The following is a 72,089-nucleotide window of genomic DNA, read 5'->3' as shown; positions in this document are numbered from 1 at the left end:
TTTATGGAGTACCGTAGTTCCCTTCCATAGAGATTGTATGTGGGAGGGAGCTCCATGATTTGACCTTTGAGAGTGCTTGAGTGTGTGTGCCGCAACTATCCCTCTCAAAGAGCTATGGTTTTACGCTCCAGGGGAGTGTTTCACAAAGACCAAGATCGACTCTGAGTTGGACTCAACTACAGCAGGTCGTTCATGCTACTGTTTGCTCTCATCAATATGATCTTTAGATAATATTTTTTTCTTCAATAATGAATTATCAAAACAAATAAAATCTGTAGATTTGTGACCATGATTTGTTCGTCCCTTGAGAGACCAATGCCAGTAAACGGTGAGAGCAAACAGTGGCATCAATGGCCTGCCATAGTTAAGTCCAACTTAAAGTCCAACTTAAAGTCTATTGTAGTCTTTGTGAAACATCCTCCCCCCCCCCCCCCCCAGCACTGATAGGAAACCTTAATCAATGTACTTACAGGCACACTGGGTGGGAGAGGGTTTGGCATCTGTGGATAGCCACCGGCTGCACCCATTGGTGGTTGCTATGGTAACAAACAAAACATGCAAACACACCAAATAATACTTAAACTTTCAAAACAGAAAAGAAACTATTCACATATTGGATTTTTGAAAATTCTCGGGAGAGGGGCTCGTTATATGGGTTGCTTTGCAGCTAGCCTCTTGTAAAACAAAAAATATTGAATCTTACAGGCATCTTACATCATGCAGCTCTTATAATAATTTGCATCTATGGGCTGTGAAAAACAAACATTTTCCATAATGGCCCTCCAAGAGACAAATTGACAAGTATTAAATTCCTGCAGTTTTTGTTGTTGATCATATTTGGGGGAGTTCGTTTTATAGATACACGTAGGGATGACATTTGTTTGACATTTAAAGCAACGCTAATCAGTTTTATCACGCAAGTTAGCAATTCTATTTTACACGTTACGTGTACTTCTTTTGTGCCTTGAGCAAGTTATTCATGAGGAGTTGGCACATTATGAATTTATTATTCAAGGACAAACAAACTTAAGCGTTTTGTACATTTATATCTTCGTAACTGTCATATACTGGATGTCGTTAACATATTAAGACTGTTAGAAAGTGAGTACAAATTATACATGTACAAATTGTTTTCCCCATGTTTCTGAAATGAAAGAATATTATGTTCTAGTAAATTTCAGATGGTATAAAAGTGAAGAATTCAGTGTTGTTGATGGAATAATTTGTTGAGAACAATCCAATTGTAAAGTATTCTGATAAAAAAAGAAGGCGCTATTGAATTTTAAAAATATATAAATATATATAAATTTCTAGAGAAGAAAGAGTGTATTCCCTGTTGAATTATAATGGTGATGATAAGAAAAAGAAGAAAAAAAAGAAGAAGAAGAAACAGAAATTGAGTTACATGAATGTGAAGTGATTTGTTTTTTCTAGGAATAGGTTTAAAATAAGCTTCTCATTGATCACCATGAATACAAAGAAGTTATTAGATAAACAATTAAAAAGAACAATATATTGAAAAGTATAATAATGTAGGTATTACATGAGTACATATTATGCATTACCAGATATGAAAGATAAAAAATGATATTTCATATGAAGGTACCGATACATGAAACTTTTTGAAAATATGTTATGAGTATAATGAATGTTGATATATGTGTATGAATGACTATTTGCTTTTATGTTTCATAAATCACATTAAAAAAAGGTGGAGGGGAATGAGGCAAAAGGAATAGAACATAAAAAGCAAGAAGAAGATTTTGCTTGTAAGAAGACTAAGTAGAGGAAGGGGAATATGGAATAGCATAGATAGATGATCAAGAAGAATGAGAAGAAAAAGAAGAAGGATGATGAGAAGGAGGAGGAGACAAAGATGAAGAAGAAGTAAAGGAAGATGAAATAAGATAGATGGTCAGCATAAGAGATAAAATGTTTTGAAATTCATTCAATCACCCATTCATGGTATCAAGACCCATGGTAATAAATATAATATACATGTATAACATATAACATATACATGTACATAATAGCACCTCAGGTAACAAAAAATGTTTTAAACTTTATGACCGAAGTCACAAAGGAGATTTTGTCGACCAACCTAGGTTTATGTGCGTCAAATGTCGCGTTTCGAAGCGTTTTTACAAACGTCATATGACGCACATAATCCTAGGTTTGTCGACAAACCTCCTTTGTGAATTCGGGCCTATATGTTTGGCGAACCGTGAGTGACATACAGATGAAAAAATATATTTACACCATGTCTATATTCGCCCGTATCAATGAACCATACAATTATTGCATGTACATGATTCACTTGTATAAGCTTGAAATATGTTTAAGCATTTGAAAATTGGAATAATTATTATAGCTTAGTTTTACAACGGTTCAGTACAGTAATGTTTAAACAGTGTTTGTTGTATACAAAGGTTAGTTGGGATGGTAGATGAAAGTTTCATGAAACAAAGATGGAAATTGAAATGGGAGAGGCAACAGAGTGAGAAAACAGAGAGTGGTAGATTGGGCACGTGAAGGATGAAATACGTTTGACTTTATTTGTCTGAATGAATTCATTAAGAGAGAGAGATGGCGTGAGCAAGAGAGGAAAAGAGAAAGAGAGAGGTGAGGGAGGGAGAGAAAGAGAGAGAGGGGAGAGAGAGAGAGAGAGGGGGAGAGAGAGAGAGAGGGGGGGGGGGAAGAGGGGAGGTGAGGGAAGGAGAGGATGGAGGTAAAGACATTGAGAGAATACTTCACAGAGTGAAACAAAGATATAGAGAGAAACTGGGAGAAACATATGAAGAAAAAGACAGAGTCAGACAAACAGACAGTGAGACAGGCAGAGTGGGAGAAAGAAAATGAGAGAGTGAGAGAGAGAGAGAGAGAGAGAGGATTGGAGAAAGAGAGAGAGGGAGGGGGGATGAGATCAGGAGCAAGAAAATGGGTCAAAGGGAGATAGAGGTGGAGGAGGGATAGAGAAACAGATAAAAACAAGTGAAAGCAGAGAGTGGGAGACAGAGAGACCAACAATAAAAATGAGGACGGGAAAGAGAGTGAGACAGGGACAGACACAGCCAGAGCATGAGCCAAAGCCAGAGGGAGATGAGACAGTCCTGTTTGGACAGACACAACACGTAACTCACCGGTCCATTAGGTAAGCCCCCCACTGGGGGTTTACAAGGGAGGGGTGGGGGACCACCCTTGTTCTATGTATAGACAAATACACAAACCAACAAATTTAAGAATATCCTGTGATGCTTCTAGTTTTTCAGGTACACTGGTATTCAAATAAGAAGCTGAGTTAATTTATTTCAATCTAAAACAGCTTTTGGAGTTCATTTAGGGGAATAAATGAGGAAATTTGTGGAAGAGGAATTCAAATGTTTTGTTACATATGTATTAAAATTAGAGGATAATAGATATAGAGTAGCATTGATATTCAATTATGATTTGGACCAATATCGATATGGATACTTTGTGTGCGCTTTTGTTTTCAGAGAGGACTTTAAAAGCATGTAACATATCATAAAGGGTGACCTACATTTCCTCTGGCGACAACTGCTCCAGGCTTAGATGCTGCTTATAAATATTGGCTTATTTTGGCAGAAATAGGTAGAAGGTTAGGGTAACAGTTAGGTTTTAGGTTAGGTTTAGGCTTAGGATAGGATTATATATACATGTAGTATTTGGTCCAGGGTTGCAGTTAAGAATTTGGTTAGTGTAGGAAATCCTACAGCATAATTTCACAGGAGCATGTGTCATGCAACCTCATAAGGAGTTGAAATACAACAGGTAACTCAACTCTGTTTGTTTATCATACCCTTAATGATAATAGTAACAATACATTATACAGCGTATTTTTCATATGCACATGCAAATACGCTTTAAAATATGTTATTGAGATATTTTTGACAGATTGCTGGTTGCGAAGAAATCTGGGTAGGTTATTCCACAGTTTTGGAGCACTAGTTCATGAATGCTCTGTCCCCAATTGTGGAAAACATCTTGGCAGAGGGGGGGGGGGGGGAGTACCCTACTTGGCAGCTATTGATATGTGTCATAAATATTGCGTAAGAAAGGACCATCGTGCCTTAGTATGCTTTAAAAAAAAATTGCAAATATGAAGTTGGGAGTATAAAGCAAATGCAGCACTCAGGCAATATTAAAAGGATAGAAATAGGATGGGTTAGTAAGGAATCATGCACAGTGCCTTGCTTTATCATTGGCATTCAATAGGTTTACTTTCACCTAAATTAAGGAGATGCCATGGCTCAGTGGTAGAGCAGTGGTTTCGTAACCTGGAGGTCCTGGGTTAAAAACCAAGTCAATGCACTAGTGCCCTTTGATAAGGCATTAATCCTCATTACCAAGTCCTGGCTGCTTACTTACAAGCAAACACATACTTTCTTAACAGTTGGGTAAAACAGAGCATCAAACCAAATTTAGATTAAGCAAGGAATGGCCCCCGAAAGTATGCAATAAGGCATGTGGCTCCAATTTTTTTGTATAAAGACAGAAAAGCTGAATTCTTCTGTAGATGTAATAGCACAAATTTAGACAAGACCCAATGCACAAAGGTAAAGGCTAACAAAGGTACATATGAAACTGACATTAGAGGCAGACTCTAACGGTTTCTAGACCAATTAATACAGAGACAGGTGGTCTTTCTACACAGGTGGTCGCTAAGCAGGTTTCACTGTACTTACATGCTGAGGTGGATAGGCCATTCCAGGGTGTACTGCTGGAGGGTATGGTGTCGGTGCCTGTGCCTGTGCCTGAGGCTGAGGCTGTGGTGGAGGGGCGCTTGGCATCTGTGCTATAGGCATGCCTCCGCCCCCACCACCACCTCCACTGGGACCCCCTGGGGGACCCGATGGGGGCTTCCCCTTGTCGTCCATATCGATGAGCAATTGCTCCATATCTTCACCCTGTGGGCAGGTTAAGAAATAGATAGTGGAGATGATATGATGTTGACTACTCCTTTACTACAACATGGATTGCTATTATTACTTTAATTAAATAATTAATTAACGGTCACCATGTTTTTTTTAAGTGGAGCTGAATTGGTAAGATCGTATTAGCTAAATTTCACACATTTTGGGGTCTAAAATTACCTTCATAGCAATTTTAGGTTCTAAAAGGGCACTATAAATGTCATAAATAAGAATAAGAGCAATAACCATGCACTTTGAAGGCATTTGCGGTCTGAAAACAGAACTCAACTATCCCTTTAAACTGATGAAGGTAGATTTCAAAATGATTTCATTTTCCTCATTATAATTAATTTGTTTAGTATTTTCTTCATTTATAACAAATATTAATTTAATTACCATCATTATCTTTAATTTCATTACTATGATCATTATAATTATCATTAACGTCATGTTCAGATATAATTGGATAAAACGCCTCTGAAAGACGAAAATACGCCACAGTTTTTTGTACGTGTAAATGAATGACAACTGCGTGCAACAAAGGTCCAATGCATATTCATTAAGATTTGTGTTAAAGCTACACTTCACATTACGATCATCATCACTCTAACTGGCATTACCATCGAAATACAACTCACATTGAAAGCCATTGGGCTAGGAACATATGGAACATTGTGGCTCCGTGCAATCTCAATCAGGTAGTTCTCCACTAAAGACGCAGCAGGGGCTTTCACACTCAACTTATGCTTCAACTGTGACAAAGAGGAGAAACGTGATTAGTATTTGCATGTAAATCAACACGATTAGCATTTAATTCAACATGGTGACCACTTAAGGCTTGTTCAGATATGATGAGATAAAACGCTGCTGAAAATGCCAAGGTTTTTGTATGTGTAAATGATTGGCAACTGCGCGCAACAAATCAAAATTCATATATTACAAAACAATTTGATAAAAAAAAAAAAATTAACAAGCTGTGAGTTATTAGACACAGAACTGTGAAGCTCATTAAACTAGCGTCATCGTAAAACGTTAAATAACCTATGGTTAACCACTAAATGTCTGAACAAGGCTCAATTGTAGAGGTATTGTGGTCTACTGAGTAAGTCTCTGGACCTTCAATCATAAACAGTGTTCAAATCCCTTCTTTGATATCTAGTAGGATTTATTCCTTGAATGCACTGAGTGCTACGGTTGCTGCGGCTAAATCCGCGGTAATGACAGCCAAAGTCCTTTGGGAGCGGATAGAGATGGGATATCATAATGTGATATGTTTTCATTCTTCACTAGAAAACTACAGAAATTTTCTGCACAAGCCTTGTTCTTCAACTGTGAGAACAGAACGTTCTTAGTAGGAACGTAGGAGGCGCGATAGCTCAGTTGGTAGAGCAGTGGTCTCGTAATCCGGTGACCCGCATTCGAAACCAAGTCGATGCGCTAGCGCCCTTTGGTAAGGCATTAATCCTCATTACCAGGTCCCTTGGGAGTGGACCTAAAGCTATCGGCCATCTGGTTGCTTACTAACAAGCATTTATGCTTTGTTAGCAGTCAGGTAAAATAACCACTAAACTTAACGTAAGCATACTGCACTTGTGTGATTGAGCCTCAATAGCATAACAAAATATTACAAAATATTTTGATATGAAAAATTAAAATTAACATCTAGAAGAATAGAAGCTATCTTACCCTCAAATTGACCCAGTTTTCTCGGTCTGCCACACAGATCTCGAAGAATTCCTTGCCATATTTACCTCTAAATTGTTCAGCAATCTATTCATGAAAGAGAAAAGGAAAACAAAAATCAGAATTTTACTCTCAAGCAAGGGCAATAATTTTCAAAAGGTTGTGGAGGGGGGGGGGGGGGGGGGGGGGGGGGGGAGGGGCACTTCTGAAAAATTGGTATTTTTCTCAGTAAAATGACATATTCATTCTCACATATGCATTCAGTCTCCAAATCAATTTAATTAAATGTTTTAAATCAAGTGTAACTTCAAGAGGCTTGCGGTGCTTCACTGCCATCCTTGACATGTTTTGCCGAGTAAATATGTCATTCAAGTACATGTATATCATGATCCAAAACCACTTCCTTATTTTCATATCAGTAAAGCAAGTGAATTACATAAATACTAATACAAACATACAGAAAATGAAATTATTGAGAGTAATATCTGAGGAGATAGAATATCAAATCTGAAAATAAGCAACAGCTATCTTATTTCAAGTGCCACATTTCCTTATTATTGTCTACAAATGTCTACTTTGTACAGTTCATAAAAAAATGAATTTTCTCCAAGTCTCTATAACCTTTGACCTCTGCATGCTCTTTGATGCTCAGACCAGCCCTCCTTCATGGAAAGTGGTTGAAGTACATGTATATGAAATACAACATGTTGAATTTAGCACAAACTCACACTTTACATGCGATATACACATACAGTCAAACCTGTTTTGCAACCACCTGCGTAGACCTGTCTACAAAGAACACTTTACATCATCCCTGGGTGGTCTTTATAATTATTCAGGTTTCGCTTTATTTTGACACATCCACATAACATTGGCATTATCCCTCATCCAATTGGCAAAAAACAAGAAACTTGGTGAAACACTAAACATTTCCTAACTAGTTTTTATTTTGTTTCCTTACCTTTCCTATCCCCTCTATGATCTCATCATAAATGACATTCATTGAACATGATTCATTTCATCGCTTTCCATCAAGATAATTAATCATTTGAATACTAAGGCTATCATCACTGGGTATAATCTATGGCGGGGGGGGGGGGGGGCATTTCAAGGACATTGTCATTGTATCCAACAATTACATTATCCTCATCATTTAACAATTAACACACGCAACTTCAAATTCTTAAACATCTTGTAACACAAGAGGAACCATGCAGATCATGCTGGGCAAAACAAGACATTCATTGAACAAAATTCACTCATATATTGTAGATTGAGAGACTTATCTCAACCTGCCACACCCCATCTGATCCTCCAATGTGAGACAACTCATTGCATCTCTGTTTTCTCTCTACAAACTTCCATTTCCTCATATTTAAAGCCCTACTGTACTACTTTCAGCTACTTGAGCCCTCTATCTATAGCAAACAATGCCTGATCAGTGACCATTGGTCCCCATGATCCCCTTTTTCTGATGTTGAGAGCTGATTTGATGAGATAACCACCTGTCAGTGACATTGCGGGGTGGTCTAATCCCCCTGGCCAAACTAGTACACACTGCCTTTAATACATACCACTTTCAATTCTAATACATCTGTTGACATGCGAGGAGCCACCCAGATCACGCTGGCAATGGATTCTTGGAGTCCCTCGTCGACCGTCTTCATGGTTTTGATGAGGCCAAACCTAGCCAAGAGGAGATCGCAGTAGAGTTCAACAAGCTCCATAGCCTCTACCAGATAGTCTTCCCTGATAATATGCTCCACCTAAAAAATATTTAAAAAAGACACACAGTGAGGTGGATGGCATAAAATTAAATTAATCCATTAAACAAGACAGATTTTTACCTGGATTAAACAATTATCAACTGTGTTTTTTTTCAATAATTAACTTTCATTGCCATATATACTGTACTATGTAAAAGCTATTAGCAATTTAAGCAAGGTACCTTTAAATTGGGAAGAGAAAAGACATACAAATTGTAAAATATGCTTTGTAACCGGTTCAAAGAGAATTCTGGTGATTAGAGTTGTGTCCTTCCATATAATTGAATACATGTATAAATCTTATATTTTCTTATATTGTGCAATGTATATATGCACATATTTACAGTATAAAATTAAATAAATGGTAAGAATTCTAATAGTAAACACCATCCTCATACCCCCCCCCCCCCTCCAACACACCTTTCCGAAAAGTACAGAAAATGTTCATACTAATTTTATAAAGTACGAGTACAATCCGATAGTTATAACTTTGTAACTTTGATGGAATTTCAAATGATTTCCCCCTAATTTTTCCTCCTTTTTTTTTTTTTCAAGTGATGTACGAAAGAATTTCTCGAGAACTAATAATAATTTCTCAACTCTTAATTTGTTGCTCATAATGCTTGTATAATATCAGGTAGAAAATATTTCATAGTTGTCTTCACAATTTGTATACTAATCAAATATCAGCGTTTTATTTTGGTATTATTCAAATTTCAAAGATAAATATGAACTGAAGTTATGGCAGCTGGTAGAGGTCAAGTAAAAAACAAAAATTATTTTACCCTTATTCTTGCTCTATCATCTTTCCCATTGGAAAGGTAATCTGCTACTTCTCTCCTTGCCTTCTGAGCCTGTTCGGCTGAAAGAGAAAAAAAAAGCAATAATCAGAAAAATTATTCCAAAATGTCAAAGATTATACTATTAGGTTAACAACAATACATCCACAAAATACATGTATAAATTTAAAACTAAAAGTGATCACTGAACTGTAACAAAATTAAATGCATGTTACCATTTATTGTAAAGTTAAATTGATTAAAGGAGATACAATAAATTTAAAGGAGGTACAATAACCGTGTCTTAAAATAATATTCTGATCTATTTTCTTGCATCAATAACTCTTTTTCCTCTCCTTGCCGTTTGCGTATAACCTACATTGTTTCTGGAAATGATTCTGTTTAAATGTCCAGCTAAAAAAGCAATGATCTTGATGATTGAATGAGTACTGTTGAACTTACTTTTCTTTTTCTCCAAAAGCTTCAATCTGTTGATAGTAAGCTTTAGATTGGTCTTTAACTTTTGAGCTGTATAGCCACCACTAAACATGATTGAGCCGGCGTCGATGTGTCAAATTAACCTAGAGCAAAATGAAAAATGATAACGTTACAAATTAGGTTTGAACATCCATTCAAGTATACAGAAATCATTCTTAAACTAGATCTTTTGTAAAAGAAAACATACTACAAATACAATTCACAAAATGACTTTAACAGTCAATGAATAGATCTAGATACAAATTTGAAAAAAAATGTATTTCAATTGTGTACGAAAAAGAATGAAAGAAACTTGCCGTGCAATACATGTGTATTTTATGGAATAACAATACTGGGTGAGTAAAATCCATAATAATAAACTCCTTTGATTGGAGAAAACAAGATAAAATATCAATGTCAGAATCTAAACAGCTATCACATCATTATCATTGCATTGAGATTCTGATTGGGAAAAAAGAAGGGGAAAAATGTGTCCCATGAAGGACTAAAATGTCATCTCGAGCTCTCCTCTGACAAATTCCAAAGAAAAAAAAATCACAAAAATGTAAAATTAAATGAGTTTGCAAACACGTCTTGAGCGTGACTTATCTGAAGCATGTCATTCATATTGTTCTTGCTTAAACTATGAGATTTGGGGCACATTTCATTTTTCAATTTCAATATCACTTTAGTAATAGGAGTAATATACAAGTATTTCCTGTAGGATATCAGGTATCAATGTCTACCTCCTAGTACCGGTACACAAATGTGAGTAGGTGGAGCTGGTTTCTCGTCCGACGTCCGATTCATGGAAAGTGCATCTTCCGTAAAGAAAGGTAAAAGTTGGGATTAAAACACAGAAAAGCAACTTAAATGTCAGAAAACTTACCAAAAATGAGGTGTCCGATTACTATATGTTCTCGTCAGCTGAAATTGAGGATTTGTTACCTTTTACAAATACAATGCAGATCAAGTCGTTTGCTCACAAACATTCATTAAAAATATCAATAGTGCATCGCGCAGGCGCAGTTTCGCGATCGCAAGAGACTGAGTCATAAACAAATACAATGTAATTTTGTAAGTAATATCAGTTGATTTTGTATATTTATTGGCCAAAATAACATGCCCTAAACCCTAGTAATACCTTATTTATTTTAGAATAATATGGTAACAAATTATGATAATTAAAACTTCATCATCAGTGTTTTGAACACTGTATTTTGGTATTTGAGCGGTTCGTAGCAGCCTACAAATCTAACAGTCGTAATATTACAGCTGTAGCTATTTTTATCCTGTCGACATCATTTTGCATGACTACATCATCACGCGGCGTTAACTTTGATCAAACAATCGCTCTTTGAATTAAATGGAGAGAAGACAGTGGCAGATCCTGATTCTCTATGATTATAGGGGCAGGGTACAAAAAATCTTGACAATTAGCCAATAAAAAACTAATAAAATAAAATGAATTAATGTTTCGCTCACACAATGGTCTTGCTCGTTTTGCATCTGGTTTTTTTTAGAAAGGGGCGCCCCACGAGTTTCATTTTGTCTGTATATTTCTGTGCCAATAATAGGCGCCCCGCTCGTCTCTCTGAGTCTCCCTATTCTCTCTCTAATTTCCCCATCCCCTTATTCCTTACTCTTCTCGTCCTCCTTAAATCTGTGAAACTCTCCGTCATCTTCCCCTGTATAGCCTCCCGCCCCCCCCCCCCTATATTCTCCCTCTCTCTCTCTCTCTCTCTGTCTCTCTCTCTCCCTCCCCCTCCCTCCCCTATCTCTCTCTCTCCCTCTCTCTCTCTCTCTCTCTCTCTCTCTCTCTCTCTCTCTCTATATATATATATATCGTCGCTGTTATCTCTCCCTCCCTCTCACTGCAACTTATTTTTGTGGAGAGGGGGGGGGGGGGGGGGGTAATGTTTTGATATTTTAGACCACAAAATCTTATAATAATAAATATTAAAGATAAAGTTGAGTTCTGGTCATGCGATTGCATTGTAAAAGAAAAGGTGTGGAATGGATCAGAAAAAGTTGATCATGTAGCATGTAAGTATTGGTGTGTACTGCAAGGTTCTGGAGTCACCAAAATCAGTTTATGTTAAATAATAACAAAAAAGCCCAAATTATGTCTCTTTTATCAATATTTGTCTTCCCCAAACACATTTTTATTTTTTTGAATTTTTTTTTTTTTTTTTGGGGGGGGGAATCTTTGCAGAAGTGATTATGATACAATTTTACCGGTAAGTGGAATTTTGCCATCAAATTTTTTCTGGGAAAGATAAAAAATTAATTTGTGAGCTTTTTTATTCTATTATCTTTGTTAGTATGGAAGAACACTAAAAGAAATGGCCCCTTAGAAGAATGAATATTCAAATGCCCTCATGTTCAAAATAGCTATGACTATGACGAAGAAAAAGCTGACATAGTTTGGACCAAACATCCATGCCATATTTGTATGTGTAGTCCGATATACATGGTTTCTGTGATATATGCATGTGATTTTCAGCAAGACTGCATGGGTCAATATATCTTTTCATGTTTTCAAGTCGTGTAAATTTGTCCTTTTACTTTGATGGTTTTTTTACTTTTTAAACTTTTACTCATGTATATGACTGTGTTTCTGTATTCTTAATGCAAATTTGGATATAAATTCAATTCAATTCAATGTTGATGAATCCAGAAAACTCACATTGTACTCCTAGTCCCATGTGCTACAAAATCGACCTATTCCAAACTCTCCCTGGCAGTTTCTATCACAATGCAATTGCATGACCTGGGGAGTGTCCACCTACAAGTATAAATTCTGTAGATTTGTGACCACAATTTGTACGTCCTTTAAGAAACCAATGCCAAGAATTCAACTTTATTTTAACTCTCTTCTTCCCTCAGTCTCATCAACTCTGACCTTAATGATCTAACACCAACTTGTAAAAGAATGCCACCGAGTCATGAACATGCGATAGAGGAGGCCGACATCTCGGATCCATTTTATTCTCATTAATTTTATCATCTACCATCATTCTTCCTCTCATCGATCAGAATCCTTGATTACTTACTCATTAAAATGTCAAATTCGTTCACATTTATACAAGTAATCAATACCGCATAAGAAGTCGGACAGAGGAGGGTTGAGTAAAAACACATATACACATATCATTTTTTTTCTTCCAATCTGCTACATTACTCCAATGACAGTATTTGCAGTAAAAAGTTATTATTTTTCTGTCCATGATCAATTCAACGAACGGAATGTTTCAGGGAACACTGCGGTGGTGATGTTCATCACATTTTCACAGTTGTTATTTTTTCTTGGAGACACTATATGAATGCTATTCAACACACAAGGACTAATTATCTTGTGCTAAGCATGGATGAGCTGATGGGTCACATACTCTTTGTAAGTACTGAATCAGTGATTTCACATCCATCATACAATCTGCTTTTCAATGTAGCGTGAGAAAATCTGTCCTAAATGAGAGATTCTACAAATTCCACTCCATATGATACCACAGCATAGCTAAGAGAGTGATTTTGATGTCTATACCTTGTATACACTCCCTGCAAGCACATTCATTGCCGACAAGAATTCAAAAACACAGGACTGTAGTCTAGCCCATAATACGAGTTTGAATACATATTTTTGTCTTTAATATTCCTGCTTATTTCAGTAATGTCAATTAACTTTTGCATATTCAAACAAGTTTTATACTTTGCTAGAGACCAAACACAAATTTACCCCAAACATGCATTATATTCAGTGCATAGGGCATAGGATTCCAAGCTTTATGAAAGTATACTTGGAATCAACACCAACGGTTTGAAACCCCAAAAAATAACTATTTTTGGAATATAATCCACCATAGAAATTGAGAAAGATCCATATCGTATATTCCAACGCATATTCCCTTATCTATAGAATTTTTGATACCATTAGCACTGATGACCACTTTTTGGGGCGGTATAAATTCCTTATCCCCCCCCCCCCCCCCCCCCCCCCCCCCCCCCCCCCCCCCCCTCCCAGCAACTGAGACGGGCGGTAAGCCTATATGATCATTTAGCACATATACTACTGGACAGCTCCATACATACATTGCTAGAAACATATAGGTTGATTTTCACAGACTTCATACACCAAATTACTCCAGTATACCTACAAGTATAATTTATGATATTCCCCTTTGAAGGAAAAAATAAAAAGTCACAATATTATACATTATTATAAGCACATTCCTTGGTAGTCATGACGATATAAGTAAATTTAAAAGAAAAAAGTTTTTTCGCTGTATGAAGCTGTTTTCAAATCACTACATCACACAGTCTATCATGTCAGATTATCTAGTACTCAAATCTCTGATCACCTATAATGATAACATCCAAAAGAGTAAAACATCCACACGGCTTCATATAGGTGACCTTCGTACCTGTCTGAAGTTTATTCATAATATATCAAAATCAGCTTAAATGTTGTCCATACGCAGGCCTACTACTCTACACGTCACACGGTCGTTCGCTTTGCGCCCGCCGAGAGAGCGCAACGATACTTGACTTCACGGGTTCAACAGAAGCTTGATATTCAATCTCGACAATCGACATCTATTGCATATTAAACACAGCAAAATAGAAAAGAAATATGAGGGAGAGAACAGCGCCCTCTATCTCCACACAGACTCCCTGTCGTTTCTTTCTACATGTTAGGATCGACAAGGGAAGTCACACTTCATCGTAGTCAGCCTGTACATTATAACATCAAGAGGAGAACCTAAATATCTACATTTCAACAAACACACAATAATCCTCCCCCCGATTCCCATGAATTTCAAAAGATAACTGGTGAGGACCGCAGCTCTCGGCATCTCTCCATCACATCCTAACAGAATGTTCTTCAAATATTTGCAGATATTTACAGTCGTAACAATATAAATAAACCATCATCGATTTTGTTTTTCGTCTCCGCCAAGCTTATTCTCTTATTGGCAACTCTTCGTTTGACGACGGTGATCGTAATGAATAAGTTGAGCACATGTATTACAAGACCTGAAGTATACACATCATTTGGAAAGTTACCAAGTATCACTTTCACAATAACTATGATTTCCATATCATATAAATGCACTCACATGCACACAATATTTAATTTCGTCTTATACTGCCATAGAAAACAAGCAAGTATGGAAATAGAAAAGGATAGAGTGATGATAAAGGAAGAGAGAGAGGGGGAAGGAGAGAGAAAGAAGGAAAGAAAGAGAGAGAGGGGGAAAGAAAGGAGAGAGTCGAAGAGAGAAAGAGAGAGAGAGAGAGGGAGAGGAGAGAGAGAGAGGGAGGCTTAAAATAACTGTTAGTAATACCGGTAGTTGGAGGGCACACTGAACAACTTTAACATCAAATATAAGCACACACGGGTTTGAGGTTCTAGATGACAAAATGATACAATTAAAAACTAAGTTAACCAGGGCAAAAAGGCATTTCTTCCTCCTGGTCTGATTAATGTATGGATGCGACGCTCTCCCGTATCTTCCTATACAAAGGAGTTTCATAAATACTATCGATAGAGTTAACACAAATATTTGAAGAACAACAAAAATGGGCAACACGCCAACACCCCTATTATCAACAAACTTTAATCCCTACATTTTGTTCAGCTCTATTTTTTAACAACAGGAAAAACTTCAAAGAAAATCGGTACAGTTATGTTGAAATATCCTCCCAGTATAGTATTAAAGCTGCTTTGCAGACTTGATTGAGGAAATAAATGCGTGGTATCTAAATCCAACAACATATTTTTACCCATGTACAGGTGGATTGATGTCTTGACAACAGACCTTAGTCCTAGGTTGGGATTTGAACCCTGGGCCCTTGGATTGAGAGTCCAGTGAATGAACCACTAAACCAAAAGCAGAGTAATCATCGAAGCTTATATTTTCCCCTAGAAGGCTTGATAAACACGTACTCTCAATAATGACAGGGTCCAGAGCACATATAAGAGAGTGGGTACAGCTTGGAATCGACAATTCTTCTTCTTTTGTAAATGTATTTATGGTTGATTTCACATGATGCACTTTCTGCCACCTGAGTTCATGATAATGCAGCAATTTAGTGATAATATTAAAACTTTCAAGTAGACGAAGATCATATCTGAGGCAGTGAGACGGACCAGGGTCCAGTTTTATGAAACTTGGTATCAATAACAAGTCACTATAATCATCGACTTATATAAGCTAATGAAATCACTGAATTTGATTGACTGGGGGCTCATTTGTTCAAGAACGGCAAGTTTTGACGACAAGTTTTTTTAAACGAGGCCCAATCCTTTGTAAACTTTTTCCGGGACAACAAGGGAATGAGAGGTAAGAACGATCTTCTCAAAAAATGGAAAATGTAACCTTACATGTAGATATATTTGCAAAATATTCTAAAGTTTAGAGTTCAAGATACACAATAAAGCAGTTGATGCAACCGCACTGTATAGGGAGGTTTTGCGATAGCTTTAAAATGCCACAAATTTAGCGGTTACAATCGCATGGTGAGACTGCGTATAATGCCCATTTGTTTATGGAACTATTCTAAATACTACTTATAGCAACGCAACTGACTGAGAACCTCCACATACCAAAACCTATTACAAAAAACGCTTTGAGCTTGTTCTACATTTTATCCAGCACAATTTTAGGTCCTATTTACCAAAAGTATCAAAGAATAAATGTGACCTTTTTTGTAGACAAAGCTGCCTTAAAACTCTTGAAGTCTACTCAAGATGATATCACACTGTGTTGACATTATGTTAAGATATTAAGGTTATTATTATTTGTTATATATCTCTCTCTCTCTCTCCCTCCCTCTGTCCACCCTCTAATAATTATTTGTGCAAAGTATACAGGTCAACAAGAGAATGGGGGTTGAGCACTGGCAGAAAGCCGCGACACGCACACACATGTAACATACGTCATTTAAACAATGCAAGTAATAACAACATACTTGACAAGGTCATGACGAGGTCGTTGTCAAGGTCATTGACAACAAAGTCATTGTCAAGACTACCACACAGAAATATGTACAATCAGAGAGAATCCATGACTTTATTTAATACCCTGCAAGTTCAGTTTCCATGTGTGTCTTAGATTCATCTTCCTGTTTTTGTTTTCTTATCGTCATCTTGTTCCAATACACATCTCACCTAGGTATGAATTCAATTGATGGCATAAACCAACTTTACTCAAAAGTTTCTGGATATATATAAAAAAGGAGCTCTTTTTAATGAAGCTTCTGATGTTAACATCCGCTTACCAAACGTACAATATGTAGCAGTCTTTGCTTCAACCTCCTTTCATATGATATACAGTCAAACCTGTCTATAGTGACCGCCCAAGGGAAAAACACAAAAAGTGGTCTTTATAGACAGGGGGTCACTAAAGCAGGTTTGCCTGTATCACCAATTTAATTCAAGCCCCCTTTTCTTCATTTGCAACAATCAGACCAGTAAGATCTGTAACTGTTATAAAATAATGTAATGATGTTGATGAAAAGAATAATGATGACCAAGATATATGCCTTTGAAGGCTTACAAACTGTCCTTATAAATGAAGACTGACCATCTAAACAAGTTAATTTCTTGGATGGAATAAGACATAATCTATGTTTAACTATATCTTCACAATGATTTTATTTTTCACAAATGATCGTAACATATCGCTATGATAACAACCATGAGGACATTAATGTAATACACATTTCCATGTATGTCTCAGTAATTGCCGGACACAGTTACCAGGCTTCTTAAACCCATGATTATCAATTACAACCTGTCATGATCGGCTTTATATGATAAATATATCAAAATTCAGATTTATTTCTTTGCAAAAGAGATAAAACTTAATTGTTTGCTTTTATAATCCTTAGTATTTAACCATCCATGATTATTGTCCTATGATTAAGATCTTATACATTTGGCAGTTTCGTTGCAAAATTCTTACATAAACATAAACATTATTTGAATGTCCACTTTACATGTTCACACAGCTGTGGCTTCTTTTTCTTCACGTCTCTCTCTTTCTTGTTAAAGGTTCACATATCTACTGTTCTAGTTATGCCTCACCTAAAGAGTGCCAAAACCCCTGATTCACTCACTTCATTCTCTACACAACATTCCTTTCACCTAAAAATGCATTAAATGCTGGGTGGCAACAGTAGTCCGTCAATGACAAAAGCTGATGTTTTTGAGATTATTGACGTCGCAAAATATCATTCCAATAATGAAACTCCAATTTGAAATTCAAATAATGAAAGTCCAATAATGAAATTCAAATAATGAAAGTCCAATAATGAAATTCAATGATGAAATTCAAATAATGAATTTCAAATTCTGAAATTCAATGATGAAATTCAAATAATGAATTTCAATGATGAATTTTAAATAATGAAATTCAAATAATGAAATTTGTATCCCCAAAATCAATAAATTTCAAATTATGATATTTCAATCATGAAATTCCAATAACGAAATTTTGATAATGAAATTGCAGTGAAGAAATTTCAAAAAAGGAATACCATTCCCATAGTGAAATTGGAGACAAGATGTTTTCATCAATGTTCTAACTGTCCCGTCTTCTTCCAGCTTCAAGTTCCTAACGCTGCATACTTCGATCAATATCTACGACCTATAGGTTTCTAGTCTCATTAACTCTGCGGGACATTGACATCAAATTCCTCCCCCTTGCGGGCGGGGTCGCCAAAGGCTCCTGCATCCTTGGGTATCGGAGCCGAGCCTTTTGAGCGTATCCACAGAGACACGATCTCCCTCTCTCCCTGCAGGCCAATCACGGCGCACGTACCATCTGCAGATATCTGGCAGCAGCTGATTGGCTTGTCCGGTGTGAAGGCAGCCAGACACATGCCTGCAGAAAGTAAATAGAGAAGACACATTTTGAAATGCTGCTCTAAGATAAAGATTTTAAGGATATATACAGTCAAACCTGTCTACAGCGACCGCCCAAAGGAAACACTAAAGGTGGTCTTTGAAGACAGGTTTCTTTAGTACATGTTTCAATGAGAAACCATTTTCAAGGGAAACAAAAAATGTGCTTGTTGTAGACAGGTGGTCACTAAAGCAGGTTTGACTGTAGAACTTTAATGTACAGGTGTCGTAGTCTAGTGAATACGTGACCAGACTGTGGATCACATGGTTCGTGATTCAAGTCCTACTCAAAAAGTCCTACTCGAAGCACTTGGTAAATGAGGATCAATGTCTTCCAAGAGGATATCATAACATTAACTTGGTGTTGAATCAAGGACTTCCTGGTTATAAGATCTATGCTCCAACCACCGAGCCATCATGTCTCTTAACATTTCTTTGCTTTCAATTTTACCCATGCTTCTAACTTATGTATCTAGTGATTTTGACTGGAATTATAATTGTGACTCCACACAGCTACAGACAAATAAGAACAGCCATCAAGGGGCTTTGTTATGCACCATTAATGCTTCTAAACAAATGCGGTAAATCCTTTAAATGCCAAAGAATACTACAAAGGAAACACTGTTTATAGGAATACAATAGATGTTACACGTGATTGCGAAGGGGAATACATTTGAATGTATCTTCTTTTGAATGAATCTGTAGAAAGAAATTGTTTGATTTCAGTGTGTTCATGACTCTCCACAAAAAGGCTCTTGCCAACTATTGTTATAGCATTTCTGTCTGGGACAGCACCATTACCTTTTTGGAGATCCCAGGCTCTGATGGTACGGTCCTGATGTGTGGAATCATATGTGAGGCAGACTGTTCCATTGTCTGAGAGGTAAAGCCTATCTACCGGATGGGTGTGTCCCTCCAAAGAGTACCTTGAGAGTAAAAGAAAGAACAAACATCTTAGTCATTGGAAGAAACTTCTCAAAATGGATGACGAGTACTGTAGATGTAAGGCTTCTACAAAACTGATTTTCTGTCCTCTATAGACATCTTTCGACTAAACAAGTAATGTTGTTTTAATTGTTACCCCTCCGCTATTCAATTTCTCTATTAAAGAACATTTGTACTAGTTTATAGGAGGGATTAGATCATCATGCAAGGTCACTGGACAGGTGGTAATCTCATCAACTTAGCTCTCAATTAACATAAGAAAAAGAGGATCATGGGGGACCAATGGTCACCGATTGGGGAAGTTTTCTATATAGAGGGAGCAAGTAGCTACAAGTAGTACAGTGTGGCTTTAATAATTTATGTGTAACTCAGCTCCAGGGTGGATTCATGATTTGAAGGGGAAAGATGCAATTAATAAAAATCTACAAAGAAAAGAAAATAACTGTAAAAAAAGTTAAATCAGAAGAGCAGTTTCTGACTTTATCTACTCTTAGTTTCTTTCTGTATCCATATCATCCCAGTTTGTAATTTTCATGTAAAGCTTGTTGATAACCAACACAACAACCACCCCCCCCCCCCCCCAACCCCCCTCAAGAAAATGGACTTACTTCATTGACCCTGAAGCCAGGTCCCAGACCAGAATGGTAGAGTCCTCACATCCGTTGACCACACACATTCCCTCAGAAGAGATGGCCACACAGGTCGTGTTGACCGGTGGTTTCCATTTCTTAAAGAGCTGACCGCTCTGGAGGTCATACACGATGACAAAGTTACGTGTTGGGTCTTCCAACTCCTGCATGTGTGAAGGAAAATTTGAGGTGTAAATGAAGACCAAGGTAGTGATTATTTGCTGTAATTGTCATTCCCTTGCTATTTGGTCTGATTAAATTTTAAGTAGGGCTGTCAACCGATAAGATTCATTAGGCCTACTAAACTTAGAATATTATTATTTTTTTTTTTTTAAAGTTATTCGTATATAATGATCGACCAGCAGCACAAGGCTGAAAGGGTCAATTTACAAAAGTACAGAAATGAATATATATGTACATGTAAAATAGTATTACAAAACATAGTAAATAAATCAGTAACATAATGACAATACAGCAGAATTATATTGCGTGCGTTTAAAATACAGGTAAAATACCTTGGACTGCCAGTGATATTAATGTATTCAAGTATTAGTGGCATCATGGTTTTCTAGGGGTTCTATGGACACAAGCTTCTATGACAATTGCTCTTTTATCAATTTTGTGCAATAATTCATAACTTTGACCCCAAACCAAACACTATCCCTAGAGCTAACTTAAAATCTAACCCAAATCCAGTTGCTACCCTAACCTTCACTTATATCTTTGACGAAATAAAGCCCTGAGCAAATGTCAGGTCAACTGTTCTGGGGATGATAATTTTCTGGAGAAGGAGGTACTTGTAGGTAAATACCATACATTAATAATAATAGGTATTTCTATAGCGCCGTCCATCTAGAAATTCTATTCTGAGGCGCATTTACTATTACCCCGGCTTTAGCCTAGCTGCCATTGCAGCGCTCCAGCATTTCAAGGAATAAATTCCTGCCATTCAGCAGTTTTTCACCGGTTTGCTTACCTTGATGACGGAGACGACATAGTGACCATCATTAGAGATGGCTGCCATTCGGGTCACAAACTCATGCTGCTGGATCCTGAAGTCATGGATGAGTTTCCTGGCATTGAGATCCCAAACCAACAGAGGACTAGGCTTCTGGGTCTCATCTCCACAGACGCACCTCTGACCGTTGGCACTGACCAACAGGCTGTTCAGGAACCTATCCTCACCAGCCTTGAAGGTGATACTGATAGATCCGGTCGCGACGTTGATGATATTGACATACATGCGGTTTCGGGAGAGCGCCACCACGTGGTCCTTGTCATGCAGAGCGAAGAAAGGCATCTTCTGATTCATGATGCCCAAGAGCTTGGTCTCAAAGTTTCCTGTGTCAAGGTTATATATCTTGAGCTCTCGATTGCACAAGACAACGATGCGGTGAGCTTCGATGAAGCAGATATCGCGGGGCCTGTCAAGACCCTTCAACGTTCTGACAGGTTTCTGGGTGACCACATCCCATACGATCACCTCCCCTTCTTCTGGGGACACGGACACCATATACCATGGTTGGGACTTGACCTTGAAGAGCTGGGTCAGCGAGGGTTCCTTGGACTTCTCGCTGTCTTCTTCATCCAGGGCGTCATCCTTGGCATCACTGACCTTGAGGAGACACGACGTGGAGGGAAAGAAACTAATGTGAGAGGGGTTGTTGGCAACTTGGAGCAGCTTACTCATGTGGGGATGCTTACTCTTATTCTTTTCAATGGATTTGTCCAGTCTCTGCATGAGCTGAGTGAAAAGCTGCGAACCTGAGCATGACAACGCATATGCAGACAGCTGCAGGAACTCTTCCATCAGTTGTAGGTCCTGACTTGATGGATCTCTCGTCTGTGCCAACCGCACATCCTCTAGTACATCGTACACATCACAACAGGTTAGTTTTTTCACCAGCCAGTCAATGTCCCATACATACTTGTCCACAAATTTCTTGTCTCCAGTGTGGAATACATGGTAGCTGACTTCTCTGAACTTCCGTAGATTGTCCAGTTTGCCAAACTCGTTGGGCTGGGTCAACACAAGCCTGTCCATGACCATTTCAATTCCACCCTCACCCACGTAAGGCTTCTTCTTGCCCTTTGCCCATTTATCCTGGAAGTAGTCTTGGATGGTCATATGAAGCTGCACTCGATCTTTATCATTGGATAAATATTGCTTGGTTACCACTTCCCTAAAACAAGAGTGACCCCAACTTCTTAAGTACCGTCCGTTAACGTCACACTCCTGTAAAGACGGACCCAGCTCTTGACAGAGCGCTACCCATAATAAACTTGGCACCCGTCTCAACACTTGTGTCCTCTGTGCATATAGTTCATTCAACACAGCCTCATCACACGACAGTATATCGTTCATCTCCGCATCGGAGAGGCCGTCCCTGGCTATCGTCATGTAGCCGAGGGACCGGGCGACGGCCATCTTGCCATAACGCTTCTCCATTGTTTCAAGATGCATTCCAAATTGCGACAACACATCCTCACCCAGCTTTGTAGCCGACGGTGGGTCGTAGCTGTGCCATGTACAAGCTGCTTGGCATGCTAGCCTGATGTAGAGGGGGTGCGGGCAGGCAGCTATGGCATCCTGTAACATGCTGTACTGATCATCTGACAGTGTTCTTCGATGACTCTTGAGAAGTGATTCGCTTAGTTTGGCAGCTTCATCGTTGGCTAGTGGAGGTATCTCAATGAATTGGGCACTATCCTTCAGATGATTCTGCAAAATCCAAACATAAGAATAAACTATAATGCAAAACATATTGTAACAGTCAGTAAAAAAGCAGTTATGAAAGATGTCACAACAAGACTAACAGCCTTTAATTCACAGAAATTTTCCATCCAAAACTTCCTGCTCCCGAAGTCTACTTCAATATAAACAATATCTGGAACAAATGTATTTCAACGATAAGCATCATCTTCAGACAGAGCAGTAGCACAAGGAAATCATTTTAAAAATACAAACATTGTTTGTTTATCTGTGTTTTTTTTTAAAACCTGACTGCTAAGAAAGCATGGGTTTCACTCCTTTAAGAGGGACTTGGTAATGAGGACTAATGCATTACCAAAGGGCACAAGCGCATTGACTTGGTTGCGAAACTGGGACCTCCCATTTACGAGACCACTGCTCTACCACTGAGCCATCGTGCCTCTTCAACATTGTACAAGTACAAAGAGAGAATGATGATGATATTACACATTTGAACCCTGTGCTGAGAAGCAGAAGGGTGTTAAGACTGTGTAAAATATCTGTATAATTCGCTGACACCAGACTTGGTGGAAATAATTATAATTATAGTGCTTATATAGCGCCTAACACTTACTTTATCAGAAGTCTCTAAGCGCTCTACAATAATGCAGCATAATTACCCTGGCTTTAGCAGTGCAGTTGTTACGCACGCTGCGTTTCAAGGAATAAATACCATTGACGGGTGTACAAGTCTGCACACAGCATACCCATAGTTCTATCAAGAAATTCCCCTAGTCTCTTGGAGAGTCTTCAGGTGAGGGGAACGTAAGATAATGACTTTACCAAATGGGGGAATGAGAGGAAAATGCAAAGCATTAAATAAGGCCTGTTGGTCATAAAACTGAAGGCTGGTCCTCGTGATTGATAACACCTGTTATTTGGTAAACACCGGAACTGTGTTTAATTCCCCATGAGAGCCTCCTACTATTTGTCTTTAATGTCCTTCTGTCTCTCAGCATCAATACAAAGAGGGTGAAATCATCATTACAAACCTGAAGTTTGGTGAAGCCTTCAGAGTCCTTGCCCCTGGTGGTCAGCACCATCTTGACCGACGGTGCCAGGGTCTTGGGGATAGCACTGAGAGCTTCTGCTTCGTTGTCACTGAACTGATCCAAGCCGTCAATCACCACCACTAGAGGGCGCTGTGCGGTCACCTTCTTCAGCAGCTGGGCAAGGTCTTTATGAAGCCTCTTGAGACCCTGAGGAAGCAAGCATGCAAGATTTAACAAGATTATTCATGACCAATGCCCTTATAATATGAATCATCACGAAATAATAATAATAATAATAGGCATTTCTATAGTGCCGTCTATGTAGAAATTCTATTCCCAGGCATATTTATTATTACCCCTAGCTGCCATTAGAGCGCTCCAGCATTTCAAGGAATTAATTCCTGCTAGGTACCCATTTACCTCACCTGGGTCGTGAGTGGCAAATATAGATTAATGCCTTGCCAAAGGACATTACTGCTGTGTGGGGGATCGAACCACGGCCTTTGAATTTCAAGTCAAGTGCTTAAACCACTCGACTACGACACTTCCATCTATTTGGTAGACACGTCCTAGGACAAGCTCATGCACCATTAAGTTTATTATGGAATTTGGTATCTCTGTGTCTGCATGTCATATTGAAAAAATAATATTGTCAGTGGTCACATCAAGTGATTTTTCACTTATGAGTAATAAAAATAGTAGAAAATAAAAGTAAATATGTTGTACAGCATGCACCTCATAGAATTGTGAATAACATGTTAACATCTAGTTTAAAAGTATGCTCTACCGATCTATTTATAAATCAGACTGCACAATTAGATCTGCAGGATTTACTTTCAAGACAAATGAGAGAGAGGGAGAAAGGTGAGTGATACTAAAGTGTAACAGCATATGTACATGTATATTCTCCATGGACAAATACACTTGACCACTTAGGTACATCGTTGTATCCATGTATTGGGCGCTATATAAAAGCGGAATATTATTATCATTATTTACATTACACCCAAACAGTCTTACTTGAATGTCCTGTTGCTTACCCTTGCTCCGATGGATATATGCTCTCCGTACAGGTATGCGATCTGTTCACACACGCTCCTGAAGACCTGGTTGGGGGTGGACGACTCCGGAGACGACCCTACGAACCTGAGCACGCAGGCGCTGTTGGGCAGGACCTGCTCGGCCATCTTGGCCGTCATGGCCGCGAGGGCAGACTTGCCGCAGCCCGTGCAGCCGTGCAGGACCAGAGGGACGTTGTCCTCGCTGCTCAGGTAGCTGCTGATCTGGCTCGTGAGGGCGCTACATCCCTGGAATGTTTCCACGTGCTTCTGGCAGAGGACGGTGTGCTGCTGGAGCTCTGCGTGCAGACGACGATGAATTCCTGAGAAGCAAAGAGCGATGTAACGTATTAGTTGGGCAGTACAATTACTTTATCAAGGGAGTATAAAGCAATGCATGCTTACAGGTATCGGCCAATCTAACAGTTTTATCGTAGGTTTAGGGTAAAGAGTTGACTAACATATTTGAATTCTGCTTCTTCGCATGTTGTGTACATCTTGAAGTATGTATAAATTACCACCAGAATTACCACCAGAATTACCAGCTTTTAAAAGCTAACAATATGGAGGACTGTACTGTAATATGATTTTTGAAAAACATAATTGATACAGTATATGCTGTTTCTTGGCAAGCAATTTTATATCAAAAGAGACTTGATCATTTCTTATTTTTTTCCCATTTTTTTCCCCCATTTGACATTCATTTTCACTAGGCTTCTTGTGCTTTATTTACACTTTCGAACAGTAATTCAACAAACATGTATCATTCTGTATTTTGACTTGATTTAGCTACATTTACCTCCCTCTGAGTTATTTAACACCAGGCACTCATGAAGCACCAGGAGACATACTCTTATAAAAGCACCTGTCAAAATTTGAGGATTTGCAGCAATCGAAATGTTATACTCCAGTAAAGAAAAAAGGCTAATTGCAAGGAAGGAAATTGGGTATTATCTACAGCAGATATATTTGATGCCACTGCAGATAGAAGCATTAGTTGCAAAAGAAAGTCAAGTATGAAGTAAATATTTTGGGTTTTCTATTGACAGCAGAGTACACAATTGCACAATTTTGTATTAACAGAAATTTAACAGAAAATTGCTCAAGGATTCACGCATGGATCTCACCAGTGCGTGAAATTCCTTGGTGCTGTTACCACAGCAAAAAAGAAATTCAGACAACAAATATACCTAATGCAAATTTCCCATACAGGGATACAGACAAGCATAATTAATGTTGAAACATACTCTTGATATGCAAAGTGGCATTGGTCCTTGTAATGATTTATCTCAAGCTTCAGTTGAATACAAGTCTATAAGTTAATAGCTCCACCTTGTGGTGACATGTCAGGCATGCACTACAACAGAGATACATCTGTTGTATGGATGCTATAGAAGGAGTGCCATGTACTGCTTAGTAAATCTCAACTACAAAAGTTCTTTGAGCTTATACCTCGATGTCAAGCTTAATTATTACATTCGATCTAAACATGCCCTTTAGATGAAGGCCATATTTCATTCAATTTTGACCGATACATACTTTGAACTTGCAAGGCCGCTTTGGACCCATCAACCCATCACTTAGGATGATGCAAGGCTATACAGTCAAACCTGTCTACAGCGACCACCCAAGGGAAACTAAAAAAGTGGTCTTTGTAGACAGGTGGTCTTTGTAGACAGGCTCCTTTAGTACATGTTTCAATGAGAAACCATTTTCAAGGGAAACAAAAAATGTGGTCCTTGTAGACAGGTGGTCACTAAAGCAGGTTTGACTGAACTACCCTCAATTCGGACCTGTAGTAAAGGAATTCCTTCTCCAAAAGACTTGACTACTCACGTGTGGCTTTGACCTCCTCCTGCCTCTCAGCGATGGCCCGGTCGATGAGCTCCTTGACCACGGTGTGGACCTGGGAGCAGAAGTTCTCCAGGTACTGAGAATGGGTGGAGACACCATCAGGATCCAGCCCCTTGGGACCCCAGTTGACCTCAAAGGGCATGTAGTTACCCTCGTTGACCTTGGTGTGGAGACGCTTGGTCAGCTGGGCAAGCTGCTCCGAGGACTGGTGAGGCAAGACAGGAGATTGTTCGAAATAATAATAATAATAATAATTATATTCCTCTTTTATATAGGGCTTAATGCAAATGTTTCTAAGCGCTTTATAGATATACTATTACCCTGGCATTTGGATTCAATTACTTCAAAAATGAATTTCACAATAATATTCAAAGATTTGCGGTTGTTTACCACTCAGGTCATTTAAACCTCAAAGCTATTTGTTTAACTTTAATCAGACGAAAAAGGAGCTGGAACCAAGATAATAAAAAAATTCAATATGTAGTAGGTCAGAATCGACAGATTCTTTGCACTCCACTGCAAGCGAATTATTTGTTTGTTTTCATCAGGCCATCTTCAACTTCTTTCAGCAAAATCCTCTTCTTTATTCTACAGGAAATCTGTCGGGAGGATCTCTTACCTCGTTATCGATTTCTCTACCGTCCTCTGTCTGCACCAGATCAAGGTAATTGGATGCTGACGAGTCATTGGTATCCATGCCCTTGAAGACTCGATGCGCCCACATGATGCTATCGCTTGAACTCTCAGGGCTGAAGACTCCTTTCTCTACCTCCATCTCCAGCACTGAATAAGTAAAGGACAAATTATTTGTTATCGTTGCAATAAACAATGGATGCTATAATATCTTAATTGCTCCTTTAAAGCCCCCCGCACTAGTTTGGCCAGGAGGAATGAGACCTCCCTGCATGGTCACTGACAGGTGGTTATCTCATTAAGTCAGCTCTCAATTAACATAAGAAAAAGGGGACCATGGGGACCAATGGTCACCGATCAGGCATCGTTTGCTATATAGATGGCGCAAGTAGCTATAAGTAGTGCAGTGGGGCTTTAAGGGTCATCCTCATCCTCTCCTTCCTCCTCCTCATCATCCAAATAGTCATCAACAATTACAACACCATCATCGATATTAAAATCATCTTCATCAGCCTCGTTATGTTCCTAATCATCAAAACCTTCATTTTCACTATCATCGTCAGAATCAGGGTTTACAGGATCACATTCATTACTCACTAAAATACCATGTCAATCTCTTTCTCCATATCACTTCTAACATCTTTCTCACCCTTCACTTTATCATGTCATCATTATCATCATCGTCATCATTATCATCATCCCCATCGGCATCCTCATTGTCATTATCGTCATCGTCTTCATCACCGTCATCATCATCATCAACAACATCATCACCATCACCATCATCATCATCATCATCATCAAAAGCATCATCGACAACATCGTTGTCGTCATCATCATCATCATCATCATCCCCATCGGCATCCTCATTGTCATTATCGTCATCGTCTTCATCGTCTTCATCACCGTCGTCATCATCATCAACAACATCATCACCATCACCATCATCATCATCATCATCATCATCATGGACAACATCGTTGTCGTCGTCATCATCATCATCATCATAATCATCATCATAGTCGTCCTCGTCATCGTCATCGTCGTCAGCGTCATTGTCATCATCATCATCATCAACAACCTCAGCATCATCACTTTGTCCATTTCACTCACTTGATGCCATGTACATCTCCTTCTCCTCCTTGCCCCAGCAGCTGCTCAGAATCTTGTGCACCTTCTCCTGGGTCTCCCTGCCCCCCTCCGCATCCTGGTAGACATAGACCGGGGGCGTGGCATTAGAGTCCAGCTGGTAGCATCGGGAGAGAACGGCCTTGTCGTCTTCTACGTCAACCTTCTTCAAAAGACGTTCGTAGGCCGATGCTAGGATCCGGAATGGGGCCGTGCATCTCTCATACTTCTGATTCAGGAAAGACTAGATAGGAACAATCAAAAAAAGGATAATCGGGATAAGAACAATAGCTCAAAAGGCAATACAATTATGAATTCAAAACTTGAAGGCAAGCTCATGTAACTGCAAGGTACGCCAGTAACTTTCACTGCGTGCAAGAGTTTTTAACTCATTCATTCATAATGATACCACGTCCAGTACAAGAGAATTGCCACACTGCGCACATAAAACTACAATGTGTCTTTAAGTGTATAAATATATCTTAAAGCTCACTTGTACTAGTTTGGCCAGGAGAAATTAGACCACACAGCGTGGTCACTGACAGGTGGTTATCTCATCAACTCAGCTCTCAATTAGAATAAGAAAAAGAGGATCATGGGGACCAACCAGCACCGCTTAGGCATTGTTTGCTATATAGAGGGAGCAAGTAGCTACAAGTACTGCAGTTGGGCTTTAAGGTGCTTTAAAAGAATCATAACTTACAATGAAGTTGGGTCCGGTTGAAAGGTTTTGGCAGTTCCTGATCTCATTGAAGCACTGGTCTAAGAATCTCTCGTCTCGTATCCTGGAATCCCAGATGCCCCAGTGGAGATCGACGACATCAAACTCGTAACCCTTGCTAGCGCAGTACTCCCTCAGCCCGGGGTAGATCTTCTCCATCAGTGCACTCCGCTCCACTTCAGAGTCTAAAGAACACGCAACAAATAAAAACAATTTATATCAAGTGAGTTGAACTTTCTCATTTAACATTACAAGATTCATTCTTACACCTAACAGTGCCATTGGCTGTTTGAAACTGCCTTAAGTTTTCTGCATATTTTTCTCAATATAACAGTCATATAAAGCAAAACAAACTTCGCATTTCGGTATCTTATGATGCATAAAGAATGAATACGTGAAGGACCTTTGTAGCACATACATGTAACCACTTTTTCATCCCAACTTGCCATCAATTTACAATACATGAACAAAAATTGCTATGGTTACCTGTGTCTTGTGTGAATTAGCCATAATTGCTCATTAGTAACTCCATTGGAGAATATTGAATTTTCTTAGGGAATTCAGCCTTCAGGCGTGAAGACTAATTCTCTGTAACTAGCACTTCAAGAGAAATTCAGCCAACTGGATAACTAGAGGGTAGTAGAGGCTATTTGCACAGGGAAAAAAATAATATTTATTTTTCGGGGGCTACTTTTCAACCTTGCCTGCATGAAAATAACATTCTAAAATTTGTTTTGCATTGAACTCTATGCAAATTTACTGGGGCTCTTTTCTGATTTTCGGGGGCTCTTTTAGGCATTTCGGGGGCTAATTCGCCCCGAGCCCCCGTGTATTTTTTTCACTGTATTTGCATCACAATAAAGGTCTAATTTGATTTTGTGAAGGTTTAATCAAATGAAAGATTTTTAATGAGGGAGGAAAATTGAAATCATAACATTCTACTGGTTATTAATTGAATTCTACCAAAAATAATTCTCTTTTCTTTGAATATCTTGAATTACATCCGACAAGTTAAACAATTTTCCTTTTACTCATTAGATGTACAGTGTAGCAGAACTACTAGAAGGCATCTACATCTAATAGCTTGTCTAGAGTAAAGGAAATGTATGTGAAACTCGTATAAAAACGTAGTATAAAGAATCATCTTATACCGATAGTGAAAGGAGCATACAGAGTAGACTGGATAACAACATCATTAGGGAAACGTCATATAAATAAACTAGTTTTTAATAGGTCAACTGAATGACAACTGGCCAATCATCAGCATCGTTCACGATAAGCCCCGCCCATTTATACAATTTTTGTATGATGCACCATTCAGACTAGAGTAGGACCCTGGTTCGTTATTGAGTTACTAAGTTATTGTATAATAGCTAGATACGATTCTGTATGTGGCTATACAAGACATTCTCATAGACTGAGCACAAGGTAGGGAAGTATGGTGGTGTGACCATAGTCGCGCAAGCAATCAGTAAAATTTCAAAAAATCTGATACCACGAATGGAAAGAGGAATCTAAAATTACCAAGAGACAAGAGTGTGAAATTATGAAAAAATTGACAAAAGATCAGCAAATTTTGCAGCCTTTTGCGTCCGTTCCAAAAAAATATGAACTTACTGACAAGGGTCTGAAAATCTTAATTTTGAGAGCACATGTCATCAACATGGCAAGTAAAAAGTGGTACCAACTGATTTTATGATATTTTGCTTTGCAAAATGTGCAATAATCGTATATTTAATTGATCACTTTTTGTGACTGTTTCTTGAAAGGCAGCACATTCCAATCCGACATTGAATTTAGAGATCTCTATATCTCTGAAATTATTTGATGATATATTGTCTAGTTGCACCAAGTTGTAGTAAAAAAACTTTGCAGTCCATTTAGTAATTACTGAACTGAATGAATTTGTGTAGAATATGAGAAATAATGGATCGAATATCACATTTCCTAATATTCTTTAAAATAACTGGGAGCTTTGGTCAACCACATCATACTATAATTAATGTCATGTACCTGAAGATTGAAGAACATACATGTGGAATGCACATTAGAAAAGTACATGTACATGGGTTAAATTCCATCTCTCCTAGCTAGCATACGTCACTGTAATACCATGATTCATTGATTCCATTCCAAACCTAATAACCAAAAATCTAATCTCAAGCTCAGAGAATACGTAAGCAAATCTAATAACTCTCAGGACTGCAGAATCCATTCCGTACAAAGAGCAGGCCAGGCCAAAGCCAGACTCGACCACCACTGCCCGCCCGTCTTTTCATCGGTCTCTTGCATGATTAACGCAGTATAATGCACCTACATCACGTATCGTAATGAACAACCTCCATTCACGCACGCATGCACGCTCTGCTAATACACTGCAATTTAAACTTGACATTTACATCTTGTCTACGTACGTGCAGTCATACGAGGCAGATGAGCCTCAGGCTCAGGACGTTTTCATCCCAGTTTGATACTCCTTCACAAAACCATTTAATGACAACTAAGATAATTTTCTCAAACAAAATTCAATAGTGGCACGTTAAAATACGCAACTATTCGCCTTTTTATTTTCTGGTTTAAAGTATGTGTACATGTACAGTTGTATATTCTAAAATTTTGTTTCCTTCAATCAAATGAATTGGCTTCCAATAATTGCACTATGTCATCTTCTTGCAATAAAAAGACAAATCACTTGTTTCTCAGTTAATTAATTAATTACTACATTACCGGTAATCAATATTTAATGTGGTGATATGTACATTGTAGGTGACTTTTCCTCTTTAACAAACCATGACTTACCGTATATCCTTTGGCAAATATAATATTAACTATCCACAATTTCATGTAGAGAATGATTCATCAAGTGCCTCTTGCCTTTTATCTTCTTATTCAACTTATTGCCATAAACAACTTCATAACAATAATACAGTTCTAATTTTCTAAATATTGTCTCATCTTCACCCCCCCCCCCCCACCCCCAACAAAAAAAAAAGAAGTCATCATCCTTATTACCATAGCGTGAACAACAATTTAAAAGAATTGAATATGTCAGAATCTGTAAAAAAGAGCTCTTCATCCTTTCTGGCCTAGATATTAAACGTTCAATAAACACAAGTGCAGGAGATAGTAGGTGCCGTGGTCTCACGCATACATAATGTGACCCAGTAGTACTCACGAATGTGGTCATGTGTGACACATGCCTAGTCTGACTCTATTCAGATTCAGACTCTAGTTGGTCAAATTAGGGGTTAAATGCAACTAGTAAATTGTGTAGTGTGAAACATGCGTAGTCTGACTCTATTCAGACTCTAGTTGGTCAAATTAGGGGTTTGATAAATGCAACTGTTCCTCAAGACTAGTAAAATATGTAGGCAATAGACAGATCTACACTCTACAGTGTACATTGTATATCAGTAAATGACTTCATATTAGATACAGGATTATTGGTACCAAACTCAGCTTCAGGTCCATGCTTAGGGCAAGGGCAGAATACCATTATATATGTAGATGAAATTTCATAATTTCCATAATAATGAATCCATTCCTTTTCAATCCAATTTTCGGCTATTGGCTTTTACGGATGCACCATTTTCCTTTTGTACAATGGTTTATCCTAGTTTCATATTTTCTTTAAAATTTTAGATGTTGTTAGGTCAATTTATATCTAATTTTGATATTGTTATCTGTTATGATATTCCATCTTTTATCTTTGCATATATATTGTCATGATGATGGAAAATAAATGTCAATTCAGTTCAATCTGAAATTAAAGTCAAAGAGCAAGTGAAGAGGGAGAAAGCTGATGTTGCCTCACATTACAGGCATAAAATTAATCAACTGGTTTGTTCTAAGTTCTGAATTCAACAACTACCGGTAACCAAAAACAAAATTCACTATTGCACTGCCATTCACAAAACATTTCACTTTACGGCATGTTACCTTTGAACCATGCATAAGTCATTCATATATTTCATTGAAATTGAAAATAATGAATATTGCCACATCTAGGAGGCTGTTCACACCGGCAGAGATAGCGCGCGCCAGACCGCGCTATCTCCGCGGTTTGGAAGGTACAACGTCGTTTCGGTCCGCCCAACAGCGAGCCACGGCGAGCCAACACTGGAGCACCTCTTGGGGGTGGTCCACGAGAGATAGCGCGGGCTAGCGCGCGCTAGAAAAAAGGGGGTGCTACGATAGACCGCGCTATCTCATTGCGGTGTGAACAGCCTCTAGGACACTTTCACAGGCACAGCACCAAGAAAAGTGGAGTTGATCAACTCAAAATAGTTGAAATGCCTGCAAAGACTTCATTGATTATCTCTCAATTCGCACCTATCATGGGGCCTCCTCATCTACAGAGAAGTCTTCCACACAAGCAGAACCCTTCAGAACAAGAAGAGCAAGATAAAGAAGGACAAGATAGAGAGGAAGAAGGACAAGATAGAGAGGAAGAGGGGGGGGGAGACATTATATAAAGAAAAAGATAGATAGAAAGAGAGAAGAAAGAGACAGAGAGGTAGGGATGAATAAAAAGTGAGAAGAAAGAAAGAGAGAGAGAGAGAAAGAGAAGAGGGGATGACAGAAGAGTGAAAGAGGGAGAGAGAGGGGGAAGAGAACAGAGGGAGAGATACATGTACAGGTAGATGGGATAGAGCAAGGAAGAGGGTAAAAGATGGCAAAAAGAATGAGAGAGAGAGAGAGAGAGAGAGAGACGAATACAAAAAGTTGATCACAGCATAGGAATTAGGATATGATTTTTTTTAAAGTAAGGTAGCAAATGGCAGATGAAGAGATCAATAAATGATCACAAGAAGGGAAAGGCAAGCAAAATACCACACACCACAATACAAAGGTCATAGAGGGTGACTTAGCAAAACATAGAATGAGTCATAAATACAGAAATATTCAAATGGAGAGAGAATCTCTGATTGGAGAGAGAATCTCTGATTGGAGAGAAGAAAAAAAACCTTTGGCACATTACGGAGGGGAAGGGTAGAGGGGGTGATCTATCTGTTGGCAAATGACAAGACAAGACAGAAATGGAGAGATCTCAACTGAAAGAGAAGATATCTTGATGAAGATGCCTTGACACATACTGTCATGTCATCACGGAGGACAGGGGGGCAACGTGAAGTGATATAACCAGCTGCTCCTGACACGCGAGAAGCACACACACACACACACACACACCCTCACTCGCACACACGAACCCGCCACGCCAACGCCACAGAGTGCATGCATCCAAGCTGATAATGCATGCTGGGACACCCAGTTCCAGTGACCCCTGACATTTGGGAGCTCCGTCTGCAAGTGCTGTACCCTGTGGCTGCCTGCCTGCCTGCCTGCCTGCCTAGATGGCTGGCTCAGCCCATCATGATGAGGAGGGGCTCGCAGGCAGTCATTGTAGCGTCTTTATCAGTCAAGATCAGCGGCTTGGACCCTAGGCCAACCAGGCACCAGCTTGTAAATGAACAGCTGATGATTCTATTCTTGGTCCGATTCAAGTCGTGTCACACTGACCCATCTTCTAACAACCTCAGTAAATTTGATGTTATCAGAGAAGTAACAGAACATCCTCAATTTAGGGGGGGGGGGGGGGGGTATTCAAGAAAGGCCAACAAAATATAGGCCTCTACCATATTCCACAGAAATTTACAGCAAGGAAGTCAAATTCTTACACTGTCAAAACTCCAATAAAAGTACAGATGTAAATTAATGTCCTGAATTAGAGGAAAATGACACTTTTCGATCTTTAATTAATTTAAGGCATAAAAGTAGCAAGAAAGGCCAAAAAATATAGGCCTACACGTACTCCACAGAATACTGCAAGACGGTCAAGCTCTTACACCGACTGTCAAATTCCCACTTTGAACTTTCGAGTGAACACAGTGCCTACTCCTACACCTAACCCTAAACCTAAACCGAACTTAAACATGATTGCAAACCAAACCCTAAACTTAAGCTTAGGATTTTTATGAAATAAAACAGGTTAGAAGTTTTGTCAAAGCAAAAATCTGATCATCATGTACCAAGAAATGGCAGAATCTCATGAAATCTTATCTTATCTTCTCTTCTCAGATACTATCAGTAAGCAAGAATGATTTTGAGCAATCTCCAATTTCCTAGACACGAGGCAATGTGATCCATCAATTGATTTTAAATCTATTCCACTATGTCCTCTCTCTCTCTAAAATGCCTGAAATATCTGAAACAATAAACCCATTTATGAAGCATAGATTTTTATATTTGATGAATGATGACAGGAATTTCTCTTTTTATGAGCAAGGTAAGCCTCCCAGCATTATCCACAGCAAGAAAAACATATTCCACGGTAGGTAGGACAAGTACTCATAATTTTGCCTTTTGATTTGATTTGATTTTGATTTATTGGTTTCTGCACCTTTTTTCTTTCTTTTTCATCATACATTTTCATGAACATAATATGGTTTGATACAACATTTCAAGTGTACATAATTTTATACAGATAATATATATGAAATTAAACAAATATATTGAATGCATAGTTATCATACATTAGATGCAGGAGGGCTACAGAATAAGCAAAGTAGCTTGATGTGCCCGCAGCCCTCAACTTCTGGAAAGATGTTTTTAGACAAACTCTTCAATTTGGGAGCTGGCTTTATGTATTCATAGAGTTTGTGTTGCTATGGTATCAGACAGACTGTAGAAAGGGCGACTCTATTGAGTGACGTCATAATGTGCGAAAATATGTTTTGAAATAGAAATTGGGAGAAAATTTACCATCATGCGATGCACTGACGTAGATGCGGATCATCATCGGTTTGACTTTGCATTTGACCACCGATATCCTCCCGAGGAGCATGTTGCGGACTTCGTCATCGTAGAGCAGTAAGTTCGGGTGGGACGAAGACGACTTGTCTGGAGGCGGTTTCCCTGGCGACGGCGACGGTTGGGCCACAGGCACGGCCACTTCTTGCCTGACCGGTGGGCAGGGTTCTGATGACGGCGGGGCGATCTCCTGGAGGGGGGCGTTGGCGGGCTGTTTGTCAAAGGGTGGGGGATCCTTGTCCTCTGTGGATGGTTGGCTGGTGCAGTGGGTACCCAGGCTGCAAAAGACAGACAAAATATTTCATTTATTTATTTATTTCGTTTCATTTCAACAGGGTAGCCCCATCAGTGGTTAAAATACTGTTATACTTGGGGCCCTGCATAACATCAGCATATATCACGATTATTACAATCTATGCCATTGATTTCAGTATAAATATCATCCAAATCTAACCTACATATGAATTTGTCCATTTTTTGATCTCTTAGAAAGTACAGTCAATGATTTTTGTTAACCCCTCTGTGAAGTCTTGACCCTTACCAAAACTGTGTTGTCACTACAAATACTAAGAAATGTCATCAAATACCGAATGGCAACTTCACTTGCTGCTGGTACTACATGTACAGGGGGGGGGGGGGGGGGGGGGGGTGTTTCACAAAGATCCTAAGTTGAACTCATCTCTAAGTTGGACTTAAAAATTATGGAAAGCCATTAGCATCTTTGAAAATATTTTGTAAAAGTTATTTTGAAAGGCATTAATTGTTTATTCAAATCATTCATATTGTCTATCATCAAGGAGATTTCATGTTCTGGATGTGGAATTCATAAAAAGTCTAAAATACTTGAATTTCTGCTTTTGAATATATTTCATTTTAAGACTCCAATGGCTGTCCATAATTTTTAAGTCCAACTTAGAGTTAAGTTCTACTTAGGATCTTTGTGAAACACCCCCCAGGTGTATGTACTTACAGTAATTAGCTATAGAGCACTGTACACATGGATGGGTGCCAATTTGATAAATACAAACCAACTTTGACAGTTGGTTCACCAAATTGTCCATGACCCTGTGGTGTCTAGACCAATGTCAGTATGAATTCTTTCCACTGGTGCTGAATAATAGAGTGACTTTAAAACTTTCATGAATGATTGTCAAGTGGAATTGAATGATGTTCACTTGTCAAAGCTTACTCAGTGAAACGTATTTCTTTCTATCTCATCATATATCACGTTAATCATTTACATTTACTTAGTTTACTATGAATTATACAAAATTGGATATTCTTTTCTCAAAGATTTTATCATATGAAGGCTTGTTCAGGTATGGCACAGTAAACCGCCACCAAAAAAAACACACTGCAGTATAAATGAATGGCATCTGAATGCAGCAAAGGACTTGCCCATATTCACTGAACTCTGTGTTATAAAATACAGAAGTGTAAAGTATATTACACTTTACGTCATAACAAAAAATGCCAGTATATCTGAACGAGCCTTGAGAGAGTATACTGGTTATTTTTAAAGTACTGACCCTTAATCAAAATATCAAATATCAAATGGAAGTAGGGTAGACTTGTAGAATGTAGATACATTGAATGCTTTTAATTCACTTCACAGTGACCTTGCTTACTAAATTTAAAACATTTGAAAATATTTCTTGGAAACCCATGTAATGTAATGCACTTCAGCCTGCAGGCATCAAGCTGAATGTCAATTTCCTAGAATATCCTTGAATTTGAAAGAGCCAGACTCCTCAAGAAAAGGTTAAGTTCTGGTCAAGACAAAAAAAATAATCTGTATGCTTTTTTTTTTGTTGCTTTTGCTCTACACTATGTCACTTTAGAAAAATATTGAAGGTGTAATTTACCCTGATAAGGATAGGATGTCCATCACATTTTAAATATGATGAGAAATGCATGTACCTGAAAAGTGTGGATTAAACATTCATACTAGTCAGAAACTCAGAATCACACAACATGAATGAGCATTCCCACCATTTCTGTGTGCGGTGCATGTGATTTTCTACATGATTGGATTAATTTCTAAAATTTCAAGTTGATCACTCCAAAACCTCACAGATAACATATTTTTGTATTTACTGGTTTTATTTAATCAACCTTTTCCAAATACCCCCGGTTTCTTTCACTGATTGATTACGTGACCGGTGCTTAATTTTTACGTCAGATGCAAGGAAAGTCAGCCATGAATGAATACATGACCTATCAAAGCCCTAACATTAGCCAATCAAGACCTCTTCAGACTACAGGAGATTTACACAAGACTTTGTATGCAAAAACATTGTATCAAGATTCAGGAATCACTGTATTGTGAAAGAGGCATACGCAAGAGTTTTGAAGAGGCGAGCTGACATCACACGTGGCCAATCATCAGTGCACACTCGTGATAAGCCCCGCCCCGTTCTACATTTTTCGTAAGACATTCAGACAAGAATGGGACCCTGATTTTTGTTCTTATTAATTTGTCTGAATGATTTACGTTTGAAATTGCACAAACCTCTTGCAGTAATTGTTGCAGTTGCAGTACTGTGGAATATTTATATTCGACACGGTGACCCAGAAGTGGATGAGTGCTAAAACATGCTTTTCAAGATAAGTTATAGTATAACATTCAGAATAGATAGAAATGAGTTACTTATTGTATAGCTATACAGTTTTCGTATAGCTATACAATAAATTTTGGTAGTCTGAATGGAAGTTACTTGTGTAACATGTATTGTGCAGTGATGTTCTCACGGGGGGGGGGGGGGGGGGGGGGGGGGGCGTCACAACTCACAACTGTCCTACCTGTCATGGATTACATTCAAGTTGAAATTGGACAAGTCAAGAAGGGAAAGATAGATGCAAAGAGGAGGTGATTAAGAAGGATAACATAAAGCTTGTCAATGATTTTGTGAATGGATAAAGTTAGCCAATAGTTTTGTGAATGACTATACAAAGCTACCCCTGTACATGCATAAGGTTTATTCAATAAAGCATTGCCAATTTGTGAAATTAGTGTCTCTCGGTTGAAGCCTACAGCATGTATAAGTTTTACTTTTGAAAAGTAAGAGAGAGTGAGAGGGGGATAAATTGAGATCAAAGAAAGGGGGAGAGAGAGAGATGAGCGAATGAATGTATGAAGCTACAAATGTATGCATAGTAGGCTAATTGAAGCAGCCCGTTTACAAAATCAGTGTCTCTTTGTCAAAGCCTTGTATAGGTTTAACTTTTGAGAAGTAAAAGAGAGTGAGAGGTAGATAAAGTGAGATCAAGGGAGAGAAAAAGAGAGGGAGAGATGGGAATTTCTTTGTCAAGAGATTATTATTCATACATGTATCAAAGTATTGTACTTTCAAATGATGAGAGAGACAAGGATAGAATGGTCTAATGGAATTTGGGGGGGGGGGGCATGGAAAATTTAAAAATTGACAGAACTAAAGGGAGAGACAGCATAATGAGAAATAAACCATAACAACCAAAAAGAGTAATAAATAAACATAGGTCAAAATATAATAGAAATGGAATTTAACATTATTGATGTAATGATGTAATCTGCTCAAAGCAATTCAGGGCATTACCATATAAAACAGGATTAATTTCCTTTTGCCACTGACTAGATGATAAGCTCCTTTACAAAATGTAACCAAAAATGAAAAACTATTCGCAATCCTCTCAATTCAAGGATAAGATTTCAATCCAGTTGAATAAAATGAGACGATGGAAGCCAAATAATCTGTAAACATCTTATCTTAAACCAGAAAAAAAAACTCTCAAATCTTCTCCATGCATGTTCACACAATAGATTGTGATACTGATGCTTGGTGAAATGTATACTACCGATATTACAGCTAATACTGGGTAACTCTAGCATGCAATTATGGGCTCTGCATCTCGGCTCAACATCATTTTATTGATTTTACGATCAACGGTTCCAGACTGTTGCCATGGCAACTAATGTATCACTTGGTGCATAAAGTTACTTCAGGAGTTATCTGATCATGTGATACTGTACTGGAAAAAAATCGGGGGTTAAAAAAGAACGAGAAGTCGAGAATGGCAAGAACTTTCCTCAAGAAAGAAAAGATATAATCTCTAGTCTGATCATAAAGACTCACTCTGTTGTTGTTTAAAGGTAAAGACCAGTTTTGGAAACGCCCCAATTTCAAAAAATGAAATGGAAGCTCTTATTACCAATCATGTGAAAGAATATGTTTGACTAATACATGATGATAAAAAATTTGCCGGGAAACTGCCTACTAATTGATATATTTGGTAAATTAGTTTATCTATTGGTGTGTGAGAGATAAACGCATGTGTCGCGCACGTGTGCGTAGTCCCATATACATCTTTCTGTGTACAGTGCTTGTAACTTTACCAAGACTGGGCCAAATTTTTTATCATTTTGATGATTCCAGAACCTTGCAGTATACACCAATACTTATTTGCTAGATCATCAACCTTTTATGATCGATTCCACGTTTCTTTCACAATGCAATCGCATGACCATAACTGGTCTTTATCTTTAACAAAAATCTTGATATCCCAGGTGCCAGAATGAAAATCTTTACAATACATACATGTACAGTGTAACTACATGTATATCATCTAAAAAAAATCCCATGGACACAATGAAATCAGTGTGGAAAGGATTTAAGATGAATGATTTTTTTTATCACGGTAATTGATTTCTTCACGTTCAGATTACAAACTGACGTAAAATACTGCTCAAACTAATTTAATTCACTTATGTATTGATAATTCTGAAATGTGGTTATTATCTTGTTTTCATAATCCTTGTGATGAAATATTGAATTCCTGGGGGGGGGGGGATGCAATCATGTGACATCTTCATGCACTGTCATAGCCAAGATGTGTCAAAATTATAAAGCACTAATGGTACGTTGGAGTGGACAATATTTCTCCCTTCAAAATACAATGAGCACGTTCACACCTACATGTATGAGATATCGAGATATCACAATCCAGAGACCACACTTGCAATGTGAACACGCCGTCCAGACGACAGCTCAGGCATGATTCACAGTATTCTGACATACATGCTGGCGCCACACAGATTACAAAGGACAAGATCAACTGTCGTGTCTCATCTCATTTCAGGTAATTTTATTTTGCAAATGATTTTTTTTCTTCTTCGAATTTCAACCTAAATTTGCTCAGATCATATTACCGCATACATTTAAGAGTAGATATTTGTGGGTCTGCTGCAATACAATTTCACTGCTCTGTTTTGGGGGGTATAAATGTAAACGTCCCTTGTGCTATCGAATGTTATTTTATTTTCACAAGAATATGTGGTATATTGAATGTAAGACCAAAATAACTTGGGCTGGGTTACATGGTAAACGGGTGACAAATTATTGAAAATTATTGAAAATCTATCGCATTCAATAGAGTGAAAAATCTTAAATCTTTAAGGATGTACAAAGGGTTCGTAGAGAGCTGTGGAAATTTCATTTATCAAACCATTGAAGAAGAAACGGGAAAAGAAAATTGGGCTAAAAGTTCGACATGAATATGGAAATGAATCACTAGGTTTTAATACAGTTTTATAATCGTGTGAATGGGGGGAGGGGTGTACAATGACCAGCTATGACTTTTTCCCATACGTTTATGTATGTGATAACAAGTCTGCTGCGCTGAAAAAATTCACTCATTATTCAATCCCAGCCTTGAACTTCTCAACCCAAAGACTTCCATGACAAACTATCATGATTGGTCCTACAGAATCCGTAAAGAAAAGTTTTTAGTACTGGTGAAGCCAAAAACAATTTGAAAGCTTTCTTACTTATTGTACCGGTATGTCATTTTTGAGTATCATAGGAATGAAGAAATGACTCCAGAAAAGAAATGGTTCATATTAATTGTTCAAAATATGACAAGGAAATACTGAAAAGTTTTTAAAAAATATTTTAAAATTATTTTTATTTTAAAATTGATTATCAGCAAACTGGGTCAATTTTCATGCTTAAAAAATCTTGTAGTATACCTAAATGGTAGCTCATTTTCATATATACTGCATAATCAATTTTTTTTCAATTGTTTCTATAGAGTTTCTTTCACAACGTAATCCCACAACAAGCCAGTTCTCAACTTTATCTTGGACATGTTCTTCCGGATCTTCCCAAGCCAAATAATGTAGGGCCTACATGGTCACTGTAAAGGCTAGCTTATTAAGGCCTGCAACATGTAACATAATCTAGATATTCAGGCAGCGAGCTAGGTTCCCATGCAGGCACGAGGAGACTTCATTAACATCATCTGCCGACCTCTTGATGGTGAGCTAGCTGAGCCGAGTCTGGGAGTGTCCGCATATATTACATTCACTTCATGACATCATCAACAGAGCCTCAGAGGCAGCATGATCGGCCGGTGGGCAGGCTAATTGACTTTTTACAGGCAAGCCTCTCTCCACTGAAGCAGGGGGATGGAGAGAGAGAGAGAGAGATAAGAGAGAGAGAGAGAGAGAGAGAGAGAGAGAGGAGAGAGAGAGAGAGATGTCTTTGTATAAACTACAAAATAAAAATTCTTCATCCGAACAGAGAATTTTTCAAGGATTGTTTCATAAATGTAGAGCTGTATGACGTGGGTGCTCATTTCTCTTGGAGAAGTGCATTTGAGAGTGTTCATCATGTTGTCCTTTCAAAGGTGACAAGAACGAGAAAGGGGTCGAAGGCATCCTCTTACAATTTCTGATGTAAATCTTTTTACCAGTCATTTTTCTCACATTTTCAATTTCTCTCTCCCTTCCCTCCTCCCTCCCTCCCTCCCTCCCTCCAGTCATTCCCCCATGACTCCCTGTCCATCCCCCCTCACCTTTCCTCTCTCTGTCTATCCTTCTCTCCTTCTATATCTCTCCACCTTTCTTGTTCACCCTGATGACATCATCCCCCATCTTTCTACCTCTTGTTACTTACCTCCTTCTCCCCTTTCCTTCTCCTCTTTCCTTCGATTTCCTTTCCTTCTCCTCTTTCCTTTCTAATCCCACAGAGAACTTGAGATTGTGACGAGTCTACAGGAACATGGAGAAGACCATGAAGCTTCACCCCCCCCCCCCCTTGCCCCCCCTTTAATCTCCCTCTGCCCCTCTTGCCCAGAGTCGAGATCTCCACATCAATACCTCATATGAGCATGGTGAGATGGCGATGAGTCGCACGACCGTGATAATCTGCTGTCACACTCATAACCGTCACATCTACCAGCCAACCTCTGATGTCAATCCAACATCGTGGTTTGACGTACTTAACTTTTACAAAAAAGTCACACTACTGTAATTCAGTCATACCCGGTCATGCAACATGTGTCGCGTCACATCATCGTCTGGTCTGGATTGCTCACTGATGCCTTGCTGATTATCTCTCTAGAGTGCATCCATAAAATTCATATATAACAAACCTTTCACAATTTTCCAGTTTCCATGGAAACAGAACATTCTTTATCTGGAATATGAAGAACTTTGAAAGAATTGCACTGCAGGTGTATTTATATTAGCCAAGCTCTTTCTTTGGTAATTATTAGTTGCAAAGTAGAAGAACAATAAATACTGATCTTTTCTTCTCCACAAATATCATCCTTCCCACAGCAAAGCTAGGGTTCATTGGAAATAAGCATTAACCCCCCCCCCCCCCTTTTGCGTCACTTTTTGACTTATTTTCCAGCAAATATATTTACCAGAGTTAGTCCATAGATACATTTGCCAAAACATTGACAAATATTTTCAACAAAAAAAGAAGGAAAAAAAGCTGACTATGCCTATTAGCATGACTACATGTCTACCCGGCTACGCCACCAATGCCATTGAACACATTGAAGGATGGTTTGCATTCAACACATAGCTTGAAATCCCAAAATGTCAGGAGTTGAAATCATTACGTTTCAATTTAAGCTCATTCCCCTGACCTTGGAAAAATGCATGTGCACTTTCATTGACAGCCCTGGAAAAAATTACGATGCTCCCACCAAAAGGTTGCAGAGTTACACTAGCAGATGCCGTTCACATAAGGCACTAGGCAAGGCTGACTCTCATTCAGTTTTGAGCTTTCTCTTTCTCTTGTACTAGTATTCAATTCAAAATGGTTTATTAGAATTTTGAAATACAAAGTACAGTAGTAGTCCATGCCCCGTGGACTAATGCACAATGTTTACCCCCCAAAAAGGAACATCAATTAAAACAAAAAAAGGATAATAAGAAGTTAGAGTACATAATCTATACAAATCAAAATTACACTTTCATATAGACCAATATAAAGCTTTGGAAACAAAATGTTAATCATTATATAAAGTAGAAGTAAAAGTCGAATATTTGGCTGACAATTAGTTGATGAACCAAATGTTATGATGCACTATCATAGACCAAGCATTTTCAATTTTAAAATTGATTAAAATGTAGATTTTTTCTCATATTTGACATGTGAGATTTAGGAGAATTGCCTTTGATAGAACAATCTTGCATACCACATTTGTGTGTGTAGTCCCATTTACCCATTTCTGCATGTAATTTACAGCAAGAGTCAGTCAACTTCTTAACTTCTTATCACTATTAAAAAACCTCACAGTATGCAATATACAATTTACAACAAACTGAACCTCTCCCTATTGCTTGAAGACAATTTCTTTCACATGAATAATTCATCTTCCTGAAATTACATATATTCATTCCCCCAATACACTTTTATTCTACGTGAAAATTAGCAAATATTTTCTTCTTATCATTACTTTGAATACAAAAGCACCCTCAGCGTGACTTCTTTCCTCATCGACCTGCTTCTGCAAAGTGGCAATTACAAAACAAAATTCTAATTCCAGGGTAGTCATTAAGTTAGCATTCTCCACTGTATGCAATCAAGTTTGAATGCAAATTTATTTTGATAATCTAATTTTCATCATTCCTTCAAGGAAAGTCTAGGAAATATATTTTGAAACATAAGGTAATTAAAGTACAAATCTAATAATAACATTTTAGACACTGCCAATTTTGAAAAGGATGAAACATAGCTTTAGGGAAATGCTCACATCAGTACCTGTAATGACAAATCACCAATGTACAACATTATGATCAAAATGGATCGAATGCTGTGCTTTTATTAGGACTACAGGGGAAAAAAAGGAATCTTCCTCATATTTAGGAAGCTGAACAAAAATTTGCCAGGTGGTCATCTCACCTTCTTTATTGGTTCACATGTTAAATTCCTTCACACTGACAAATAAAGAGTTCTTTTTAATCTACATGATTCCTTATAATGAAAGGACTTGGTCATAAACATATATTTACATCTAATATAAACAGAGTTTAGAACTTTAGATAACAAAACCTGATGTGCTAACTCATTTTACCTCTAACATGAGGCATGCATATATATGGTTATCACTTTTTATTAATTAATTAAATTTTAGTAAAGATAACTGTAAATAGGGTAATTTTCTGGATGTTTGTGAAAAATTTAGTGTTCGCTGACTTGGAAAAAAAAGGTATGTTATTTTTGAAGGACAAGACATTTCACATAAAAGGGTCATGAATATAAAAGAGAAGCCTAAGACTTGAGTGTCATGGTGAATTCCACGAAAACAAAGTACTCTTTGAGAATTTGTTACTTGATATGCAGAAATAGGTACATTCAGATGGAACAGCCCATTTGGTATCTGCTTTTAGGCAAAGGGGGTTATGTTTTTTGTGGAAATGTTCTTGAAAGTTTGCAAATAGGGGGTCATTTGTTACCCCTTAGAACACAAATTGACAGTTTGGCACCACCTTCAGATGAAACCCGCATGCACTGATAGAACTCAACAAAATCAAATCAAATCCAATCCAGGAATTTATAAAGCGCCAATATCTAGTTGCCTAATCAAAGGCGCTGAACGGGTTAACAACACCTATACGTACTGAAGGTACTCTCAGTCTCACTCACGGTGTGTCTATCGTGTTGTGTGAGAGCACAGCTAGACAGCCTCTCACCATCAGGACAAGGCCTGGCTTCAATGAGAAGCCAGGACAATAGCCTGTGACGCACATAGCAGACAAAGCTAGCAAGTAGGCTTGCACCAAGCACAATACAAACCAACAATAGACACTTCAATCTCACCGAGATGAGCAATTACCAATCAAAAAAGGGGGTCCGCCATCAGTCTAGATCCCCCAGCCGCAAGTGGTCTGGCTCTGGCTCCCGTTAGATAATCCTCCAGAACACTTGACGACTTTGTGAAGACTTGGAAACAATTCCCAGAGAATAGGGTTACTTCATTTAGCGTTGAATTAAAACACTATAGGAAAGGAATGCAAATTACCCCCTACATGTATCTGTAAAACGAACAGAAAACTACAATTCATCTGTGTCTGCAATCAAGACTACTTCTGTCAGAATTCAGAAACATACAGTACCAATTGTAGTTAAATAAATCGCCTGTTGATCAATCTATAACACTAATCTACATACTACATATCAGACAATGCAATGCTTTAGATTTCATCACTTAGCATTTGTATGCTTCGAATCAGTCATGGGCAGTCATGTGAAAATGGTATACTGTAAGTGTCAGACGACTTTTCAATTTCTTGTGAGATAGAAAAGAAAGAAAAGAAGGGAAAAGAAGGTGTGTAACAGAAATGTTGAATCTGTGTCATACATAACACACAAAAAGTTCTCTCTGCTTTTCTCTCAATAGAAAGCATGCTCCCGTTACAGATATTTTGTTGTACAACAGTACACAAATACAGTTCTCCTTGTTTCATAAATTGGCAACTAGGGAATCGCGACCATATCCAAGCAGAACTAAACTTATCAACTACAAAAAGGCACAATTGTGTACAGTGTACACTGGCCTTGATGCAGCGTGGCATGCATTCATGATTCAGTGGCGCTGGAACTTCAATACAATTTTAAAGAGTCCCTAGATACCTCCACTAAAAGGCAATTATTGAATTAACCACAATTGCCCTAGTTGTGCCTAGGACAGACAGCCAGCACAGAAACAAGTGGGTGGGACAAGGACTACCTCCCTTGTGAACATGTAGACGAATTCAATACTAATGGGGAAGCTCCTCTTTTTTTTTTAATCAGATGGCAGTGCAGTGCAGCATCATATTGCATTTAGAGCACTTTTAATTACATTCAAAATTGCGGTTTCAATGGGCAAATTGCAATATGTGTTTGACATTTTTTGCCACATTGTGCAGTTAGACGCTAAATCTTCTTTGCGGCCTTACTGCATGGGGCATGTCTACATAAATGTATGTTTAGGAACTACATGTACAACTTCGATTGACAGATTTCATTTTTTAAGTGGCTCTTTTCTAATTGAAAATACTTAAAGGCCCCATGCCCTCATTTATCTTTTTCTTGTTGGGTTCTACTATAGTATCATAACAATTGCTGACAATATTCATGAGGTCAAATGGAGCATTTTGGATGTCCACTCATGCCTGAAAACCTAATAATATATTCAAGAATCATTTTCTGGACTGAAATCTAAACTACAGTGCAACCCCCCCCCCCCCCCCCCCCCCTCTCTCTCTCATCAAAGAATAGTGTCCTATTATCTATCAGCCTGACTGACATCACAAAAAGCAGCTCTTTAAAATAAAGCCTGGTCATTGTTTTTTTAATTTTCTTTGGACATTTGGTCACATGATCTGTACTCTCTGTCTCTCTCTCTATCTGTATGGTTTGTGCATTGCACTTGCAGACAGACCAGAGTAAAATATTTTCTGTTACATGTAACAAGAAATATATAGTGCTCTTTTTGCACTTTATATCAAAAACAACAACATGGACTTCCACAGCATTTCCTTTTCTCATATTTCTAGAGTTTTTTTTACACTCCTTTTCTTTGAATTTCCTCGCAGCTCTCTGTTCTCATGTAATCTTTTCACTGTACAGGCCTACAGCGGATTTTAATCCACACGCAACCAGTCTGTGTACACATTATTCATTCTACTGTATATTCTGACAGAAGGGATGAGACTATTTCCTTTTACCGAACAACAACAAAACTAGAAAAACTACCCTAGATGGATGGGTACCCTGCATGCCTAATGATCTTCATTGCCCAGGTTTGGTGTAAATTTCTGCAAGGCACTTGGCTAATCAATGATTAATCAATATTATACTAGTCGTTAAATTGACTCGTTTAACATGGCTCATCGTCGCTGTACAGTACTCACAAGCAGTACGTGTATGTAATGATTCTATGACACTGCAGCCCAAATATATGAATGTGATTTGAACTGTAACAATTGTCTGTCTGTCCAAACACATTTTTAATTTACTCCTTTTTTTCTTATTATTCTGGGACCACAGTGGCTCTCTACCGCGATAAAATTTGTAAACATGTACCAAGTCTCCACTAAAATGTTTTTATCAAAATCAAATTAAATTACAGTACAAACAATGAAATGTTTCATAGTGTCTACAAGTATCATAGTTTGAAAGCATTTTGGAGTCATGCATTGCTGCTTGAGACGTAACAGGCATGGGAGTCATGGTCTTTGCACAAATTGAATACCCTTTAGACAATTAAAGAGATTATTTGACAGTTTTTAGTCTATAATGAGCTACATGCACGATCAGCTAAAAAGAAAACAAAATGCAACATCCATGAACATTGAAAGACAGATGACGTTTTTTCCCTATGAAAGCAAATTATTCAAACATTTTTATGGTCTATGAGTCAAAATGTATGTGTAAATCCTCATCTAAACTGACCCACATTCAATTTGGCAACAATCCCAGAAGCATTAGCCCAGCTGCTAAAAATGACATATCCTGGCCTAGATTCAATGTTTACCTTTCTTAGACTTCCATTCTTATCACTTCTCGATCATAACAAAAGTTTGTCTTATGTCACCAAGCTTGGAGTCAGACTTAGACCCATGTTACACCAACTTGAAGTCCTACAATGTATCTTGGAGCGCCCTGATGCTAGATTTTGGGTTTTTCTTTTATTTAGGAGTTGGCTTTAATATGTGAATAGGATATCACAATAGTCAGGGAGCAAATTAAATAAATTATGTCTTATCCTGTCAGGTAACCGCAATGATTGTTTGACCTAGCAACAAGTAAGGGATTTGCATTTTGACTTTTGTCTGTTGTACTGTGTAACAGGTGCTTGTAAGATTATACACATCATATCGTTCCTGTTTTCACGAAGTGACGGTAGTGAGGAAAATCTGCACGCAAATTGTATGGGATTATCATTCACTACCGTCACTTCGTGAAAATAGGGACGATAATGTGTACATGACATGTACATGTATATTTAATGCATTACAAACATACATGTAGGTGTAGAAACATGTACATGTCACATGCATTTACAAGAGCATGTGTGAAATCCCCTATACATGCATCTACATGTAGGAGTATATGCATGACGAGGGATATATAAATCTTGGCATTACCAATATCAAAAGCACGAGCTAGATAGTAAAACTCCCTGGTATATAAACTGATACCTAATAAGCCCTATACATTTTTCATGTAGATCTGCTGTGCATGTGTACAGCACAATTAACATTTGTATTCCTGAGTGAGGCTCATATAATACAGAACATTACTAGGGGATCATGAATAGGGTCACGTTTTTAATCGTTTATCCTAAATCCCTATAGAATATGATGAATACAACATCCAAGTAAAGGTACAATGCACTGCTGAGCATGGCAACATAATGCTATATATCCATAAGCTTGCGACATTACACGTTTGCAGATGCAAGCTTATTCTTGCATGTCGTTAAAATCGCAACCCTCTTTCAACTAACGAAAATACAAACCTTTGCGAAAAAACAATGTCTTATAGTTATACTGAATTTGGTCGTGCAGCTCAATCCATCTACACTTTAGTTTGCCCAGAATTTTAAAGTGTTCCGGTACTACAGGTAAATAAACACATGCAATTTTCATAATTTATGATTACTATCATATTACATATAACCTACATGTACATGTATGTTAACATGACTGTATACCGGTATGTTTATATAATTTAATGCCACAATCCCACATGGACAAATGTAAATGTGTTCACTTGAGACGAGTACTGTAGATACCGATATGTAAATGTGGAAAATAACATTTGATTATATTCAGTGATTCAGTTTACATGGTTCAGCATTCAGTGCAGTAAATAATAAATAAATATACCTGCTCTCCCCAACATACACTGTACTCAGATATTCAACACGTAACATTATTTATAATGCTTTACCATCTCATATACCAAGAAACATACATGTACAATTGTACATACATCATTCATACATGTACATGTATAATTAATTGGTATGTGAAAGTGTAACTCACCAATTTCCCATAATGCACAGCTTCTGATGGCACTATCTACAGAGCGTGGTAGTGAATGTTTTCTCCGACTTTCACCGCAATAAAATTGTCATCCCCTTTTAAACATCTCCAAGAGCCTAAAATCATGTATCCAGGCAATTCCCCAACCTCATCATCCAATAATATAACGGTCCAAGCGACGAAAAATGATATATCCACAAGAAAATACCACAATTTCAGCTCCGGGGACGGATTCGAACGCCACACCAGGTTTCCAGCTTGTCAGACGAACCGGAGCAATCTCATTTTTCCATCGGTATCGTCTCCAACTTTGTTGATCCAGAAAACAAGCTTTGGAAATCTACCCCTTGACTGTGTGTTTCAACAGTCTATGAACAGGGCATATAACGAACGCCTGGCATTGGCCATCGCCTAGTTCTATTACTTTAGTCTACAACATGGGAGCATGCATGCAACACAGTATAATGTACAGTACGATACCGACTGGCTGCCAGTATGTAGTTTTTACCGAAGAAGCGAATCTATGCGGCTATTGCTCAGCTCAGATAGTTCGCAGGCATACAACACACGGTTGTATGGCCTCCCTATTTCATTGCAGTGCCTTCACGAGAACAACTGGAGAGAGGGCATTCAGAGTGTGCACATACACACAATCTATACACACTCTCACACACACAATACAATGCATTGACTAGCATGGCTATCTCACTGTCAGGATATGCACCTGCAAATGCTAAGTACTAATGCATTCCCAGTCTATGTGTAGTCTTTTAAATTCAGACCTCTCTTCGCCCGTGGGTGCATGTTTAGCACATAAAATCCACTGCACAGAATAGTCTACACTTTGAAAGACTTTTTATCAGGGTCCTCATGGGTCCTCATACGAAATTTGACACTATTTTGGTCTTATGTAATGCATGCACCCTCCACCAACTCAGAAAAACTGCCCTGTAAGAAAAAAAAAAAATCATCATCATAAATTCCCATCCAAATAGTGACGTAACACAGGTGGGACAAGAGTTTCGCTACGTGCAAGATTTGTACACATACAGAAACTGCTGAGAATATATCCTCTTGAAGTTGCAAACTTATTAATTTTCTTCTTTCTTCATTCTTAATTGTTTCTCTACCTCGCAAGCATAAACCATACTTTCTGTGGCCAAAATACATCTATTAAAGCACTAAGTAAATTTCATATGAAACATTAAAAATGACACTAAATCAGCTATTTTCATGAGTTTAGCCACCTCAACAACTCTGTCACATTTAGCAGGCAAAGATGGGCAAGCAATAATTTTGGAGTTGAAGTTGAACTTTAAAAATCACAAATAACAGCAAAACAAATAACATAAGATGCTCATGGGGAGGAGAGTATACCAATATTTGATTTTAAAGAATTCTTTTTTTTTTTTAGTTTGATGCATACCAAAGGTATGACAGATTGGGGTTTATGGGCAGGGGAGCAGCGAGGGAGTGGGGGAGGGGGGGTCGTCCCCCCCCCCCCCTCCCACAGTGTGGAGCTTTTTTTTATTTTTCAAGGTGAAATTGTGTGATCTGGTGCATACTTTATAGAGTATTTTAACATTATAGCTAAAGGCAATATGGAGAGAGAAAATCATACAGGCTTAAACAGAGAGATAAAGAAAATTATTAACATGGAATACCTGATTGTTCGCCCATGAACGTGGGCCGCTGGGCTAGGCGTAGAGCAAGGTGCTGATCTTATGAGGGCCCTATGTGCTCACTCTCTGACTCTGAGACAAAGCCACAGAAGCAAGTTTACATTCAACTTTAAGTTTTTACACAATCACAAGTCATTTTTCACTCTCAAAACTCACTTTATATTTTTATAATCCCTCTCATTCTATTCTATTGTATGAAGTAATATTAGGCCCTCTTTAAAAACAAAGCACAGAACCATGAAATCTTTGCTGTTCTCGAACTGTTACTGATGACGTACTCGAGCTCGCTGCTGGTTCGTCCAATCCATATTCAGGGCCGGGGCAGGCTCGGGCCGAGCCGGCTAGCTGCATATGAATATGGGTACGGTGCGAGAATATGTACATCATCAGGCTAGCTATCTATATAGACGACCATTTTACACACGCACACGTGCGAGAAGTGAGATTGAGGTTTTCGTCTTTTCGATAAAAGGGGATAAAAGGCGGGAAAACTTTCTAAATTCTTGATTTTGGTGGCATAAATCATTCAAATTTATATATGTTTTTATTATAATTTACTTATTTAAGATTTGAGCGTGAGGAATTTCATTGTTAGCGTGAGAATTTTTTTTTTTTTTTTTTTTTTTTTTTTTTTTTTTTTTTTTTTTTTTTAATTTACCCAGGGTAACCCCATCAGTGAGTAAAACACTGTTATACTCGGGGGCCCTGCAATTGAGTGAAATGCGTGAGTCTCACGCTCAATGCGTGAGTGTTGGCAGCCCTGCACTAATGTCCTTTGGCAAGACATTGATCTACATTTGCCACACTCAACCCAGGTGAGGGAAATGGGTACCTGGTACAATTATTCCTTGAAATGCACTGTGCACTGATAACGGCTGCCGAAGCTAATGCTAGGGTAATAATTTCCAAAGCTCTTTGGAAGCACATAGAGATGTTATTTCATAATGTATTGTGCACTATACATGAACTGAATATTATTATCATTATTAAAGGTAATACAAAGTTTTAGTAAATTTTGAAAATAGGGTGGATAGTGAATCTTTACAATTTTAATATATTTGGATGCCCCTGTGGATGAATTATAAGCACTAAAAAAATTAGCCCCTACAACACTTCTGTTTTTGAGAAAAAGTTAATATAAAAATTTACCGGTGCTCCCGGTAAATTTTGATAAATTTCAAATAGCCCTTATGGCCGTACAATGGTAGCTGCGACCATGAAAATCTCAGAATATGTAGTTGTGATATATAATTTCCAAACGGGAATAGCTAATCGGTCCATTTTAGTCAAGAAACATTGTTTCATAGCTAAATTAATATCTTGACCTTGAGAGGGAGCTATACAACATAAAGAGTTTATTATTTATAATTTCATAACTTTAGACTCGATTTCAACCGCGACAACAATTAATATTGTAGGATCGCATATGCGTCCGATATGTTAATTTGAACCAAATTCATGACCCCATACCAAAATTTTGTAATACCTTTAAGATGCTGAAAACTTGTCTACAAGGGTCTGAAAAATTAGCCTATACTTCCTAACTGGTTTGCTGCTGAAGCCATATACATTCACAGAGCTCCCATTCAGCAGAACAGAGCTGCCATGCATAAACACACACTACGCGCGCACACACAGAGAGGGTCAATTCAATTAACTACAAAGCACTGCCTGGCTACCATACACACAAACACACATTCACACATAGTGCAGACGAGGATACTCACACACAGAGAGCAAGGTTTTTTATTTTGTAAGGTGTAGGCTAGTGCAAAAAGAATTACAGCCTACAGAGGGCAGCAAACATATTTTCTATTTATTCTGAATTGACTATCAATCTCTCTAGTAGTTCCATACATTTAGAATTATGTATTTCTTCTGCTTTTGTGCTGTATAATTCCTTAATAAACTGCACAGAAGAGAGAGTGCCCCTTTTCTATACATGCACTGCCCCCTATAAAAACGCATCCTGAAAATATGTCTGTGCTACTATATTAATTGAAAACAAGAGCATAAAACTGGAAGTGGATGGCATAAGTGGTAAAGAAGACCGATGATTTCATGGGAAGATAAGGTGAAGAAAGAAAGCAGTTCAAGCATCCTCTAAATGACAGGCGCGGATCCACGAGCCCAATTCTTTCGGCCCGGCTATGGCAAGCCCTTTGTGTAAAAACTAGATAAATCCTGTTTTTCTCAGATAAACTCTGTTTTTCTCAGATAAACTCAGTTTATCAACAGATAAACACAGTTTATCAGAAAAACTCAGTTTATCAGTTGATAAACTCAGTTTATCAAGAAAAACTCAGTTTATCAATGATAAACTCAGTTTATCAGTTGGTAAACTGAGTTTATCATTGATAAACACAGTTTTTCTGATAATTCAAATTCAAAGTTTATTCAACACTCTTCATAAAAACATTTAAAACATACACATACAGAATGGAGTTATAAATATTAAAAAACACAAAAAGGTGATAACAAATACAATGGCAATTTATAAGAGCATTTGGGATAGGCAGAAAGGAGGGAAGTTCCTTATATAAAAGCCTACCCCTAAAAACACACATACATGAAAACGAGAACAATAGAACAGAACAATAAAACAAAGAACATATTAAAACTTACTATCATGCACGATCAGAGTATATAAGAAAAATGTCAAAAATTTGTCTATACTATTGATACTAATTATTATACTTGTTTAACAGAAATTGTTTATATTTAATTTTAAAAAGATTGAGAGTTTTGCATTTTTTTATTTCCTGAGGTATACTATTCCATATTAATGGTCCTTTAAAAAATAGTGAATTTTTCATACAAGTCGTTCTAATCTTGGGGAGGTGATAATTTAGGGCATTCCTAGTATTAAAATTATGCACATCACAATTCAAGTTAAAACATGTTGATAAAAAGGTAGGCAAGTTGCCATTAAAACATGAAAACATGAAAACTGCAATATAAAAATTATGCATATCGATTACATTCAGAATTCCAAGTTTACAAAATAAAGGATTACAGTGAGCATAATATTGGGAATGGGTTATAATGCGTATTGCTTTCTTTTGAAGAATAAGTAACCTTAACATATCATTTTTATTAAAATTTGCCCATGCAACTATACAGTAATTAAAATATGGTGTTATTAATGTATGATACAACATTTTCAAAATATTTGAGGGATAAAAATGAACTTTATATAAAATACCAATATTTTTTGCTATTTTATTGCACACCACATTTATATGCTCATGCCACTTCAATTTATGATTAATTACAATACCTAAAAACTTAAGATTATCTACACGTTCAAAATTATGATCATTTACTCGTAAGTGCATGTTGTTAAAATCAATATTTCTATTTGTAAAAACCATAAACTTAGTTTTATCATAATTTAAAACCAATTTATTATATAAAAACCAATTAGAAAGTTTCAAAATTTCTTGCTTAAAAACATTTTGTAAAACCTGGACATCAGAATGAGACATAAAAACACTTGTGTCATCAGCAAATAAAATTAATTTTAGTTTATCAGAAATATTGCACATGTCATTAACATATATAATAAATAAAAGAGGTCCAAGGATGGATCCTTGAGGCACTCCACATCTAAGTTTTTCAATATTAGACTTATCTTTATTTATTTGTACAAATTGGGTTCTATTTTCTAAATAACTTTCAAACCATTTTAAAGTTACTCCACGAATACCATAATAATATAATTTTTTCAATAAAATAGTGTGGTCTAATGTATCAAATGCTTTACTTAAATCTAAAAAAAGGCCCATTAAGATATGATTATTTTCAAAAGTTTTCAAAACATTATAAATAAAATGCATAATTGCATTAGATGTAGAGTGACCAGGTCTAAAACCATATTGACATTCAGAGATAATATTACACTTATTTAAAAACATAAAAAGTCGATTATAAACAGCTCTTTCTAAAATCTTGGAGAAAACAGGGAGTATAGATATAGGTCGATAATTAGAAACATTTTCTTTAGTGCCATTTTTAAAACAGGAATAACCTTTGCAAGTTTTAATTGCTCTGGTACTATACCTGCAGATAAAGAAATATTGAATATTGCACTTAAAGGACATGATATAATATGAACAACTTTTTTCAATAATTTAACACTTACATCATCATGACCACAACTCTTATTATTTTTTAATTTACTTACAATATTGATTATTTCTGTGGGGGTAATGGGATTAAAAAAAGCTGTACATGAATTAAAATCAATATTACTATAAATGTCATCATTACTAAAATCATTATCTATGTTGTTGTCTAAATTATCAGTTAAGCTAGGTCCTATATTAATAAAAAAATTATTAAAAACAGAGCATATTTCTTTCTTATCACATATAGCTTGATCATTACACACAACCGAGTTGGGCATATTATGCTTACTCGTACTCTTACCGAGACTTTCATTGATTAATTTCCATGTTTTCCGTATGTTTCCTGATGCATTTCTAAATTTGGCCTTAAAATATGCTATTTTAGCTTTTTTAATTTTACCATTCACCATATTTCTATATTTGTTGTATTTATCTTTTTTATATTCAATTGGATCTTTCAAGTACTTCTTATATAATTCACACTTTTTTTTGCACATTTTGCGTAACTCTTTAGTAAACCATCGGTTATTATATTTGTTACTCTTTATACATTTTTTCAAAGGAAAACATTTATTAAAAATACAAACATACTGTCTTAAAAAACATTCATAACTATAATTTGGATCATTAGAACATAAAGTCCAATCAGAGTTATATATTTCATGCATAAATTTACCAATATTTTCCTCATTTAGATCACGTAAAACAAAATTATTATCTTCATTTTGTATGCACTGTTTTTTATTGATTAAAAATACTGGCAAATGGTCACTTACGTCACTTAAAATTGTTCCACACCAAACTTCTTCTAAATTGTTCGTAAAAATATTATCAATTAAAGTACAAGACCTGTCAGTTATTCGGGTTGGACAATGAATCATGGGATATAAAAAGTGAGTCATCAATAATTCTAAAAAATCATTAACAGATTGGCAAGAGTTAACATCAAATAAATTAATATTAAAATCGCCCATAAGATATATGTCTTTATTTTCCTTATGAACAACATTTAAAGTATCTTCTAAAATATCTAAAAACGATTGCACTGGTTGATTTGGAGGCCGGTAGATAACACCAATTAAAACATTTTTCTTTACCTTTTCAATTTCTATAAACATTGACTCAAAACATTCATTATTTACATCTAAATCCTTACGTTGTTTATATTTCAAATTCTCATTTAATAAAAGTCCTACACCTCCTCCTTTCTTACCTTGTCTTACATTCAATAAAAAAATATAATTATTAAAATTGTAGAATGGGTCAGCCTCTTTAATCCAAATTTCAGTAAAACCAATTGCAGAAAATTGCACATCAATAGCATCTAAAAGCGAACATATTGCACTATAATTCTTATTTAAACTACGACAATTTATATGAAGGTAACTTGATGTAAAATATACTTTAGAATGAGAATTAAAAGTGTTTAAACATGAATTAAATTCCTCGGACGTATAACAAAAACTATTTGGTCCATATTCTTCATCCTCTTCTGTAGTTGGACTCAATAACTGATGTATATCTTGGGGTTCTATGGGCATCTATATTTCACATTTATTCCGATCATTTTCACTGGCATTTTGACATAAGAAATAAAGAGAAAGTAGAAAAACGTGTTCATGACACAGATAATATAAACGAACATACAAAACTAAGGTTACGAAACCAAAGCCTAAAACACACACAATTAAAACCAATAACTTAAAACAGTTCTACAACTTAAGCAAACAACACAAAAGTTCAGAGATTTAAAATATTGTTGAAATAGAAGAACAATTCATAAATGGAAGAAAAAATGAACTAAAAAAAAAAAAACAATACGAAATATTCCATGTCATTCACAGAAAGTTGGAGGTTGTTGAGAGTTGTTGCTTGGGTGGAGATCGTACTATTCAATTGCTTGATTTCATTTTCTTTGGCCTGGACGTTGGCTTCTAAGTCCATTATTCTTCCATCGTTGATCTCTAGCCGTTCTGTTGTAGCAGTATTACTTTCCTCCAATCCCTCAATCCGATCAAATAACTTTTTCAATTGTCTGTCGATTGCCTTTTCCACTGCTGAATCAATTGCTTTGAAAAAGGCGTTGCTTTTTAGGTAATCCTGCACTGCTTGAATAATCGTGGTCTCAACCTTTTGTTCTTTTTGATCCAATTTGGCTTTAGCTTTCGATCTGGTTGTGGTGAGGGGGCTCGCCATTTTGAAAGTATGATGGCAATATAATAACAAATGTTTGATTTACTGATTATAAGTCCGTTTGGTATATCGTATTTCAATCAGAAACGCATATTCAAGTTCGGGATCGAAAGAATATATAAGGCCTATACTATCAACAATGTGTGATAATATAGCATTACAAGAATAACAAGTTATTCAGTTTCCACCAAGATGAATATAGTATAGCCGGTCATAACGGATGAAATATGCCTCGTTACATGAAATGATACATTCCAATAGAGTAAGACTCTTAAATGTTATGACATATCCATCGTTTAAAGCGATGTTGAGTTCAATGTATCAAAGTTACCTTCCGTGGGATGATCGCTATATGACCGATCCAGTTGTATGCTGACAGGAGTACATGGGACTACGCAGTTCTTCGGTGTACTGTGGTATATGGTAATCAAGTTGTCCAAATCTCCTTCAAATGTTAGTTACTGAAAATTGCTCCAATTTCAAATGTTCAATAAATGTTCAATAAAGCTCACAAAGTCCTCCAAGTGATAAAGTCCAATTAAAAGATAGGAATTTGAAGAAATTTTGGGGAAATTATGATCACCCTCACTATGCGTGTCTATCTTCTTCAGAGGACACTGTTAACAATTGATAAACTGAGTTTATCTAGTTTTTACACAATGGGCTTGCCATAGCCGGGCCGGAAGAATTGGGCTCGTGGATCCGCGCCTGCTAAATGAAGAGGATGCTTGACACAAGAAAAAGTGGAGGGAGGTAATGTCATCATGGCGCAAAAATCATTTAACACTCGTAAGAGGGAATATGCTGACTTTAATAAATGATGATGTTGAATTTTAACATTAATTCTTATACTGATACACAACAAAAAAGGGGCATAGTCCATCATTTATCATGACCCAATTACCAATGGCAGGTTCTTCTTATCTTCAGCAATTCCAACCTAAAAATGTCATCACATCGCTATGGAAATCGTGCCTTTTCTGTCTGTATTTTGTTTTTGTTTGTTTAACTATAAAGCGTTATGTAAATATTAACTATTATTATTGTATGATTGTTATTAGGAATTTGTTATTATAATTATGTATCATGTATTATATTCTTGTAATTTGTAGGTTAACATTACTTTAATTTAATTTTTTGTTAAACGCTTAGAAACTTTGTATTAAGCGCTATATAAATGTAATTTATTATTATTATTATTATTACTTCATTCTTGGATCAATTTATCTTAGACTTTCACTAATTAGGTTCTGATATTTCTTCTATTAATATTATTCTCTTTAAATGACTGTTTAATTCCCATCTAAATCCATCCAAAGTAGGTCGTTAGTAAATGTTTATTACTGTATTCTTAGAAAATTACACTTTGAAATACCTGTTTCATAATTTTCAGAAAAGAAAAGAAAGATACAGAATTTCCTTATATGAAAATCTCCAAAAATTCCTCCCCCCCCCCCCCAAAAAAAAGGGCAATTACTGTTATTAGAATCAGCAATATAAATAGATAGCAAGAATTCAATGGACATTAATTTCATCCAAATTTTGATTTTTATGAAATTCATTTAATGTCACTAGCAATACCACAATATATGAACTTCAAAAATGTAATTTTGCTTCATCCAAACTAACATATTATCTATTGATTTTTTAAGTCAATTTATATTGAAGATGTGTACATTTTTGTTTAAATATATCAATTAAAATGTAGACCAGCTTATAGCTTCAATTCTTAATATTGTTGAATACAACTCTATGAGTAATCAGAATTTAATTTTTGAGCATGTGGAATTTCAATCCTGATCACAACTACAGTCACTTATTTCCTTGTCAATATTGCATTACTGGATTTACTGATCAACTACCACATAATTAATAAAGACATCAAGCAACACATGTTTAATTTAAACTCATATTAAACATATAAACATTTCTTTTATCAAGGCATAACCAAGTCAAAAGATGTCACTTGGAAGAAAGGAAACCTTTCATTAATCTAGCTAAGTACATGTATTCAGTCTGTCAAAAATGGTTAAAAATAAAGTCCTTCGTGGCTTGAAAACTCCCAGCACCGGCATTCATCTAAACTTATAAATTTTGGATTGATTTACTAGCAGTTCAATAACGGGTTCATATCATCGGCAGCCTGCTACATATATGATTGTATGTAAACATTAACCACTCAGTTTGATCTCAGTAGCCTACCATTCAGTCACTGACATTTTATTTTCATTATTATTATTATCATTTTTATTTGTTTGCATACCGGTAAGTAACGTGATGCTTTTGAAATGATCAATTTTGAAACAGGCTTGGGAAACCAATTCAACTACATAACCCCTTTTCTCTCTTTACAGTTGTAAAAAGAATTTAAAAACTGTTATTTGTGCATGTACTGTATCCCTGCACTGTGTGTGCACAAACCTACATGTATATGTGGACATATCTTTATGAATACTACACACAGTCAAGAATAGCATCAACCTTTTAACTTGAGTAATTGTACACAATAAAATGATAAGTGCTTAATGGTGCCTAGGAACAAATAAAATACCATTAAAGAAAGTACTCATGGTTTGAAGTAGCAGTTGCACATACATAAAGCTGGCCAATAGAAATCTTTTTAGGAAACTCAAAACCTGTCTTATGCTCAGATGGCTACTAAAATGATCTTACAGAACCCATTATAATTGACTACATGTAACCAAATCGAAATAACTCGTATTTATTGATTTTGCCGAACCAAATGTAAAATTGCAACTATTCGATCTGCAAATCTTAGACAGACTTCTAGATCAACATTCAAGCTAATTAATAAACACACCCCTGGGAATCGTAGTAAAAGACAAATATTAGCATCATTGATTTTATAGTTATCCCATCAACGTTCTATTTGCAAATTTGTCATGGTATGGTAGTAATAAGCATCTGTAGAGTGTGTTAGAAACCCATGATTGCCATGGTCATGAAGAAGGGGGCTAAAGGAGGCCGATTTGACCCTGGTCTTCATGTTCTTTTTCACCATTATCTATCATATTTTATCAATATTGTATTAATTCTTTTCGTATGTCTCACTCCACCCCCCCCCTCCCTCTCTCTCTCTCTCTCTCTCTGTCAATCAACCTCCCTCTCTCCCTCTCTCCCTCTCTCCCTCCCACTATCCTCCCCTACCTCCTTTCCCTCCCACTCTAAACACCCCCCCCCCCCACACCCCCTTTCTCTCTCTCTCTCTCTCTCTCTCTCTCTCTCTCTCTCTTCTCTCTCTCCTCTCTCTGTCAATCAACCTCCCTCGATCCCTCTCTCCCTCCCACTATCCTCCCCTACCTCCTTTCCCTCCCACTCTAAACACACCCCCCCCCCCCACCCCCTTTCTCTCTCTCTCTCTCTCTGTCAATCAACCTCCCTCGATCCCTCTCTCCCTCCCACTATCCTCCCCTACCTCCTTTCCCTCCCACTCTAAACACCCCCCACCCCCCTTTCTCTCTCTCTCTCTCTCTCTCCCCCCCCCCCCCCCCCTCTCTCTCTCTCTGTCAATCAACCTCCCTCGATCCCTCTCTCCCTCCCACTATCCTCCCCTACCTCCTTTCCCTCCCACTCTAAACACCCCCCCCCCCCCCCACCCCCTTTCTCTCTCTCTCTCTCTCTGTCAATCAAGCTCCCTCGATCCCTCTCTCTCCCTCCCACTATCCTCCCCTACCTCCTTTCCCTCCCACTCTAAACACCCCCCCCCCCCAAACCCCCTTCTCCTTCTCTCTCTCTCTCTCTCTCTCTCTCTCTCTCTCTCTCCCATAACTCCCTTTTTCTTTATTCATCTCCCCTCACTGATTTTTGTTTTTCTTTCCCTTTCGGTCATAATTTTTCGGATTGATTTCTCTTCTTTCTCTTGACCTCTTCTTTCCCTTCTTTCCCTATCCTCTCAAACTGATAATGGCCCATTCATAATTATAACCAAAAATTTTGCGTAAACATATTCTGATACAAAGAGTGATTTAAATCATTCATAATACAGCTAAAACTGCCCATAATGAATGTCAATATGGACATTGGGAATAAATTGTTACAAAAACAAAATATAGTACTACTATACCTCACATATAGATGTAAGTATATGATATTTTAAATATATTCATTGTTAATATTTTTTTGTTTTCCAGATATTTCACATACTATAGACATAATTATAAGTGAAAATGATACTTTAAACGATTATCCCATCGCAGCCCCATAACTTAAAAAATTTAATTAAATTTAAAGAGATGCAATCATGTCACAAATAAGTTAAACCAAGCAGTTATCACAAAGCTCTGTAATACTACCTGCAATATCTCCTTCGTTTGACCATGATGCAAGGCCAAGGAATACTAATGTGTCTTCAATGACACCAATTTCTTGAACCCATTTTTTCTTGCACCTCTCCAGGTGTATATTGCTGGCAGGTGGACAGCTTGAGTATCAAATCCCCTTACCCAATGTAGCTATATCATCTCCCAGCTCCACCATCTTTGTCCTTCTTAAACCCTCATCCAGCAGTTACCCCAGGCACAATCTCAAACCTGTTGCCCCTATTTTATTCCTTAATCACTTCTTCCTCAATACCCTATTCTATGTAATTACCCCCCCCCCCCCCTCCTTCTCCTCTTCCATCCCCTCACCCAACTGCTAGCCAAGGCGAGTTTTCTAAGCCCCCCCCCCCCCAACCCTCTTCCTACTCTCAAATTCCTTTATCCCTGAGCTACCCATTCTCTTAGGTTCTACTTCTTCTCCTCCTTCTCTTCCTTCTTCTCATTCTTCAACCCCTCCTTCTCACACCCCTATCTATCATATTTACTTACCCCATCCTCCCCTTCCTCCTCCTACTTCTCAATCATCTTATCCCAGAGCCTACACATTCCCAAGGTTCTCCTTCTCTTCCTTCTACTTCTCCTTCTTCTCATCCTTCTCTGCCCTACCCCCTTCCTTAACCCACTATCCTTTGTTGTTTCCCCTATCCCTACCCCTTCCCCTTCCTTCCTTCCTCCTTATACCAAATACCTTTTTCTTCCAACCAACTCCATTTTTAATTCCTCCTAGATACATTCACTCTGTCATTGCTCAATAATAATCACAGGGCACCGTGACAAGCGTAGCTGAGAGAGAAAACATAATACGGCCCAGAGCTATCGCTGGAGAAGGCAGCCGAGCTCAACGTGACGTCAATGAATTAGTTGCCTTGGTTACAGTGATGGCCTGACATCCACAGCCTTTCTTTTCCCATTTTTTCCCTTCTTTCTGAACCATCTCCCCTTTCAAACACATTATGGATTCATTTAGTTCAAAGTAAAGGTAATGATATCTACCTTCGTTGGTTGTTTGTTAACAGTCTCATATCGGCAAACATCGTGAGTGACATGAGCACGGCTTAAAACGGATTAAATCCATTACGTGATAAGGGGAAATATTGGACATTGGTTCTATGTTCTTAACAGAAAATGCCACATGGATTAACCTTCAACATATTACATCGAATGTTCTTGAGAGAGTTAAGAGGAGGAGGGAGATGGAGGAGAGAGATAAGGGAGGAAACAGTTACAGAGGGATAAAAAAAAGTAAGATAAGATGCGAAAGATTAGTATGACAGAATGACAAGCACATTTTAGGAGATGAGAAAGAGATTAAATGTATTGGGAGTATGTGCGAAATAAGAGGGAAAAAAGAGGAAAAGGGGGGAGGGAGGAAGAAATAGAGAGAGAGAGAGAGAGAGAGCGAGAGAGAGTTTTATTCTTTAATTTATGTACTTTAAAACCAAAAAATTATGTGACTTGACACTATTAAGGCGACTTGACACTATTACTGTTTTCACACTGGCAATATTTTGCTTAACCCCGTACTATAGGTGGGGTTAAGGGGGGTCTTAGCCCCATCTATAGTACGGGGTAAAGCCTATTCCATTTTCTGTTCAGACTGGCTTTTACCAAAGTGGGCTAAAGTTGGCTAACCCCACCTATAGTACGGGGTTAACTAACCCTGCAAAATAGCAGGGCTAACTCTGCAATTGTGGCGCTAACTCCTGCTAACCCCGCAATTGCGGTGCCAAGCAAATGAATGAGAACAGAAACGAAAAATAGTCCGGTACTACGCAATGGAGCGTATCGCAGCTGGCCAAATGCGAAGTATGCCCAATCATAATATTCACGATATCCGGGGTTAACGAATTGCAGTGAGAACAGCGTGAATTTTCTTATTCCGGAATAGGCGCTAGTACGGGACTAAAACAGCGTGTGTGAAAAGCCACACAAAATAGTCCGGGGCTAAGGATAGTACGGGGTTAAGCAAAACCAGTGTGAAAAGAGTATATTAGTATTAAGGCTATTTAACAATGGTTATGAAGATATTGTAATATTGAAAACTTTTGTTTGCTTGACACTTTATGAGTTTTTGAATGGTCCAGACTTGTGAAAGTTTCATGCTGCAGAATTAGAATCCTGAACATGCTGACTTTTTTTTTAATTTGTGAGTTTTATGATTGATAAAATATCTACCTTTATAACTATAATGTCATTGTACTAGTTCTCACTGCTATAAAATACTCTCCCTTTTTTCTTTCTTCTCTCTCTCTCTCTCTCTCTCTCTCATCATCACCATCATCATCATCATCCCTGTGAATTCTGTCTCCTTCTCTCTCTTTCTCCCTCCACCTGTCTGCCTCTCTCTAGTTCTCTTCTTTATGCCTCTACTTCTATCTCTTTCCACAAAAAAAATTAATAATAAAATTCAAATCAAGAAAGTATAAAGAACAGAAATAGTGCACAAAATGTGGTGAACATGGGAAAAAAATTTAAGTGCATTGACATTCTATTCTATGAATTTTAAGCTGTTATACATAATTGGGTTCAAGCCTCTCTGATAGAATTGACTAGCTATTAGTGTGATCACTTTTGCTTCACGTTTGGCTTTATGGATTAATCATGTGGAGTATGTTTCTCATCGAAACAGAGCAAACAATGGTTGCTATGCTATTAACTCTCCCTAGAGACATAAAATCGCACATTCATTTGAAATACGTTAAGTGATTAATTTCTTAAGAGAATGGCACATAGTGATATATTGAGTATTGTATAGCAAAACAGGTTTGGGCATCATTTCGTACAAGAAATTGATAAATGATAATTGATAATGCCCTTTGGCAAGGCATTAATCTACATTTGCCACTCCTTACCTAGAAGAGAAATGGGGACCTGGTAGGATGACGAAAGCCTTTGTGTTAGTAATTGCCAAATGCCCTCACAGTGAACATATGGTCACTGTGACCAGGGAGTGGAGATGGTGCACATTGTGCGTGAATGAATCCGATGACCGGGGTAATAATATCTGTAAAGCACTTAGAGACGATATTATGAATTAAGCGCTTTATAAATCCAGATTATTATTATAAAGAATTACATGTACATCAACTCACTCCATGAACAGGTTGCAAAGTATGAGATTTAGAAACAATAGTGCATCTCCTTCCCAAACAAGATCCTTTTCATATTTCTATATTTTTATACATCCAGGGGGGTGTTTCACAAAGATCCTAAGTTGGACTTAAACGTTATGGAGAGCCATTTGCATTGTAGCCTTAAAACAAAATATATTAAAGAGCAACTATTTCAGACTTTTCATAAATTCCACATCAACAACATGAAATCTCCTTGATAATAGAAGATATGAATGATTTTAGTCAGCATTTTATGCCTTTTAAAATAACGTTTACAAAATATTTTCAAAGATGCTAACAGCTTTTCATAATTTTTAAGTCCAACTTACTAACTTAGAGATAATTCGTTCCTGTTTTCACGAAGTGACGGTAGTGAGGAAAATCTGCACGCAAAGTGTATGCGATTTCCATTCACTACCGTCACTTCGTGAAAATAGGGACGATATGTTCAACTTAGGATCTTTGTGAAACAACCCCAGGGCTCCTTAATCATGCTATCATTAAAGCATTAACATTTAGCTTTCATCTTCCTGTGGCACCCATGGGAGTTGGATACTGCACATTTTCTCTAACATTTTATTTTTGATTTCTTTATCAAGTGCAATATCCTTGTTCTTTTTTCTATGTACTTACAAAAAGCTATGTACTTTATACAAAAAGCTGCGTACACAACTCTTTAGGGGCCAATACTCGGGCATTTGAAAGACACTTACGTCACTGGGAAAAGGGTGCATTGTCTGAACTATTTGTAAAGAGGACTAAGAGCTACAGCTTTATAGGGCCCTAAATGAAAGATTTTTGTGCAATGTTTGCTATGGATGAAGTTGAACATTATGGAATTCTGTAAACCTATGCTCAAGGAAAAAGTACTAAAACAGAGTATGTGTATGATAAAAATTAACTGTTTGCGTCAGGAATACCAGTCAGTATCAGTCTGACAGAGACAAGAGCGTGTTGGAGCCTGATACATTCTGCACACAATAAAGCTTGACAAATCCTGAAGAGAGACCTGACAGGGTCTGAAATCAGGCAAAATATTAAACTGGCATCCCTGATGTGGGAGTATAAAACCTGATTCTGCCCTAAGAAATGTACTGAAGGTGAAGTGCATTTCAAATTGGTGAATTTGATCAGTTTTTCAATTTCCTAATCATTTGCTTCACAAAATCCTTTGAATGCTTTTAAGTTTAATTATGACACCTCACATGGTTTCTTATAAAAACTTATCCTATCAATATTCTTTTTTTTTTTACATTCTCATGACTTACGGCCTCTCCGTGGTTTGATAAATAAATGCATGCAGTGACAACCATCTTCAAACACACACCACAAACAAACAAATACTGTCACAATCTAATCAATCCAACTACACTTCTGACATCCAATTCCAAAAAAAAGAAATTCAGCAGCATGTATATAGCCATCGAGGACCAAGCCGAATGCAAGCAAGAAAAATAAATACAACTTTCTCGAATCAGCCCACGGATGTATTCACCACCGACACTTCTAACATCACACGTCCCATTTTGCAAATGGAACAGTACCTCGCGAGGACACTCAAAGTTATCCCACAAGTGACTGATTACAGAGAGGTAAAACAAGTCGGCCAAATGCACATCTCAAACTCTAGTAGCTGTTATCTCAAAAAGGCTTTATGCTAATGGGGACCGAAATGGCCGGGTGACTTGGAGGAAATTGTTTTCTTGCACCCGTGATGTCAAGTAACAAATGTCTTTCCTTCCCTCCTAAGTACTGGGCATGTATAAATTTAGGGATGAATATTGACTTGCAGGCATAAAAAAGAACATAGATTTGTTTCTTCATCTCCTTTTCTCCTTCCTTCATCTTGATTATCATTCTTTCGTTTTCTTACCCTCCTTCTTCTAATCCTCATTTTCTCTTCTACCTTCTAATCATAAATTACAATGAAAATAAAAATGTAAAAGTTTGCACAAATTTTACAAAGTTGTAATTAATAGAAGAATTATAAAGTAAATTGAACAGACTTCACTGTAGCATCAGTATCTTCAATGCTACTAAATTCTTGATCTGTATCAAAGTGTAAATTAACAGCCTCCACTATGAAGTAATTAAAAGTATCATGTCATAAATGTCATGCAAACATGCTTCGTCTTCCTAAAAGGAAAGCAAACAAACAGCCTAAAATACACAGAGAATGTCTATAAAATCATGCAAAATCAAGCAAACATGGAGCTGTAATTTGATTTCAGTAGCGACCGACCATCCAGGTCTCTTTCTGTTGTCGTAAGATTCGTTCACAGGGCAGCTTGTTGGTCATGTATCCATCCTGGCTCCCAGAGGGATTTCAGACTAATGACTCCCCCCCCCCCCCCCACACACACACACTCCACCCTCGTCCTGTTCTCCATTTTGCAAAATTTTGATGAGGTGTAACTTGATCCAGAAATTCACAGCCATGGTTGTTTGCGATCGAGCACACGTTTCCCTGCATGGGGAAAGGGTGTATGAAAGGCGGGCGGAAGGTGTGTGGCGGAGTATATAGCAACTTCCTCGCTGCATGATGAGGTTCAATTTACAATCTCAATGTTTAGATATACCTACAAGATTAAGCATAAAGTAACACCAAAAACAGACTGCTTCACTCGTAAGAATGCATAGTAATACTGTTATCTGCCGTCGAGAAGTGTAGCTGGGGGCTACTATAAAATCATCATTACAAAAGACAAGAACAACAACAACGACATTAATGATGATGATCATCATGATGATATAATGATGATGACAACTTTCTATGGACTATAAAGGCATATATATATATATATATATATATATATATATATATATGTATATAACTTAAAAAAATAAGCACTTAGCATGACGATTCAATGAATTATTGAACAATATATGCCAGGTTCAGAAGCAATGCATAAAATGTCAAAGGAGCCAGACTTCATGTGCATCGGAGAATATATACCTCTATAGATCTACCATTAGAAAATTTATGCACTGAAAATGTTGGGTTAATTACCGACTCAATCAAATATTTATCACTGCTCTGGTATCCATGCAGGCTAAGAGCATAAACATAGGATGAAAATGAAGAGTTTATTTATTGCTGACTTAATCAAATCTAAATCATTGCTTCGATATTCTTACAATGACATGCCCCTTCCCCCCCCCCCCCCCCCCAAAAAAAAAAAAAGATGGGAGGGGGGAAAGAATTAATGATTTATGTCAATGGATAATAATTTGTTATTGCATAAAATCACTGAACACTACAAAATATTAAATCCTTTACTTACATGTATATTCCACAACAGATATTACTATAAGTGCCATTCAGAATTATACTCCCCCAAACCCAAACCCACCCCAAGCTTTTTTATATTAATCTGTTGTCCTAATTAAATCGGTATATCATCAAAATATGAAGTTGGTACATATGTTCATGTACATCTGACTATTAACAGCTCATTTTAGCTTTTCCCTTGGCCTCTTGATCGAGCTACAGTCCGGTACATGGTCAGAAAATGTAATTACACCTAGCGAAGCCCAGGGCTGTTTGTCAAGATGACTAACCAAATCTGAATACACTCACATTTTAGTACCAGAATTCTTTGTATAGCTAGCTATGCGATAAGTTATTACATTTTATGTTGAGTGTTGGTAAATGTTGTAAAAAGAAAATGTTGATAGCAAAATGCATGTTTAAGCATCAAAGCAAATGTTCCCACACTGGTCAGAAGTTGTATCGTATAAAAATTGTATAACTGGCGGGGCTTCTTTTGAGCATGCACTGATAATTTGCAAGCTGCCATGTAAACTGGCCTCTTAAACATTAGTTCAGTTATTTCTACGTTATAGTCTGTATGCTCCTTTCGTTTTTCGCTATACCATAATTCCTTATACCACGTTTCTTTTAAATTTATAGACGTTTTGTATGAATTTTCTTGTGGTGTGAACAGGCTATGAGGCTTCAATGTTTCTTTAACATTCTTCCTCTCCACATGATTTTATTAAGTTAGCAGCTTGATTTTTTTCACCCACATTTCTTTTGTCCTTCATGTTTTTTCTCCTCTCTCCATAGATGACCTTCACTCCTTATACCTTTATCTTCCAAATTGCATTACCTAGCTACGCCCTCAAATTTCTTTTTTTTTAATTATCCTTCAACTTTTTTTTTAAACCACTTTCACAAAGGGCAATTTTTATTGCTTATAAAAATCATGTTCAGAATATGTAGCATCCCTGATTGTTATGTGCCACTTTTCAATAAGTGATGCTCAAGGCTACGCTACTGAAATTGCCTTAGGTTATTTATTGTGAAACTCCTTGCAATCACGATGAAATATGTTTAAACAAAATGATTATTCTGTCTTTCTTCTCTTATTTGCATTTACAAAGTTGTTCTGAATGTTAGTGTTTAAATAAACATACTCTCCATATTCACCAGTGAATTTGTGATGTATATCGCCTCAGGGAAGGTAGTAATATATCATATTGTCTGCTCAGAGCCTGAGGGGAATTTACTCTGTCTTAAAGCAAAGAAGTTAATGCCCTTCTGGCTCCAAAAGGACACCATGATGACATTCAGAAGGGTGTTAACTTCTATTTTGAGTTACTGCCTTTTTGGATCTCAGCCTTTCTGTCTCTCAGCAGACAATACAAAAGTCTTTGACAAAAAAACAAATTTCACAGCAAATCTTATTTTTAATAATTATAATTATGTTATCTGCTAAACAACTTTGAAAGAGAATATATAGCACAGTCAAGATCATCATTAACTGCATTGGTGGAGGAAGTTTCATCTCTTGAATTTCTTTGTTCTCAGTGATTAAATTTACAACACTGACCTATCAACTGTAAGGACCTGACTTTAATTTTATTTTCTATAATTGTCATAAAATCATTGGACCAGGGCCGTTTCATTGAGCTCGTTATAAAATGATATAATTACTCAAATCATCACATTTGATTGGCTCTGAGCAGCTTTGTTACAGAATTCCTGTTAACACTACTTATTGATGACAATTTCCCAGAAAAGAGGACCTAAGTTTTTTAATGTGAGGTACTGAAGCAAAAGTCATTAATTAGCATGTGTTGAGTGTAGAACATCAATTATTAAAAAAACTAATCATACAAAAAACTACCAGAGGTGGTAGCAACGATGAATAATTCAGATGCATACATTCATCAAGTATAATCTGTATCTTTCACGATACATTTGAGTGTAATTTTGCAAAAATGAAAAATAATTATAATTTTTACATGCCTTGAATCATCTTGAAAAGCATTTGGACATAAATAACAGGGTCGATAATATATAAGTGTGGCAGTAACACCCCCCCCCCCCCCCTTCCCACAAAAATAAAATAAAAAATACCATAGAATTACATTGTAGCTGTATCACATGTTGCTAGTGTATGCTCCCAGAGAGAGGGGAGGAGAGAGACAGAGAGAGAAAGAGAGAGAGAGAGAGAGAGAAACAGAGAGAGAGAGAGAGAGAGTAAGAGAGAGAGAGAGAGAGAGAGAGCGAGCGAGTGTGAATGAGAGAGGGGAAAAGGGAAAGAGAGATAGAGGGAGAGAACTGATGTAGTTCAACTAAGAGCAGTATAAAAAAAAGTATATGAAATACAACTTCCAACAAATATTTAAATATTTGTCACATTTTCCAAACATATACACCATCTCTGCTCCCCTCCCACCCATCCCGATTTAATTTTGTCAGTTTATGGTTTGCCTAACCGATGCCAATCCTCAGTAGCTACCAACTTGTGTACAGTGATTCACCATCTACAGAAGATAGCACAGAGAGGGTCAAGGGTCACTGCGGGGGGGGGGGGGGGGGGGGAGATGATCCTGAATATTGGCAGCCTGCCAAAATGCTCCTTGACAACCATCTATAACACCAGTAGTTCATCAGAATGCACATTTGGAGGAAAAAAGTCCATAGGGTCCTGACTCAGCGTTGCATGTCAACAACCCAGTTCTCTACATTTACTGTAGGAGATAGTGTAAGTAGCCAACTTACAGCCTTCCAAGTCCCTCTTAAAGGGGCACATCACTTTGGTGTTAAGTTGGTTTGATAAAAAACAGAAAATACAAGCAATGGATCTATAAAATCATAAGAGTTGCTCATTAATGTTTACTGGTAATTGATTTTAAGTTTTAGAAATATTTTTTTCTTTCATCCTTTATCAATTTTATTCAGATTTTCATTGATCTGTTTTTTTATTCCTTTTTTAATACTTTTATGCTACGTACCAGCTTGA

At 37.4% G+C, this 72,089-nt stretch overlaps 2 protein-coding genes across 4 annotated transcripts in view; both read right to left on the bottom strand.

Annotated features, from left to right (window-relative positions):
* The window catches only part of LOC581346 (IST1 homolog), a 13,074-nt gene extending 2,391 nt beyond the window's left edge, over positions 1 to 10,683 (bottom strand). Inside the window, exons 1-9 of one of the 3 annotated variants that reach the window (XM_003724230.3) lie at positions 10,526 to 10,683; positions 9,622 to 9,740; positions 9,166 to 9,242; positions 8,189 to 8,380; positions 6,618 to 6,701; positions 5,570 to 5,683; positions 4,704 to 4,925; positions 3,141 to 3,203; positions 471 to 536 (exon numbers count right to left, since the gene is read on the bottom strand). In XM_003724230.3, the coding sequence (XP_003724278.2) occupies positions 471 to 536; positions 3,141 to 3,203; positions 4,704 to 4,925; positions 5,570 to 5,683; positions 6,618 to 6,701; positions 8,189 to 8,380; positions 9,166 to 9,242; positions 9,622 to 9,709 (906 nt within the window). In that variant the 5' untranslated portion in view covers positions 9,710 to 9,740; positions 10,526 to 10,683. The remainder of the gene's footprint in view (positions 1 to 470; positions 537 to 3,140; positions 3,204 to 4,703; positions 4,926 to 5,569; positions 5,684 to 6,617; positions 6,702 to 8,188; positions 8,381 to 9,165; positions 9,243 to 9,621; positions 9,741 to 10,525) is intronic. The other 2 variants (XM_781352.5, XM_011683966.2) reach the window with 2 other exon arrangements.
* Positions 10,684 to 14,039: 3,356 nt separating this feature from the next.
* LOC577193 (NACHT domain- and WD repeat-containing protein 1) lies at positions 14,040 to 51,019 on the bottom strand. Its single transcript, XM_777437.5, has 12 exons — positions 50,378 to 51,019; positions 36,019 to 36,344; positions 29,239 to 29,441; positions 28,521 to 28,779; positions 27,394 to 27,557; positions 26,757 to 26,979; positions 24,903 to 25,243; positions 23,863 to 24,069; positions 21,095 to 22,840; positions 20,098 to 20,282; positions 19,346 to 19,470; positions 14,040 to 18,524 (listed from the first exon to the last, which is right to left on the bottom strand). Exons 1-12 carry the CDS (start codon positions 50,386 to 50,388, stop codon positions 18,307 to 18,309), a joined length of 4,008 nt encoding a protein of 1,335 aa, XP_782530.3. The 5' UTR covers positions 50,389 to 51,019; the 3' UTR covers positions 14,040 to 18,306.
* Positions 51,020 to 72,089: the final 21,070 nt, after the last annotated feature.

This window comes from Strongylocentrotus purpuratus, unplaced genomic scaffold, assembly GCF_000002235.5.
Source record: "Strongylocentrotus purpuratus isolate Spur 01 unplaced genomic scaffold, Spur_5.0 spur5_scaffold_8, whole genome shotgun sequence".
In the NCBI taxonomy this organism is placed as follows: Eukaryota; Metazoa; Echinodermata; class Echinoidea; order Camarodonta; family Strongylocentrotidae; genus Strongylocentrotus; species Strongylocentrotus purpuratus.
The sequence above is the reverse complement of the archived record's forward strand: the minus strand, read 5'-3'. Positions and strand labels throughout refer to the sequence as shown.

What these genes read in the sequence shown, in the direction of transcription:
- LOC577193 (XM_777437.5), bottom strand. An exon ending in AAGGCTTCACCAAACTTCAG is followed by an intron (nt 22,841 to 23,862) that starts GTTTGTAATGAT and finishes TGGATTTTGCAG; the next exon opens with AATCATCTGAAGGATAGTGC. An exon ending in ATGTCGTCTCCGTCATCAAG is followed by an intron (nt 20,283 to 21,094) that starts GTAAGCAAACCG and finishes TCACACATGCAG; the next exon opens with GAGTTGGAAGACCCAACACG.